Consider the following 72,089-nt stretch of genomic DNA (forward strand, 5'->3'; position numbering starts at 1 on the left):
GCCTCAATATCAATGAGGATTCAGGGTTCGTTATTGACATACACATCATTGGAAACTGCTGAGAATAAGAGATAAAATAACGCATCTTATACCCATTGAAATAAAAAAAGTCAATTTCTATTCATTTTGATGTGTCCTAGACAAAGCTTCAAGTGAATGAAAGATCTGTTCCATTCTGTTTCAGTCATACTTGGTCTCGGTCACTGGAAATACTCTTTCTGTATTCAGTAGACTTCTTAATCTCCCAGAAACGTGAATATTCTTTAGCCTGTGATACTATTCTTGTTTACTAATACATGTAATTTTTCACATAAAATACTCCGAGATTATGTAGAATGTTAAATACAAATAATGCTATTCTGAGAGCGAAAGAAAATGAAAAAAAAAATGTTTAAACCTCTCCGCTCTCCACCCCCAAACCTCCCCCTTCGGTGCTAGAAATAGAAACTGTGATGAGAAGCGACATTGTGGCTTTGAGACTTTCTTTGGGCTGCAGACAAAAAAGAACAAAGTTAACCTTGTTATATTTTTCCTTCCATAGCCTGAAAAAGGCCACATGGCTGAGGTTTCACTTCTCATTTCTATTTCCAGGGCATATTTTCTCATCCTCTTCATAAAGGAATGGATTTTATAGCTACGTGTTGATCCAGCAGCTGGTTTGTTTTTTAAATGAAAACGTTATCTGTTTATTATTCAGATACCAATTTTAAGCAGTTTTGCTCAGCATATTTGAATTCAAAATCCTATTAAAGATGCAATATTCCTCCGCTACTTTGTCCCCCACTGCGCTGACATTGAGTTTCTCCACTTTAAATAGAAATATAATATTGTATATCTGTTCAGGGTGATGTAATTTCCAGCATTGAATTACCAGTCATTGGACAGGCTGTTCACCTTCCTATCATGGAAATTTTGTATTCGTACCCATTTCCCTCCACATTTACAAAGTGCATTATTGGTCTGGCTATCTTGCAATTGCTTTACAGAAGCACTTTCTTTTTAAATCTAGAAAACTTATCCCTTTGCTTCCTACCATCTGATGGAAGTCATGAGAATTGCTGAGTTAAGATAAACACCCTCATTTTGTGGTGGAGAGGGGAGGGGGATGAGAAGCAAAATGTTAATTTGTTTTAAAGTGAAAAGTACTGACCCATGCACTGAAGATAAGCATATCTAATTTTAAATCTTCCATATCTATTGTAATGTCTAATTGCATAGTTAAATGAGCTGTAAAAGCAGAAATGCCGCTGTAACCTCTAAACAATTTTACACAGTTCTAGAACATTTGAGATAACAGAAGAAAGCTTAAAAGAAGCTTTTTACCTCTAGTAATACTAGTACTTCAGAGGACAGAGTTTATTGAACAAGAGAGGCTTTCTGCTTGGACAGCACTTTCCCGTTACTCTGGACACGCTTTAGATTTAAGGAGGCAATTGAATGCATCATGTGGGCTACGAACACTCTAAAAAGGTCCAAAAACATTAGTGGATGTGTCACTCAGTGCTCAGTTCTCATCTCGGATTGATGCAATGCTGGAATAACTTGATTGGCTTCAGTAACTTTATTCGAAATTAACATAATTGCTATCATAATTATTTAGCCTACAGAAGCATCTGGAGCCCCTAACTAGGTCAGGGCACAATTTCGCTAGGCTCTCCGCATTACACATGCACATACACAGATTAATGTGTCAGAGAACTTTATCTGTAGACTGTTTCTATCTGAATACTTCGCTTGGGGCAAACTAAAACAACGGAGAGGTGAATCCACTAGTCTGAGTGCTAGCCTCTGTCACTGACTTCAAGGAAATTCCCATAGACTTCCTGTGCCTCTCTTCTCTCTCTAGAAAATGCTGATGGTAGTGCTTCTCTTGTTTTATGAGAATAAGTGCATTTAAGATTGTGAAGTGCTCAGGCACCATGGTAATGGGGGTGTGTAAACGTGGTGAATGGACAAGGTAATCTGCATCCAATTGTTCATGCTTTGTAGCCCTTAATGACAGATACTTCAGGGGAGTTGCTTGTATCCTGAAGATGAGCTATGCAAGAATATAAGATTTTTGACTACTGAGGGGTAAAAGGAAAGTATCAAGTAGCTGTAAAATAATACCTTTTCTGCAGACTGTAAAAGAAGGCAAGTTTAATAGCAGCAATGGTTGTTTCAAAGGTTAAATGAAATCACAATACTGTCTCTACAAAGCGGGAATCACATACACGCTGTATAGCGCTTCTTGTGTTTCCTGTAAATATAAGGTGTGACTTTTTGTTTCTACTCAAAAGTCTGAGTCTAGTGATGCTGTGGGCAATAAAATATTTCTCTAAAAGCACTTTATGTATTGTTCCTTACCTCTGCTCTATCTGAATTGTCCTTAAAGTAGCTTGTTTTGCCTAGGAAATGGAAAGTACTGGGACAGGAGCTGTGTGGCACTGTCATCAAATTAATTTGGGATTCTGAAGTATCTTAATGTTCTTAGGGTGACTGGCTTCAGTGGAGCTAGGATATAATTTCAAGACATTTAAAGACGACCTAATTAAGCCTTCTTTTTATTTCCCAAACTATCAGGAATGACAGACATTGTCAGAGAGAACTTCACAGATTTTATGCTTTCAGGGCCTGCCACTTTTCACTAGTGAGGAAAATGAGTTATGTAGAGAAAAGAATTTATTTACCACTTTTTTTTCCACCAAGATCAGAAGGATTTCAACCAGCTCTTCTGATAACACATCTTAGTACTCCGCAAGATAGTGACACTTACGTGACCATCACCAGAGTGACCAAATACGTTATGATGACTCTTCTGATACCTGGGAAAGTACAAAAGTCTTTTTATTTGCCTTTTAGTTATAGGGAATTCAGACTTAGAACAAGTTCCTTAATAACTTTCTGTAGCAGTACTGGCCCACGAGGGATCTGGGCCCAAATGAATTTGTTCCCTAAGCAGACAGAAACCATTTGGTAAATGAGAGAATGGAAATTAGGTCCTTCCAAATTTTCTGCTAGTGCCTCTTCTCTGAGTAGTTTTTTTGGCTGCAGGCTCTTCAGACAGTTTAAGTTAAACTCGGGATGGCCCAGTGCTGTAATAGAACGGTTGGATTTACAGGAATATGCTCATGCAGCAAAAGGACTGAATAGTGTTCTGTGTCTAGATTAACTTTTTAAAGAAGAGCCTTAATATTACTATGAACACACACCTTTTTTTAATTTCTGGCTTGCCTGGGACTCAATGGCAAAACCTGCGAGTGTTGGTTTTGGTTTCCTTTTAACTTCTTATAAAAGGAATATCTTCCTCACATCTTTATCAGGGACTGATCAGTCTGTATTTTAAATGCTTTAATACTTTCTCAGTATCCTCTTAGAAAGCGTAGTGTAACAGAGAGAGCTCTTGGGATTCTCCATCCAGGACAGACTTGCGTAGCTTGTGCATTCGTGCTGCAGTGGTGGTAGTTTTTTTGCTTGTTTTCCATCATGACCTAGATGTCTGCAACTGTAATTTTGTAGAAAAATATGTGACTAATAGCGTGTCTCAGTATTATATAATCAAAAGTCATGCCTTCTTGAAATACTAGTGTCTTTGAGGGTACTCCCTTCTGAATAAACAAAATGCTTTGGCTGTGAATTTCCAAATATCATGACTTTCATGGGAAAGATCGTGCGTAATCCATCTTTAGCAAGCCATATGGTAAAAGATTAATGGATTATTTGCTTTGAGAACAGCAGAAAGAAATGTAGGACTCTGCTTTTAAATTTGTCAGACACCTAACTATATAATTGAGTTCAAGTGTGAAAACGTCTTAACTGCAATTGTTCCTTGACAGTTGATTTCTCAAATGAGGGAGACTTACGCAGTTGATCTACAGAAGACCAAAGCATTGGCTTACTGTGCCATATAAAGTGAGCATAAACGTTTTTGCATCGTGTCAAGATGTTTGTATCACTGGTTTTACTTATGCCACTGTTAATAATGTACAGTTGTTGTAGTTAGTCGGTGTTGGAAAGGATAAAATTAATGCTATTAATTCAGCTACAAGGTTTGTGGATCTGTGAGCAATTGAGCAACGTAACTAGGGGTCACTACCTGGATTAATGATGCTTCATGTCTTGAATTGATCACATCTAAATGTTAATCAATTCCAACCAAATGCCTGATGTTGGATCTTTCATTTTTTTCAATTTGTTATTTGTCAGTAGTATGAAATCAAACAAAGATATTAAGCTCCCATGTCAATTAAAATGCTGTTGCTACCATAATTAGCAGCTGCTTCTTTTGATGACAAGTTTAATTAGAAATATCTATACTAGATTTTACACAAATATGGCAAGTTGTTCTTGATCAGTTAAAGTAACTCTGCATTTCTCCTGTATTTTTACTAACAGATAGCACCCCAAGGCTTCAGTTATCATCTTATGTGACCGGCAAGGAAACAGGGATGAGTGACTTAGAGGACAAAGTGATTTACACACTGATACAGAAGACTTTTGAGAAAGAACCAGAGGATGGCAATGTCAACTAAAAGTCTGATGCAATGCCATTCAGGTCAATAGGAAGATAACCTTATATAAATTCCCATTGAAAATGCTTTCTCTGCACTTATTAAAACACCTGCTTTTCCGATATTGAATGAGAATTGTTACAGACCAAGTACTCCTTTTGTGTGTGTGATGCTTATTGGACAAGGAAGATTGATTTGCCTTTCTCAGTGTCTTTACGTTAAAATGATTTTTTTTTTCCCTCTCTAATCTCTTTTCTGGCACAAAATTTTGTCTAGTCTTGGACAAAGCATTTAACCCCTTGATGCCTTGATCATAGCTTTCCAATCATTCTTGGACACTTCTATTTGTATCTGAAATATGAGATTACAGGGTGACCATATGCCCCATCGTTGTGGTGTTATATAGTGACTTCCGTACTCCTGATGGTGTCAATGACACACAGTGTCCTCATAAAATGTATACACGAGGATAACATTAAAGGATGTAGTAACAGGGTTGAAACAAACACTTCCAGGAAAGCATTGCTTTTCCCTTTCCTGTAAGTGACTAAAACAGCATTTCTTTCTGTTCTCTGGTTTTCACTGGATGTCTGTTTATTCCTATACAAAATGGTATGAGCAGGGATGAGGAAGGAAAGATTTTATACCCGAGTCATAGAATTCAGAGATGGAGAAGACCTATTTCGTGCTGTAGTCCTTCTTCCTGTTCTGGATAATTTCTGTGCAAATACAATTTTCTCTCATTGCTTTCACCTGCACCAAAATAGTATATAAACACATGAACTGGAGTTAATATTTTATCCTAGAGAGCTCTAGGTGCCTATGACAGCAATGTGAGAAGCTCATTAAAGAGGTCTGTGAGTGTTGTACCAGTAGGATTGTACTGATGACACCTGCTTCTTGTATAAAGTAAGATTCTTCTTCTGGTTGTTTGTATGAAACTGGTTGTTTTTATTACCTGTTGATTGTTGAGATTCATCTCTCCTGAGAAGGACAGTTGCTTTTGTATAAGAGAAACTGCTGAAAGCAAAGACAGTCTGTCATTATGTTACTTTCTGCACTTTTCTTTAGCTTCTTGGTTCTACTAAAACGAAGTCTTAATTACGGTAGCCATACAATATGTTGGTTTTATTTCCATTATGGAATCTCTGGTTTCAGTTACCTAGATTTTTTTCAGTAGACTCAGTACCAAAATTACAAGTTTGGCTTGGTAGTTATTAAAAAAAACCCCAAACTTGTCCTCTAACTTCATTGTATGGTACTACAAATTCCACAAACATAATTGCAAGAAAAAAATGTACAGAAATTGTACAGAGATGGTCCTAGACATGAGAAAACTGCATGAGCTCTCTTTCTGGAATGCAGGAAGTTCAGTGAAATAGGCAGAAAGGACTTTACAACTTTTCTTTATTTTGGGGGAGTGGGGGAGGCTGTTCTTGTACTTTTTTTATTTTCATGGTTAGGTTAATATCCACTGATTCTATCTTTTGACTGCAGCTGCTTCTGCCTAAAGTAAAAGATTTTACCCTGCCATCTGAATACCACTCTTAGGGTCTTCTTCCCCCTCCCCCAAAAGCACTGTAAAAAACCTATCTCTGGATTTAGAGAGAGATCATGCTATTTCCCGCCCCCCACAGTGTTTTTAGAAACTTTATTAAAATAATTTGCAAAAGGCAAATGTTAGAATTCCTCTGACTCTAAGAATAATATCTAGTTGATTTTGCGCTTAGTATTTCAGCATTACGACTTCTAAGGCATACTTCTCATTATCATACTAGGGCATGTTACAGAGTTCAGTGACCAGAAGCGCCAAGAAGTAATTAAAAAAAAAATCTCAAATGATATCTAATTAAAAACTCTTTCAGGCAAAATGAATTAAACTTAGCCTTAAAGTTGCTTATTGCATCCATCTTCCTGATGTCTGAAGGAGCTGAGTTGCAAAGGTGAATAATATAAAGGGCTCTCGCAGTAGCTAACTTCAGAAATAGAGTAATCAACAATCAGCTGGAATTACAGAATAATCACGAGTGGTGAATTACATCATCAAATCTCTTGGCTTGGCAAGAAACATTAAAAATAGAGAGTTTAATTGGCTACCAAATCCTAACCATAGATGTTTCTGTGGTGGATGATGGTGTTGTATGACATTAATTGGGCCCTTGGGTAGAAGCCAACGCAAGGTATTAAGAGGAGGGCTAATACACTGGGATGGTTTTTGCAGGTCAGCATTTTTGCTGTAGCATTTGGAATTACCTGGTCTCTGTTCAGCAGAAAGGCAGGATGAACAGCAAGCAGAGAATTATAATAATCAATCTGCTATGCAATCAAAAGCAAAAACTGAGCTTTGTATAGACAGAGTCGATTCAGTTCAGCAGCATTTCTTGGCATTGTAATGAAGATGCTCAACAGAGAATAATCTCCAATAGCTGCTGTTTTTAAGCCTGATTGATCAGGTTTTTTATGAAAAGAACCTGAATAAAGTGATCTATAGATACTTTATGCCCAGAAACTAGAAGCTGGAATTTATTCATACCTACCATAGTTTTCCCATTTTCACATCAATGAAAAAAACCAAGAACGCAGCACAGAGTACTAGAGGCAGACAGAAATTTTCCAGCAAAGTAGTGTATTAAAAAGTTGTATATCTGGAATTGGAATGGTTCAGTGCTCCCCTATCCCGTGTTCAAGCATTTTTACATCAAATCAGAAGGATGGCTTTTACAGATCACTGACTTGCTATTTTTGTTTCAAGACCTTTAAGCTTCTAGAGATACCAGTATTTCCACCACACACACAAAATAGCTATGTAGTTAAAAATTCTGAATTTTCATACTGCTTGTCTGTCTCAGTGTCTTTCAAAAAAAAAAAAAAGAAATTCAGACTGAGATCAGCTGGGGATGGAAAGAAGACTTTAACTGTGTAGAAAAAGGAACTGGAAGGTACAGATAATCCAATTCTGAACTCTGAAACCATCCTGATGTCTCACCGGCAGCAATAATTCTCTTCTCTGCAGTGCTGGTTTAGTCTGATAGCCTGATCAGGCCTTTTTGTCATATGACATCCTAATATGCCTTCCAGTCTTTCTGCTTGAAAATCTATTTACCTCTCTTCCCTTCATCCCATCCCAGTACCCCATTTTTTCTGGCTGCTTCCCTACTCTTAATGTAACTCTCAAGCAATGTGCCTGTTAAATAGATACACATCATGAAAAGCTATGAATACAAATTCCCATCCATTCCTGCAGCAACAAGAACGTAAGGTATTCTTGGAAACCCAGTTCAGAGTCACAAAGCTTAAATCTCGAAAGCAGAATTTAGTGACAGCGACAAAAAGGAGTCAAAGCTAGCTGGTGTGGCCAAATTGATGACCACTAAGTTAATTGTTTAAAGAAGCGGTGGCTTTGTTGTCTGGAGTGTTTGGTAGCAGTAGTTCATAATAATACTAGTTTTTATATCTGCATAAATTATCTATGTGTGAAGAAGATTATCTGATATTTACCATTTGCTGTTCTTCAGTCACCAAGCCGAGTGGTGTTGTTGACATGCCTGAGGGGTGAGAAGGACCTGGGCAGCCTCAAGAAGTGGGCCCATGTGAACCTCATGAGGTTCAACGAGGCCAAGTGCAGGGTCCTATACCTGGGCCAGGGCAACCTCTGGTATCAATATAGGCTGGGGGATGAAGGGATTGGGAGCAGCGATGCTGAGAAGGACTTTGGGGGTACTGGTGGATGAGAAGTTGGACATGAGCTGACAATGTGGACTTGCAGCCCAGAAGGCCAACCGTATCCTGGGCTGCATCAAAAGAAGCATGGCCAGCAGGTCGAGGGAGGTGATTCTGCCCCTCTGCTCTGATGAGACTCCACCTGGAGTACGGCATCCAGCTTTAAAGTCCTCAGTACAGGAAAGACATGGACCTGTTGGAGCGGGTCCAGAGGAGGGCCACGAAGACAATCAGAGGGCTGGAGCACCTCTCCTATGAAGACAGGCTGAGCGAGTTGGAGTTGTTCAGCCTGGAGAAGAGAAGGCGCCGGGAGACCTTACTGCAGCCTTCCAGTACCTAAAGGGGGCCTACAGGAAGGATGGGGACAAACTTTTTAGCAGGGCCTGTTGTGATAGGACAAGGAGTAATGGTTTTGAACTAAAAGAGGGAAGATTTAGACGAGAGATACATTAGAAATTTTTTATGCTGAGGCTGGTGAAAAACTGGAACAGGTTGCCCAGAGTGGTGGTACATGCACCAGCCCTGGAAACATTCCAGGTCAGGTTGGATGGGGCTCTGAGCAACCCAATCTAGTTGAAGATGTTGCCTGCTCATTGCAGGGGCGTGGACTAAGTGACCTTTAAAGGTCCCTTCCAACCCAAACTATTCTATGATTCTAATCCTTAATTATTTTTAAAATATATAAGTAATTCATTATCCTGAGATGTATGGACAAATTACACATTAGGGTTATGGAACATAGTTCAGCTCCCTTTCTAAACATCATTAATTTGATAGTTATTATATAAATACAACGAATAAAAATGATTAAACTCTGAATAGATAGAAAATAATAATAAAAAAGTATATTATATTCACTGAATGACCCACTACCAAGAAATTCTTCCACTGTTATGTCCAAGAATGGCCATCCATGACTTCATATGCTGCAGAAGACAAACTGTACTAACATTTAAAAATGTTATTTTTTATCATTCTTTAGTGAGCACTTTTAGGATGCCACTGTTTAATTAATTGCTGTAGCAAATGCCTTGCTACTTAAACACTATGGCCAAGAGAAGTATGCAGACTTCGGGAGCCTGGGGACAAAAAATGAGCCTTGCAGCAAAGCCCCCACTGCAGTGAAGACATATAAATTAAAAAGATTAAAACTGACTGCTTTGGGCAGTGTAGAGTAATGATTTTTAGGCCAACACAAGATTCCAGATGCTCCAGGAGAATCCCATGATGAGCAATGTCAACTGATGTCAAACGCTACTGAAAGATCTAAGATAATAAATGTAGCAGTGCCAGTTGGTGTAGAAAGCAGGTGGTTAGCCATGTTCCACAGGGCAATCTCTGTGCTGTGAAAAATCCTGAAATCAGAAGGAAATATGTTTTTAGGAAACCCAAGACCATCACAAAAATATTATTTTTCTTTCAGTGCCTCTGAAACTGCAAAAAAACACTTTTTCTAGTACTGAAGGAAAAAAAAAACGCCCTTGTAACAGAAACATGTATATTAAACTTAGCACTGTATAAATATATGTTAAATTATATAACAGCAATTTGTATCTAGCAAGTTTTCATGATATAAAAGATTGTCTTCCAAATATTAATCATTATGTGCCCTAGTGAGTGCATCAGGTTTGGTGATTTTTCAAAGGGTAAGTTAGCACTAAGAAGGTGTTATGGAACATGTGACTAGGGAGAACCGGTTGTAAAACAGGTGCAGACAGAAGCAGTTATGAAGACTGAAGTTTTAACGAGAATTTTAACTTATGTTGTATCCATTATATGAAGTGACAGAAACGCGTCTGGAGGAACCTGAGTAGGTCTAACACAGGTCCACTGTCTATTTCAATATGGGAATTAATTAAAAAAAGGAAATGCAGACTAGATGCCAGCCCTCATCCGTAACCATTGCATAATGGAAACCATGCAGGTAGAGAGGATTCCAACAAATTGTGCTTATCATGTACCATCAAACTTCAAACAAAAAATAACCAACTAATAATTAACCAGAATATAAACTTTGATACAGTATAAAGTATACTGAGACAATGTAATGGATATGGGAAAAAAGGCAGAACCTAACAGTTTTGTGTTATGTCTAATGGGTTGATAGGATTTGGTTTGCTTTTGAGGAGGATATAGCAGGACTTCATTACAGTCTGTTTTTTTTTGTTGGGTGTTTTTTTTTTTTTTTTAATTGGCAGGAGATTTGGTGCTGTAGGTTTGAGGATGTGTTACGGTGTACCTGCGCATTAAGGAGCAAAGAATAAGATTTTTTTCTTATTTATCTCAAGTGGCTTGCTGGATATAGGACAAGTGAACTGTGGGCATGGTGTGCAGGAATGACTGGTGCAGGCATAGTAGAGCTTGCTAGTATATGGCCAGATCTTGAAGACTTCTGGTACAGCTAATCAGCTAGACTGTTACATTTTACTACTTTTCAGCGATGCAGGCATTTTATTCTTAACACATTGCTCAGTGGGAAACTATCTGATAATAGAAGTCTGTCGAAAAGTCTTATGACTCTTAGTCATTGGCTCTGGGTCATATATAATGACCATGAAAAACAGTTTCTCCTATATCCTCTAATATCTTTCCTACATCATTTTTTAAAATTCTTTTTGTATGTAGAGGAACCAGCTAATCTGAATACCCTTTTTTAAAAAAAAAACAAAACAGAATATCTTCAGCTTATGTCAAAACCAAATCTTTTCTCAGACTCTGAATCAAGCTGTGAGTCAGTTTGCTTACCCTACCCAGGACCTGGCTCTTTAACAAGGTCCTATAAACTAATCTGCTACATTTTTGGATTGGTCCTTCCTGTAATGGTCCTTTCTGTGTTATGTTTTGATTATCTCTCAAATACCACTTTATTAGACAGTTTTGCCTAATTACTTTTCTGTAATCAGGAACTGCTGGCTAAGAAAAAAAGAACTGTCATATCTTGAGATATGGTATCCAGGGAGGTCCATATCATTCTTATAGGATTATATTAAGAGTGGATTAATTGAATGAGTCTCTATTCTTATTACAATCTCTCCTTATTATAATGGATTAATTTATCACATTTTCTCTCCTCTTCACAGTCTTTGACATGAGAATGAATTATCACACTTTTTCGTTGTTTTTCATTGGTGTTTTTCCAGCTGGCTGGTGGTTCCCTTGCTTTTCAGCCTGTTCAGAAAACAGAGGAAATATTAGTAATTTGTTGTAATGAACTTGCATGGGTTGGAAGCTGAAGGGATACGGGGGCTTTTGTCTTACATGGGAGTGCAGTGAGAACTCTGTGCTCCTGAAGACGCTGAGGACCTGGTAGGTTTTCTGTTAGTGGGATTCAAGGGAAGATTTAGAGAGGCAAAACTCAGAGCGTAACTGAATGCAGCCTTCCTGTAGTTCCATTTTAACTGTGGTGGACTTCTTCACAGTCATAAGCTAAATTTCAGTTCAAGGGAAATAGCTGAGATGTGAACACCTGACTATTGGCTGCCGACTGTCATCTTTTCAATATCTTCATACCTACAGTAGCATATTTCATAGGATCAGGCAGTTTTCTTGTCCAGGCACGCTATGGCTTGCTGAAATGAAGAGGCTGTTGTGGAAAAGCACTTTGCACATAATATATATCTATCCTGTATTTTAAAGTGCAGATCCAGTAAGACCTTGCTAGAGCCATCTCTAAAGTACCTTTAGGGAAAAACACTGAGGTTTGTGGTGCCTCAGTATGGTACCTATAGGCCTCGCTATACCTTCAATGGGACCGGGAAGGGCAAAGGTACAGCTACATCTGACTGGTTTCTTCAGTACAAATGCTGATATGCATTGTGGTTGTCACTGGACAATCAAGGCAAGCAGACCCTTTCCCAGAAAGGCTAAACATCAGCACCTTCAAGCCTATAAACCTAGCTATAGAAATTCATTCTGTGACCCTATAGAAACATAGACTGTGGGCCACAGAGTACAACAAATCTGCTTTTAGGCTCGCACTCTGGAAAACAGTAGAGCTAGGGCCGTTAAGGCAAACTGCACAAGCTTAGAAGCATGAAGAAAATGTTAATGCCATCATGTTTTACGGTATTAATAGGTAAATAGTATTTGATTTTATGTGTTTGTTTTTTTCTCCAAGCTGACCTAGTATGGAAATAATTATTTTCTTGAATGGCTCAATCATTACAACCCCAGCAGAATGAGTGTATCTGGGCACCACTCAGGCACTAAAGAATCCCTCAGTTACAGAGCTAGATTCTGTATTCCGGTTTAGGAGTTGGGTTGTATGGGTAATTTTCTCTGGTCTTTCCTCTTACAATACTCTCTGTATTTTATGTTCTTCAGAGGTGGTAAGTCACATCTCATGCACAGCCATGCACAATCCTATATATTATTTTTAGTTCGAATACAAAGGGGCAGAGGAAGAATAATTTCCTTCTTATTTCAGCTCATTATTAGTTTGTACTATAAACATGAGGCGTGGTGACCTTTGTAATTTATTTAGTCTTACCAAGCTATTTCTTTAGTAATATCTTATAGGACTGTAGCAGTTATGGTAATTATATGGTGCATAATATCTATTCTCCTTTATACATATAAAATTTACTTTCTTTTAATTTCATCCAGTGTCTCCCCATGCTTGTATTACAAAGCCATATGAATAGAATTGGTCTTCAGAACACAATTACAGGCATACTGTGGACATTGTCTAAGTCTAGTGCCTTCCACACAAAGAAAAAATATGGTAATTTTTTAAAATTCCTGTTAAGGAAACCATCCAGACTTTTTTCTTTTTTTCTTTGGCCTTTGAAAATTATCCTTCTTTTGCTATATTTTCTAACTCAATTTTAACTCTCTCATTTTAAATGAGATGACAATCAGCTTTGCATAATATCAGCCTCCTCACAACATACTCCTGGATGCTTGACTGAGGATCTCCCTAGTATCCTGATGTCTAGGAGCTTGCTAGGCCCTATGATGCTTAAATCCCTTTGATGATTTCTTCAGCTCCTTTTTGTAATGTTTAGAGTGGGAGAGGAGAGCTTAGAAACCAGCCATTACACCAAAGTATACTGACTGCTTAATTATGTTCACAGATTAAATGGCTGATATGAATTATGGCTCTGGTGCCATAAAAGTGCTCATTATTTCCTGTTAAGGGCTTTCAAGTGGTATAATTTCCGGATCTTGGCCCAGAAGTTTGGAGCTGTAGATGCAACGGCTGTGCCTCCAATGACACTTCACTAATTGATTTGGCATGTAACATTAATTACATTCTGTTCGGGAATTCTCTTCCTGAATTGAAGCACATCTTGTGTGTGTGGTGTGAGTATGTTGTAACATGCCCTGTCTGGCGGAACAATAGGGGCTCTTTACTGTGTGTCCTTTTTAACTTGAATAGATTCTTTGAGATGAAGGGAGGTACAGTTTTGTGTTAATTGAGGACCTACAGAAGCATACTGAGTTGTATTTTGTACTGCTTAATTTTTCTTTAGGAGATGCTCTTGTGATACAGAGGTAAAATTAAGTGGAAACAAGAATGATTCATTTCCATTCTTTCCCTTTTTATGGGCATTTAGAATATAGATACTGAAGTAGAAACTTTCTGAAACAAACCTTTTTTGAACCAATGTTCTAGTTGTCTCAACTCCTCTGATCAAATTAGACAATCAGGCATAAAACCTGATTTTGTCCTTATTATTGGTGTAAATTGTAGCATGCTCATTAAAGTCAATGGATATCAGAAAAAATCCTTAAGGCCTCTATATTTTAATTTTTTTACTAAATCTTAAAGTTAATATTCCGAGAACTTCTTTCCCACAGTTTGCTTTTTAGAGCTCAGAAGGCTATTTTTTTCCATAGACATCTCCCACCAATTTTATTTACACACTTTGGAAAGGAATTTGTGGCTATAGAGATATTTTCATGGGAATCATTACTGGTATGAGGGACAAACGTGAAAAGGTAACTTGTAAGTCCCTTGAAAAATACTTATTTGAAATACTGACTGATTCCAGAGAAAAATCCAATACTTGTTTCCCAGCACTAAAAACTGTTCCATCAGTTTTGACAATGTCACTTGGAAGCCTATCTTTCAGCAAGATCCCAGGATCTGTCAATAGTATCTCTATATAAATGGCAAATCATTTCAGTTTGCCAGCTGTTCAGAAATTGTCTGACCAAGCAAGCAAAATTAATCTAACTCCTGTTACAGATTAATGTTTAGCTGAGGTTATGGACCCTTAGGAAGATGAGGAACCAGTGTCTCTTCTGATTTGAACTCTGTGCTTTTTATCATTATTCTGTGGTTTTGATCTTTTTAGTTGAAACAAATAACACTATGCAGTTTGGGTCTGTTGACCTTAATCTAGAAATCAAGCTACTATTAGCAGCCGTTTGCATGATGGTGTACCAATTAAAATTAGGAGAGTAAAGAATAATGTTCCAGTTTGCATACAAACAGCAATTTGCATAGCTCTTCAAAGAGAGAAACTCAGATGTTTTGGGAACTCAGTGCCATTAATCCTTGAGGCAACTGCGAAAGGATCACAAAGGGTTGAAAGGCAATGGTAGCCTTAATTTTATTTCTCTGTAGTAAATGCGGAGTGATGTTGCAAATTTAGATGTATATCAGGTACCTGTGATTTCTCTGAAGTTAGCCAACTTGTGACATGATTATTTTGCTTTCAGCCATGGTGTTCAGAGAACAGAGATGTATGTGGTGATTATGGCAATTTGGAAGCAGATAATGATGAGAAATAAAACAAATATTTGCAGTTATTGCATGAAAAGGATGATTGAAATATTGGTTTACCAAGGTGAAGAAAAACAAACAAAAAAATCCCTGTTAATATTGGCTCCAGCTCACAGAGAAATGAATAAGGGAAATGAACACTAGTGAAAATGTGAAGTCAAAAATTGGCCTAAAAGAATCTAGGACGGCCGGACCTTGCACCAGCAGGTTCACATCTGGCAGAGCATTAAGGCTATTCTAAGAAAGGGCTGAGAAACCTTTGGGGCACTCTGGCAGCCAGTAGGCCTATATGTGGTACTTTTTTTTACCACAGTTCCTACATTGCCACCAGGATGTCTGAAAATTGTCATCAGCTCCCTGTGACTCTTGGAGTTCAGGTATACTTGCCTTCCCATGACTCTCCCAGAATATTTATTCTTTTAACTTGCTGAGGTAACTTTCAGCCTTGCTCCTGGGACAGGAAAAGCAGTACAAGTACAAGGGGGATGAGTTGTGGTCTATGGGGCAGGGACAAGACACAGGGCTGCAGAGACTCCTGGTCTGGCTTTGTTGGCAAGGCATGTGCGCATTTCACTGTGCAGTGTCTCCAACCATGGAACCAGGCTGTAAGAGAATCCTTAAGTTCGCATCTATTTTTCAGTTACCAATTTTCCATCGTTTTGAACTTCAAGAACGGTTAACGTGTATGAAGAGTCTAAATCAATGAACTCCACCACAGAGCCATCTAGGCACTACTACAGTGTTAGAGTCTATAAGCTGCTGGCTTTCATGACTTCACTTCCTTCTTTTTCTCACATGTGGTTATATGAGGGTCCAGTTTATTATGAGGATGGAATGTAACATTTAATGGGGATTGTGTTTTTACCACTGAGAATTTCAAAGTTCTCAAGCGAAACTTAAATTGTGTGTTACTTATCTGTGAATATCCAGTGCAATGGACATATTTTCCTTATAGTACACTTGACTCTGTGATGCCAAAGATCTACAAATAATTTGGAGTCTACAGAAAAATAGCGTAGTTGTGATCTTATTTCAGGCCCGCAAGTCACGAACTTGGAATCTTTTTCTAGGCAAAGGGGACCCTGGAGCTGTTTGTCTCTCTTTGTTTCTCTTTACCTCAATTCTCTCATCTGTGAAATAGTAATAATACTTGCTGTGTGATTGGAAGGTCTACTTCATTAGTGTCAATGATTGCCAAACATTAGGCTGGGAAAAAATGGTGTATGAATGTTGCAGTTTATTATATTAGAGACTACATGTAACTATCTAAACAGAATGACACAACTTCATATTCTGAAATCATTTTCTCTAAATAACCATAAGAACATAATTTTCAACGGGAGATGCTTAGGGTTTGGACAGTTAGAAATATTAGTGTCTGGAACAAATGAAAGAATCATCTAAAGACAAGGTTTTTTTATTAGTAGTAATGAATAAACATATTTAAAAGACATTTCATGCATAATTGCTCCACAGACTAATTTCCTGGGCTTCACTTTTAAACGCAGTACCTAGCAAGACACCAGTTCAATGTATTGTGTTTGAGCGCAGTCAATGCATTCATTCTACACAACAGAAAGTTAAAACCAGCAAAAACAAAAGCAAAGAAACAGATCTAATCTTAAAAGTGCAATATGTATTGCCATATATCTTTAAATGCAGCATTAAACCTCTACAATTCACGGTGAATAATGGGATTCCAAGATACTACAGGAAGTTACAGAATCCAGCACAACGCTGGAAAGAACAGCAAGGTCCAGGGACAGTTTTTGGTACTGCAAAATGTTTCCTTTTCACATTAGGAGGCAGCATGTTAGATCTCTGACAGGACTTCCAGAGACGACTGACAGACTGCTTGCTTGTAGGGCTGCCAGGGTAGGAACTACTTTTTTTTTTTCTATGTAAGCCCTGCCACAATGATAATCTCTTACTTCACCAGTGCTACTATAAGGAAATACAATATAATTACTTACTAATTGTAACACTTAGAGGCTAAAATTCACTGATCAGAGCAGGAAAAACCTGTTTCACTGAATTTTGAATTCTTTTGAGTATTCTGGATATCTATACACACGTATTCCATATATGGAATAGGCTGCCCAGGGAGGTGGTGGAATCACCATCCCTGAATGTGTTTAAGACTCACACATTAGGGGATATGGTGTAGGGGAGAACTTTGTAGAGTGGGGTTGATGGTTGGACTTGATGGTCACAAGGGTCTTTTCCAACCTAAATGATTCTATGATTCTATATGCACACATATGCTAAGCTGAATGGGGGTTGATGGTTGGACTCGATGGTCACAAGGGTCTTTTCCAACCTAAATGATTCTATGATTCTATATGCACACATATGCTAAGCTGAATGCGTACAAAAAAAGAGTTTCTTTGGGATCCTAAAATTTCAGCATACTTGTATAAAAACAGAAAACCAAATTCAAGTAAAATGACCCTGGCTGGACACAGAAGACATGAGAAATGGGCAAAATCTGATGACAGCAAAATAAAAAGTTATATCATAAATGAAGTGAACAGAGAGAGACTTGGATTTATTATTTTTTTTCTTGTGTATGGTACTATTGATGGTGCAGGGACGGGGGGAACTGAAGTAACATGGCATTGGGTACAATGAAAACAGACTATAACCTTAATACCCAAGCTAACTTGCACAAGGTTATATGCAATCCTGTTAGCCGCACTGAAGCTGCTCGGGTGTTGCCAAGCGCAGTCGTTGCTCTTTATACAGGGCAGCCCTGAGAAAGAGGGTGGCGGAGGGACAGCAAGAGGGAATAGGTCATGTTGACAACTTCACTTTTCAATAGCTTGTTTGTTCATTCTCCTCACCACTGCAATCACCATTCATCAGTGACTGTGTGATGTCTCCTGTGTAACATTTTGGGCATTAGATATATGCTAATGTGTTTCTGTAGCTACGTTAATCAGTTATATTTACTGGAATATAAAATTATGACTTTGTACTTAGTTAAAAAACAACAAAAAACTCAGCAGTGCTTGTAAAGTATTTTCTTTCCATTTGCTATAACCAGATTTAACATGTAATGCAAATGCTGTAGTTTTAAATTTAGCACAAAATCTTAACTACAGTAAACTGTTTTTGGTATATTCAGTATTTTTCATCACCAGCTTTCATTCAACACATTTAATGGGAATACTTTTATAAACAGTTTGACCTGGGTGTCTCTGAATGATCCAGGGAAAACAATGAAGCTGTTAAAAATGTTACTGAAATGTGCAACAATAATGAAGAGCAGGCCGCATTTAATTATAATTGTGAAATCAGACTGACTTTAATTTGGACATGATGGATGCTTTCACAAAGGTAAAAATCACACTTAGATGTTCAATTTTGTTATTTTGACCTAGTAAAGTCTTCTCTAGCTTGTTCAGAAAACCCGAGTACATTCAGAATAAGAAATTTTCAGTTATTTATGCTTTTTATTTCAATGCTCAGCGTTGTCTCCTTGTCTCTTCCTTCTTCACAGAATTTTTGGCTGATTGTAATCAGAAAATGGTATTTTTTTCTGGAATAACTTAGTCAAATCCGTTCTTTTCTTTGCTTCCCCTGTATATTTCTATTTATTTTAGTGTTCAAGTTAAAATATTTCTCATTGCTTTGAAATGTAAAAGCATTCATAGGTTTGAGTTGCTTTAGCATTCTGTGTTTACCTAAAAATTACTGTCACCTAAAGTAGTTATTATGAAAGGTGAAATTACCGGCATAAAGTCCATTATGTTTGTGATCAACCCTCCTAAGTCATATGGAGGTGGGCAGTCAATGTCCTGGAGGTCAGCTACTAACTCCATTCAAATTTTTGTCATTTTAAAGCTGTAAACACTTAAATTTTGTTTGAGGTTTACAATTCGGAAAATAATTCTTGTTGACTAGTCATCTGAGAATGGCTGAACCTCTGAACCTCTTTGTTCTCATCTCAGTGGAATGTCGGTAGCGACCATCTAACGATAAATATTCTACTGGAGGGTGTTTTAATGTAGATAATATGTAATTTTTATTAAAGTATAATAAGGATTTTACATTTTATAATTGATTTATAGTAATTTCCTTGGGTCTAGGTAATAAATGGTTTCTCACTGTGAACTGAGTCTAAACCAAAATCTTTACATTTTACAACATCCTTTCATTTGCTATGAAGAAAAGGGAAAAGAAAGACTTTTTCTATGGCTTAGTGGACAGAAAGTCACATGGGATCTGGGAAGCCAGAGTTCATGAGCAATAAATTCTTTGTAAAGAGTGGAGTCATGCCAACAAGAGAAAGTGAATCACCTCAGACAGAGACGGGCAGGAGAAAACTCTCACATCTCCGGCCTGATTCAGGGGAGAGTTCCTCACCCAGGCAGGGCACTCAGAGCTAACAGCTTCTCTGTGGAGGATACCTCTGCCTCGAGTCAGAAAATCTAGCGTGGACCCAATCACTTTTGCCATTCAAAACTGGTGTGCAAGTGCTCCGCCTTTTTTTTCCCCAATTTTTGATATTTTTCAGAAAATCTTTATTTAATCAGATTGCTTTTGTTGTTTTGAGGCTGGGATACTCCAAATTGGAGCTGTCTATGACAGCGTTCCATCCAAAATTAAGATTAAATGACAGCATAGCCCACAATTTTTTACAATCTAGCTAATATGTTTTAAAAAATATTCCAGAGCAGAGGATTTTAAAAATTCTTTTAGATTGTGACTATTGTTTCCAGGCCAAAGGAACCAATTCCTGTATCAGAACCCTCAGATAGTCACTCTCATTCTAGGGACTGACAGTAAAATGAATGGAAAGGATTTATAAAACACACATTATTCTAAAAATACTGACTTTGTTGTCTACAACATAGGAACATTTTAAAGCACCTGGGCAGTCTGTCCTTCCGTATCATCTGCTGGTTTTTTTTTAGCTATAATATGCTCAGAAAATCTTCCAAAAGTTTTACAGTATCTCTGGCTCAGCAAAATGGTAAAAAGTCTTCTAATGATTGTAAATGATAGAGCTTTTTCCAGTCATTGCAGAAATTATTGCTGATATGTTGCGGTCCAACCAGGAACACATTGTCCTACAAAGATTAACTAGTGATGATTTCTTCATTTATTCAGTGGCAGTAGTCCCAGGTTTAAATACGTATCACACTGTTGATCCTAGCAATTATCGTTCAAACTAAATCTACACACAAAATCTCATTTATTCAGAGCTACATTAATGAGTCAATAAAGCTCTGATGAATCTGGCTCTGTGTGCCTATATACATTATCTTGAAATTTGAGCTGCAACCAATAGACCAAAGAAGGTTGTAACTCGGTTGGTTTGTTTACAGTCTTTCATATGTTTCTAACTTTGTCAGTGCAGAAACGTAAGATTCCTTAGACTGGGGATTTTAATACTAATATAAAGTTTTATCATATTCAATGAATTTCAGATGGCACGTACATTACTTATGCTTATGTTACTGCATCAAGCGTCGCTGAGTGTCAAAGGTAAGCGGATTATGTCCAGTCCTAATTTGTCCCGTAGAGGATTTATCCAATTTGTACGTGCACACAGCAGAAGCATGCACTCATACTGGGTATCCCGTTATTGTTAACTTGGTGGTGTACTGTAAAATTGTGTGTATCTTCACCTGCCCCAGCTCTACGAAATGACTCACTCTACATGGCTTCTGCTTTTTTGTGTTTAAATAATGTGAGCGTTCCTGCTTTCCTGATCTTATAAAAGAAAGATTCTCTGCTTTGGTATCACTGACGTCCCATATTTAGTAATCACACTCACGGCATGAAAATCTTGAGATTTTATTTTTACATAATACATGCTTGATTCTATTTATTTCTCTTGTAATTTCTGAGCTGTTAAAGGATGATTTTCCCCCACAGCTAAACTGGTTAGTCATGAACAATATTTTTTCAAGAAAAGATAAGATTCTTATTGATTCAAACAGCTTTGGGGATTTAAGAAAAGGTACAAATATGCAATAAAATTTTATGAAAAGCTGACAAAGATTTGTGAAAAAGTCATGGTAGTTAGTGGGGCTGAACTCCATAGGCTTACTTATTATGAACTCTATACTTCCATCATCATGTTTTTTCCCTTTTAATGAATTTTTGTAAAGACAGCCATACGTAATCGTGCATGAAGCATGATGCTTAGAATACCGAATTAGTTACAGTTCTACAATGTGCAGTTTAGTTGGAGCAGCATAGTCTCATTCGTGTAGTTTTGTGCTTGAGCTAATAAAATAATTGTGATTTTTTTTAAAGTTTATTGTGAATAAGAGAACATTTTCAATGACCTTTTTATTTTTTTTAAACAAACTGGCTTACTAATACAAATATAGCCCAATGTTCTTAGACCATAACTGGCTCCTACAGAGCCAATTAGGGTGCGCCTTCCCTGGCTGGAAAGTTGGGTCTCCTGGCACCACAGTGTGGGATCTGGCTGAGAAGCTCTGAATTGTGCAAAGCTGAGAACTGCCACAGCAAGGAACATTTTCAGTAGCTTTAAGAATTTGATATTATTAGCTAGAATGGCTGCATTCCCCATGTATTCTTGGCAGTCCTGTGTTCTTTAAGCACTTGCTCTTCCCCGTGTAACATCATCCATTATCTCCCTAACAATGCCTCAGCTTTCAATGTCTAGTTTGTATAAGATAATGAGCTTTTGAGTTCAAAGACTGTATGGAAACTTTGTGATTTGTAAGCTGAGACTTATACGTGGAATAGTATGAGCACCTTCAGTGCTGCTGTAGAATATTTTATCATAGAATAAATACTGGTGAAGAATCTGAATTGCTAGCATTTTTTCTCTGAATTTGACATACAGCTAGGCAAAAAAAAAAAGACTTTTTCCTGTTTGTTGAGTTTTTGCGAAGAATACAACAAATCATTCTCATTTATAATAAAAATCAAAACTTTTCTTCTGATGAGTTGAGAATGCATCAGTTGGAAAAAAGCATTATGGGAGACAATCAAAATGGCTTTTTTAAACTGAAATTTAAAAAATGAAATCAAGAGGTTCCAAAATGGTCATTTCATGTAAGTGGAAAAATACAATGTTTCATTTTGAAAAAGATAGGGAGGAGATCCTTTTAATTTCCAGCATACCTTTTCAGAGTTTTTAAATGGAAATCAAAACCTGGTTTTTGGTAAACCTGTGTCATGTTTTCAGAGTAGTTAGTGTGAATCCATATTCATTGCTGGGGAAAAAAAAGGCTTAGGAAAAATAATAAAGAAGTCAATTTTTGTTTGTTTGTTTGTTTGCAAGCTGAGCATTTACAGGTATCTGGGGAGGAGAAGCAGGGACTGGGGGGCCTCAGCCACCATCAAACACTCACCCCCTACCCCTAGCCCCTGTAAGATGTGCCCAGGATGCCCATGCCTGACAACTGTGAAAGCCTTCTTCCTTCAGACTCTGGCTGTGCTCACCCCTGCTGAGCTAGGAGTGACAAAGGAGTAAATGTCTTGATATCGATCACTTCTTATAATGCTGCCAATGCAGAACTAGTGCCTTCCTTCCTGCAAGAAGGCTGTGGAACATTTAAAGTACATGGTCTAATTTAGACAACTTAACCTGGCTTCTTATCAACAGCATATTTGGAGGATTCTAATGTTTTTTTGTTCAACTTTTAAAAAGCAGATCCTAGCGGTGCATCATCAACCTGCAAAGTTGAACTGCCCATTCATCTGCAATTAAGAAAAAAGCGTTAAAAGGGTGACTAATTTCTGGGTATTTTTGTTTGTGCAACACTCATGATGTAAATTGTGCAGTGGGTAGTTAATTTATGCTGCTCTTATAATGAATACAACTTTGTTCAGGAAAAAAATAAACATGAAAATTAAGGTAAAGTGCAAGCATCACAAATTGAAGAGGTTGGAGGAACAAAGTGTCCTTTACTGTTTGTTCTTTTGTTTACCTATCAATGACTCTACCTGCGACTTTTCAAGTGTTCTTTGGCATCACCAGGAAAAATTAACAGAAAGGCTGTTCTGCAGGTGCATCGTGTTGACACCTTGGCTTCATGTGAGCTGTTCTTGAATCCCGTATTATCAAGTAAGAGCTGAGATATAAAAGAATGATGTATAAAAAGGTTCTATAATATGAGAACGAGAGGTGGATGTTACATAACACATGAAACCTCAGGCGCATAAAACAAAAGTAGAGCAGTAATTTCATACAATTAATTAAAACAAGGTCAGAAGACAACTTGGTATTGTAATAATATTAAATCAAAAAAGTGGTTTAGGTTAGGGATTGCCTTTCTATGTTACTTGCAGCCTCCTTGGCATGATTCTCACAAAGGGCACGAGAGTACTGCTTCAGAGAATCTGTTCCCCATAAAATTATATGATTAGGTAACACCTCTGTGGTGGGTTGACCTTGGCCAGGTGCCAAGTACCCACCCAGCCATTTTCTCACTCCCCCTTGTCAACAGGAAAACGGGAGAAATTAGCATGAAAAAACTCATGGGTTGAGGTAAGATACTGTCAGAGGCAAAACAGACTTGACTTGGGAAAAATCCATATAATTTTTGCTAGTTAAAATAGAGTTGGATAGTGAGAAACAAAGCCAAAACCTACACTATCTTCCCCCGAGCCTCCAGCCCTTTTTTCCAGGCTCAACTTCACTTCCTCACTCCCTACTTGACTGCTTCCCCTACCTGCTGAGCTGTGCAGGGGATAGGGAATGGGGGTCGCAGCCAGTCCATAGCACTTCCCTGCCATTCCTTCCTCCTCACACTTTTCCCTTGCCTCCAGTCCTTCTCATGGGCTGCCACTCATGTCAGGAGAACCTGCTCCAGCATGAGCTCTCCACAGGCTGCAGTTCCTTCAGGGAATCATAAAATCATAGAATGTTTGAATTGGAAAGGACCTTAAAAATCATTTAGTTCCAACACCCCCTGCCATGGGCAGGGACACCTCCCACTTGACCAGGTCACTCAAAGCCCCATCCAGCCTGGCCTTGAACACTTCCAGGGCAACAACTTCCCTGGGCAACCTGTTCCAGTGCCTGACCACCCTCGTAGTGAAAAATTTCTTCCCGATACCTAATCTAAATCTACCCTCTTCCAGTTTGAAGCCATTACCCCTCATCCTATCACTACATGCCCTTGTAAAAAGTCCCTCTCCAGCTTTCTTGTAGGCCCCCTTTCGGTACTGGAAAGCTGCTATGACGTGTCCCCAGAGCCTTCTCTTCTCCAGGCTGAACCGCCCCAACCCTCTCGGCCTGTCTTCGCGCGAGAGGGGCTCCAGCCCTCTGATCATCTTTGTGGCCCTCCGCTGGACCCGCTCCAACAAGGTCTATGTCCTTTGCTGGGGGCTCCAGAGCTGGACACGGTACTCCAGGTGGGGGTCTCACGAGAGGGGAGTAGAGGAGTAGAGCTGCTCTTGGGTGTTGTCGCCCAGGCTGAAGTGTGCACGTCTGCTCTGGCCTGTTCCTCTCTACTGGCTACAGGGAAATACCTGCTCCACCATGGTCTCTTCCACGGGCTGCAGCAGAATCTCTGATCCAGCACCTGCAGCACCTCCTCTCCCTCCTCCTTCTCTGACCTTGGTGTTCACAGGGCTGTTTCTCTCACCTTTTTCTTGTCCGTGCCCCCCCCCCCAACTTGTTCCTCTCTCCTGGACAGCTTTTTACCCTTCCTTAAGTACATTGTCCCCGAGGTGTCACGCCCCCGGCTGAGGGGCTCAGCTGTGGCGGGCGGTGGGTTGGTCAGAGCTGGTTGGAACCGGCTGGAACCGGCTGTGTCCGGCACGGGGCAGCCCCGGCCTCTCCTCACAGAGGTTGCCCCTGCTGCCGGCGCCTGGACACCTACAGTTTAATACAACCTCTCTCCGGCTAGGGAATGAATTTTCCCAGCTTTTACTGTGTCCCAGTGTTTCAAATCTTGCTGAAGAAAGGTACAAACAGGTACAGTCTGTGCTACTTGATTTGCACGGGGTATATTATTTTAATGCGAGTTTCAACTGGAAGAACACACTGAAATTAACATTTGATGTCTTATTCTTTGATATCTGGCATTTTTCACAGGCAGACTATAATAAAGAAGTCAGTTATTGCTATTAGACATATTTTAGAAGAATTCTTTTTTGATGCATATCTCCACTCGGATTATTAAATTTAAATCACTGCTGCTATCAGTTTGAATACTAATGATACATTCTGCCAGATGGAAGCCTTTAATAAATTTTCACTTTTCTCTAACAGTCAGCTGTAAATCTTAAATAAGAGACTTTTCTGGGTGATGCCAGCTTTAATGCCTTATGTCCACACTGATTTCAATGTCATCAGTACCTGGGAGGCAGGAAACTCTTTAATTAAATGCCATTCTTTCCCCTTTATTGAGATGCAGGGCGGCACAAACTCCCTTACTTTGTTTGCCTTTCACTGTAGCACAGCCAAGGCTTTTTTTGGTGTGTCGTGAATAGTTTCTGAACTGCCAGCCACTTTTCTGCTATACTTGTGTTGCGTGCCTGAGACCGTCCTTCACTGTGTCTTTCTGCTGACGTGTATATTCAGTATATTCAGACTTTTGAGCTGTTTTCTGTTGCTGCGTGTGAAGCTCCGAGTCCTGGGGCCTGTGAAAGAGGAGGAGGGGAAAGGACAGGGAGCTGCCCACTTGCCTAGTAGAAACATTTCCTCCAGTGGCACAAGACTCTGCTGTTTTCAGGTGATTTGTACGCTTCGGAGGGCACTGGCACCCTTCACAATACCAGGGCTGCTGTTACAACCCAGCACCTCAGGTGCAGGATGAATGAAACTTAATAAACGAGTATGTCTCTTTTATCAGCACATTTGATAGCCTCTTTTCATCAGCTAGCGATATTTTCACCCAGAGTCATCTGTTATATTCACTTTTAGACTTCTGAATTTTTGCACAGGGGCTAGAGTAGCTAAAAATCTATGCTGTTGTGGGGAATTCAACTTTATATAGCTTAACCTTTTCTCTGCTGCATTCTACCTATCTGGGAACGGCTCCGTCAAGGGAAAACATGGTGTCTGTCACTCTGCTAAAAGTATAGGAAAAGGTAAGTTGGAAATCCTGGTTGTGGGGAGGAGGGAAGAATAAACACCAGGTAACAGAAGAGAAAATGAAATCACAGCATTCAAACTTTCTGTACCTTGGGGGAAAGAGAGAACTAAAATACTTATGTGAGTCAATAAGTATTCCCAGTAGAATCCTTGGAAAAGCCTACAGGTAGAGCAAATTTTTCAGTTATTGAGTTATTTTCTCACCAGTCTGTTTCACTTATTGATTTGTTTTTTCATTAAACCTAAAAGCCACACAGTTAAATCTGTTTCATCCATGCACCAGACTCTCCAAATAATTCCATTATCTAAATGATTATCTGAAGTGCCAATTACAAGAAAGTAATTAATAATATCGTAACGCAGAGAACAGGTTTTGTTGAGCTTTGTGGTGGTGCTTTGTTCATCAGTTTTCTGTTTTGTTCTCTCTCTGCTTCAAAGTTAGTAAAAAAAAAATGCCCATTGAAACATCTCCATCATGGAACAAAAGATGTCAATTATGGAAAAGTACGGGCACTAACAAAACATTTCAAATCGTTTTAAGAAATTTTCTGACATAGTAATGGTAATTAGTATATTTCAGTTTCAACAACTGTAATTAAACCTGACCTTTAAGTTAATTATGTCTTGACATTTATGATTTTAAACTAGCTTTCCCTGTGGTGATGATGTGTTATATACAGATGCTAATAAGTAGTTTCTGTAGTGTGAGCAAGCAGATTTCGGATGTGCCTACACTGCAGTTCAGAGAACAGCTTCATGCACATACCAGAGTCTTCAATACATTTGTGTAATTTCAGTTAATGCTGTTCCTGTTACAGTTCTGTATTTGTGTGAAACCACTAAGTTAGCGTGGAAATGTAGAGGAAAATAAGTCCATCTCTTATAAAGGCTGTAGCATAGCAAAGACCACAACGAAACAGTCAACCATGGAAGTTGGAAACTGAAGACATAGGACAGAATAAAAGCTGAGAACTGTTCTTGCTTGCGTACAGCATTAAGTCTAGCTAGGTTCACGATCAAACGCAAAGGTGAAATTAGATAATGCTAGAAGGAACACCAGCGATGAAAGGTTTTAAGGCGTAAGGAAGGCATTTCTGAACATAAAGGGACTTTGCAAAAAGGCATAGCCAAGGTGCTTTTGGATAAAGATGGTAACAGTGATATTGAAAAGCTGTATCTATGACAATAAAGCCCCCACTGGTATATCACAGAGATCTATCTTGAGTAAAAAAGATCTGTAGTCTTCAGGAAAGATCTTGCCCCTTTTAAAAGTCCAAGGGGGCCTTGTTGTTTATTTGGAAGGGGTGGGAAATTTGTCTTCAAAGACATGTGTTTTATGTGTAGTGAATACTAGATTTCACAGCCCTAGTGCTAATACTGTGCCTTCGGAATTGAACTCTCCATTTGATAGAAAAAAAACTAGCTGCCCCCTTTCAGTTTAAAAGCACAGCAATTTATGTAGTGTCCTACATGGGTGTTTATAATTAATTCCGGATCCACACATTTATCTACTATCTATATATCATATGTTGAGAAATCTCTACTGACTGCTTTCAGGTTGCATAACTTCAAATCCATATGGAATTATTTGTATATTATAAATATATATATATATAAAAAAACTTTTTAAAATGAGATCAAGACAAAATTCAAAATTATCTGTGTTTATATGGACGGCTAAGTGGGCTAAATAATACAGCCATACCATTTACTAGTTTTAATGGTTCTAAGCCTTCAAAATATACCTGATTGTTATATGTCTGATTAGCAGAGGCTACCCAAAACTATTTCCCCAAAGCCAACTACCAGGACAGTGCATTTATGGGGAAATCGGGAATCCCCCTATTACCCATTTCTTTTCTTTCCTATGCTAACAATTCCTCAGCAAGTTTTCTTAAGCTGTTTGCTTATTTGGATAAGTCATAGTTTATTTTCTGTTTTGTTTCTGCACAAAATTTTGACATGTTTTTATGGTGGGTCACTTATGATGAGGAAAAGGTCAACGGAAAGTTTCACAAACTGAAAAGCCTAGTCTTGCTTAGAATATCTGGACCCCGGCTGCCTGACCTACTCATTGACTGTATTTTCTAATTGGGCCGTCATTGCTATCCAACCAGCAGTGTAATGTTGCTAACTGCTAGTTTAGTCAGAACATGAAAATCAATGTGCCAGTAAAGGGCATAGCAAGCACCATGCCTATAGAGTATTGTATGTTTAGCCTTGGTATTCAACAGATGCTTCTTTATTTGTGCTACTCTGACGGAATATTGTAGATTTATTTCCAAACTAGGTGACTCACAGCTACTGATGCTATCTTTTAAATGTCTTTTTGCATTGCATTAAGAAGTGTTTTTTTCATGTAAGACAAACCGCAGAACACATATGTTTAAGAGGTATGTGACAAAATAATGTCATACTCCTTGCGTTGTGGTGCAAAGAATAGTTGAGCTGTGTATCCTGACATCTTTTGCCATAATTACTGCAGTTTTTCCTTTCTGAAATAAAGCTTTAGAGAACGTGGGATCTACTAGAACTAATAGAGCACATGAAAAAAGCAAGTGACGTTGTGCAATAAGTACAGAAGCAACAGCTCATTCTTTTCCTGCGTAAGTTTCCTCCTAGCTATGCTGGTTTTGGCATTTTAGAAAAATAAAACAATTGATCTGATCTGAAAACTGCATGAAAAGCAAGAATGCTTTCATCAAAGTGAAAATGAAAAAATAAGCCCTTGCCTTTCCCATGCTTAAGTTTGTCAGATCCAAAGGAAATGAGGCAAACATGTACTTGGATTGGAACTTGATTACAGAAATGACTTGGAACTTAGCCTGGAAATGGTGGTAAGCCATCCGATCCCCATCATTTTGTTTATCATACTGCTTTCTTTTCCTTTACACCTTATGAAAAGGTAAAAGGTGTTTGCTCTTCCATTTTCCTTTCTGTTCTTCAGGTTGTAAATACCAGAAGCTTATTTTAATCGGGTAAAAAGAGTTTTATTGCCGTGTTTGTACCATTCTTTTCGAATTTGAGACTTGAATTAGCTCTAACATATTGATATCAATTCAAGATGTAAAAATACATAAATATCTCCTTATTTTTCACCAGAAATATAATGTAGATGAGGTATTGGTTGGGTTTCGGCACAGAGGGCAATTAATCATATGCTCAATATACTGTGTACCGTATACCTCTTTTGAAAATAATCCAAATGATTCACTGAAGTCAGTGAAACTCCAATGTCTTTTAAATCGGTTCTAAATCTTTGCCCTAAACAGTTGGGAAAGAAGCAACTGAGAGAGAATGTGACAAGGTCATTAGAATTGCAGGTTGCAAATTGTGGATAACCAGGGAAGAGCTGTTCTTTTTTGAAAAATAAGCTCCAGGGAGTATCACATAGTACTAACAGGTGGCAGTACAAGGCAAGCAAAAGAAGGCATTTCTTTGTGAAGCATGTAGGTAAGCTGTGGGACTCCTCTGCCATGGGAAGTTATGGATGCCAGATGTTTACAGAAGTGCCAAAAGCAATTGAACAAATCCCTGTAAGGGGGGCAGGGCTATTAAGCACATAGACACAGTGCCAGACTCAGGATGTCCCTGATCCATACGTTGCTGGAGGCAGTATGCTGGGGAAATGCTGCTGTGTATCTCCTCTGCTCTGCTTTTCATCGAGTACCCACTGTTAATCACAGCCAGTAACAGGTTGCCTGACAAAGCAGACCTCTGGCATGACCCGCTAGATCCACTTTTAAGTTCTTACACAGCTGTATGAGCATCACAACTACTGGATCTCTTTTTCTATAGGTGTGTGACGCATATTTGATTCTGGCAAATGAAAGGTGTAAGCTCTAGTTGATGTTCTTTTCACAGGTTTGAGCTGTTAAGTAGGGTGCCAGCTGTTGTTTTATATTATCTCAAAAGTATTGAGCATGTACTGCAGCCTTTTTTCTCAGGGAAGTATATCTTCAACATACCTATTTTCATGAAGCATGATAGGTGTTTATTATCTCTGAGCTCACTCCCATTTTGTGGGAATGTAAATGTAGCTAAACTTGGACAGAGAGGCGTCTGAAATTTTGAGAGTACAAACATCCATGGAGATGTACATACCCTTGATCATATAAGCCTTGTTTAATTTAGAAAGCAGGCTGAAAACAAGATGTCTAACTGTTTCTCTGTGAGAAGCATAATAAAGCACAGGACGGGATTTAGTTCTATTACTAGTGTAAGTGCTATACATTCACAGTGTTATAACACAAACAATTAGACAAGGTCCACACCCTAAAAATCTCACCATCTAATTAGAATGGTTTCAGAACAATTAGAAGCCTGGCAGTGGGAGCAAGAAGGGTCACGGGAGTTCTATGAATAAAGGCTATGTGGAAAAAATAGCTGGTGTGAAGTATGCTGAAAAGACAAATGATGTGACATTTCCTACCAGCAGTATAATGTGAGGAGAGTTATCTTTTGGTAAGAACTAGGCAGCTGGGATTTTCCTTATTCTTATGACTTCTTTTTTATGAGGAGATATTCTCCTGAATACTGTGCCCTATATTCCCAGGATCATCTGTGTCTCATAGGAAAATTCCTGTGAAATGTTGTGTTCTGTCAGTCGTACAAAGTGGGACATCTTTTCCTTCATGTGTATCGGGTGTTTACACACAATTGTGAGGTGGCACATGGTCCTCCAGACACGGAGGAAACGTACAGCTGCCACTTAGAATTTGGGTCCATATCAAGGAGTAGGGGGAACTTTTCCCAAGGACATTGGTGCAAAGTCTAATGTGTAAGAGGAGACCTATGAAACCTGTACTTTCCTTTCAGAAATAGTAGAGCAGATTTCAAAGATACATCATAGTGTGTCCTCTGTAGTTTGACATCTTAAGGATCGTTTGACATCACTAGAATTCTTACTAGTGACCAGAAGCAATGAAGAATTGCACCACAAATACTTAGACCTAAAAGCATTTATCTGAACTCAAGTTTTAATAGCAAGTTTCCTTCTGAGGGGGAAAAAAAAGGATATTAATACTTCAGCTAAGACTGTATTAGACTAATACCAATTTGTTATTTTACCTTTATTTGATGATTTATTTATTAGGATGATTTAATTTCAAGACCTATGCTATTTTCTGAGCTGTTACCATTTTAAATACTTCTATACCTCATGCTGTTAAGCCTTTGAACGTACACACAATGTACTTCTCTTACATCTAGCTTTCTTACGTTATAGCAGAAAGCAAACATTTTTAATTTATCAAAGAATGTCTTTCATTTCTTGCCTGCATTTTGTTTCCTTTATAAATAATTTTTATGTACAGTTTTAAAAATATAAACAAATCCTCCATGACATTCTTTCTGATCATTAACGTTCACAGTCTCTCAGATCAAAAGTTTTGCTGGGTTTCTTTGTGAACATGAAAAGTCCTAATTCACACACTCAAGAAATTCACATTAGAATTCTTTCCCTTCCATTGTTTCTGGTCTGTCTCAACAAACCTGAAAGGTAAGTGATGAACAATATAGTTCTGTTCAGATATCCCTCGAATTTAATGGACATTGTAGAGTTTAAAAGAAGTTGAACCAGGCTATATATGACTGAGAACAAATGTGGGATGAATTTTTCTTTACCTATAGTGACATGTAATAAGCAGCTTTCTAAACTTCTATGAAAATAGTGTTTGTAGACTTTTTTTTTTTTTCTGGTTTATTAAACTAATTTTTGCATTAAAAATGGAATGTTCATTAAAATGAAAATGTTTATCTTGATATTATAAATGTTTCTTATGCCATATAAAGTTATTTTTGCAGCAAAATACAATACAGTTATTGTAATGATAATAACTGATAACAAAATAAGGGGGGCACTTCAAGGAACTGACTTCCCATTCTGCTTACAGGGTGGTCACATTTCCAAGATTAAAAGCAGAACAGAACTTAGTGCAATGAGAGCCAATGGCTGTAAAAGATGTCTCTGTTAATTGTTAGTGAATAAATAAGATTTTATGCAAAGTCTGGGAAGAATAAAAATGTCTGTTCTTTCTCTCTCCTACATTTCGTGCCTTCAGAATGAATTGTTACCTGACTTCACAGCATAGGGAGCGTTGTGGAAAAAAAAGGTATTTTTTATTGCTGTCATGTCCTTATTATCTCTGCCATTTTCTCAAAGCCAATTCACAAATTCCCTTCATTTCCTTCTGCTTATAACCCTGCTGCCCCTGGCCTGCCATACCTCAAAATTTCGTGTTCCTCCCATCCATCAGTATTTCAGAGAATTCCCTGGGTAACTCTCTCACCCAGTGAACTCTGAATTTTTCCCTTTTGTCAAACGAAGAGGCCTCATTTTATTTTCATTTTGTGAACGTACTGTCAAATTTAAGTGACTCAAGTCTTGTGCTCTCCCATAACAGACTGCACTGACCAGCTTTGCTGAGTGTGTAGTCCTCGAGTAGGAGAGAGGAGAGACCACTTTACTGCCTCTGTGTTAAAGGGAGACTCTAAGTAAGCATGCAGATTGCAGCACGGCTGCATCTTTGTGCCTTTACGTGACCTGATACATTCACTCAGTGACCTAACATGTGGGTATGTCTCAGTTCATTGGGGATTCATGCGCGAGGATGTAGGAAAAAAGTGGTGCCTGGAACCTATCTGTAGGTTGAATCTTTTTCTGCTAATGTGGCAGCCATCACAATTGCACAGGTTAAAACATGAAGCTAATTACCGTTTGGGGCAGAGAAGCAGCTCAACAAAAGACTTTCTGAAATCAGCAGTACAGAGAATTCTTCATTCTGTTCCTAGACTGCAGGTATGAATTATGTGTCTAGTCATTTAAACTCCCGCTAAGTGTCTTCCAGAGGCCAATTTATACCAAGTCTGAGAAAGGTATTTCCAGAGAGTGCTTTATCCTTTATGGGAGATTTTATGATGGGTGTCTATCTTCCTCTGTTGACGGTGGAGGGATCTTTGATTGGACAGCTGTACTGTTGAATTGTATGAATTCTGCTTGAAATGTACAGCTGTATATTGCAGATGAGGCTGAGTCCCTTTAGCCTTTCAAGTCCAGTGATTCCTAATAATGTTAGGCACAGAGGGATAAGTTTTCAAAGACATTTAGATGCTTAGAGGTACCTAATAGGATTTTCAAGATCACTAAAGCAGACTGGACGTCTAACTTCAGTTGATTTGTCTGAGGTAGGTGACTATTTCTGATAGCCTATATGTAGGGTTTTTTCATAATCCCTTTCAGTGCTTTTCATAATCTTGCCCACAAGTCTGATTTCATTTCCGAGGAATGTATCTTATTTGTATCTATTGGACTAGACTATATGCAGGTAAAATGTGTTAAATCTCAATCTTGAGATTAAGCAAGAGTTTCATTAAATTCTTATACAAGGTCATCAGTTTTGCAGTGTGGTCTGTGGGGCTGTCATGTGGAGTCATCACTTTTCCAGAAAACTGATGTTACTTTTATACTTCAGCTACCATACTGTGATTATTTTTTTTTTTTTTTTGCATTTTTTTCTACTGAAAATATGTTTTTGAAAAATGCCAAGGTCTTTGAATCAGGAGAATAATTTTCCACATAGTGAGGCATAATGCTTTGAAATGGTGGACAGCAAAATACTAAGTTTTGATGGACCCATGGTATAAAGCAATACCATTAATTCTTGGTTGTTATTCCCATGACAATAAGACTTCATTCAGGAATGCTTTCTGAATGAAACTTCTGCTAGTGCTAATGGGATGACCACACAGACAGGAGACATTCAGTCGCACTCCTAATTTACCTTCAGTAGTTTCTTTAACCAGATCAGCATTTATTTAAAATAATGACTACCTGATTTATTCCCCTGTCCCAGTTTTCACTTTGCTCTCATTCTGCCAGTCTGGAGTGACAAAAATTTTTTCTGCCTGTCTTAACTTTCTTTGGACAATAGTTTTATTTTTTTTAAAATGTTATTTTTAACTGGGTAAATTTTTAAAAGAACTGTCTGGGAATATAGCACATATACTTGATATAATTTGAAACAGTTTCTGTCAAATCCTAGATAGACATACCTATGCTCTGAGAGTTACTACACATTTAAAACCTCAGTTCCTACGGGCCTTTTTCGGTGTTGTTTTGTCTACCTTATTACTTCCCACTTGCAAGGAATAAGTGGAACAACATCAATTAATTAGTGGCAATACGTATCAAAAAGAAGAAGGACTATGAGATTGCTTTTTCAGAAAATCACTGGAAGTGCAGTGTGCTCTTCCTTACCGCAGCCCTCAGTTCGTACCTCCCTTCATTCTGCTGCTGTATCATATGGGCATATGGTCCCATGTGCCTATGCCGTGGGCTTCTCATGCCTGTGTCAGTCACAGATTTTGCAACAGTGAGAGTTACAGCCTGTGGAACTGCATGGCAATACTGATGCCAGGGCAAGATGCGTGGTGTGACCCTGAAATTGCTGTCCAAGAACAGGAATCTTGGGCACATCCCCAAGAGAATATGGAAACTCGACTCAGGAGGTGTTTGGTGACAGTCCTTTTTAATCTTAACCATTTTGTTCATAAAGAAATTATCAAAATTCCTCAAACTGCAGAAAGATACAGATTTACTTGAGCTGCTGCTTAGTCCTGTGTTTGGAATCAGTTTCTCTGGGGCTTTTTTTTTTTTTTTTCTCTTTCTTTCTGTATTAGCTGCAAGACAACAACTGGATGTACATATCAGATCTATGTGGCTAAACCCAGGCAGCTAAAAACCAGGGGTGGGTAAAGCAGAAGACAGATGTTAAAAAAAAGTAGCTCTAGATGAAGCAAAGAAATCCATGCAGATATGATGATGCTGTAATTGCATACTCAGTGTGCTGCTAGGAAATTATCTGCTCTGGTAGGATCACCCAGGAACTGTATACATTGAACACACACTATTAAAGCCTGTGTCTGATTCTATTAGCACATGACAGAGAGACCCAAATCAGTTCTAAAGGCATTTGCAAGCAGCTGCTGCCGCAACAAAGATAATATTGGCACAGCTTTTCAATTGTGTGAAGAATAGGCAGCATTATTTTAAACTTCCGTCTTCCATTTGTGCCTTATAGACAAAATGCTGACTTGAGTCATTTTTAAAGCTAATTATGTAACAGGGATTTCACAAAATAGTTCTGAACTACTTAAAATGGATATTAAAAAATTCGAAATCCTGATATGACAACTGCAGTAATAATACCTATTGTTAAGTTTTGCTAGACTTTCCTCTGTCATATATGCTCAAAAATGGCTGTCTTATTTTTCAAATATCTTCTTCCTTTCATGACCTAGGAACAACATTTATTTATTACATGCTCTTAGCATTCAGTAGCAATGCAATAAAACCACATGCCCTTGAGTACGTATTTTGTATGCATAGTATAATAGAACGATTTCCTACTGGGTGAGTTAAACAGCATTTATTTTTCTTTATCTTACCTGAACTATGATGGACCACAGGCATCCTGAATGCAACTGTGTCAAATTAAGCCTGACCTTTCCTAATGGGGATTCCGATCAGTTGGAAATTGTGGAAAATAAGCTGTACTGGTGCTTTTTCTGCAGGCTTGAAGTTTCATGCCCTTCAGCAGAGCTCTAAGGATATTTTCCGTCTCAGTATACTGGTGTTGCTAAAGAGGACTCGGGGACAGTCCAAGTTCTCTGACTGTTGTGCTTTGTCTACATGTCAGCCACTGGTGTGTCACCTTTCTGCAATTGAATTTGCTTCTCTGTACATTAAGATCTACCTGTAATTTTTCACTGATTTGTGTAGGATTTACACAGATATCCATTAACATTCATGCTGTGTTAAAAATAATTGTCTTTCCTTATAATGGATGTCGTTGAGAACGGCATTCACTAACAAGTCCCATGTATGGCTTGTTTAATTACATGTGAGTGAAATAGTTACAGGCTCTAATTTGGAAGTCAGTCTCAAAGATAACATGAACTTTATGCCTATCATGAAATGCTGGAATTCAACAACCAGTTGTGAAGTGAACATTGACTTCATTTTTCTGTTGTTATGGAAAACTATTTATTTGAAATGTAATGATCAGGTTCTGATATCATGTGCATTGACAATGCTAAGAGAAAGATTACAGCTACATATTGGAAGCTGCTAAAGAAAGCAAGCCATACAACATCTACTGTGCTATGCCCTTTCCCAATTAAAAGCCTCTACAAAGGTGTTTGGAATACATTGGTCTTCAGAAATGCTAAATAAAGACTGTTGTACAGCTGATGCGTTCTCTGTATCCTCACTAAAATGTACTTCATGTGAATAGATTGACACCTGAAAACTGTAAACTGGATGCTCAGTTGCCAGGCTAGTTTGGCTGAGTGTCAGTAAAGGAGACGGATGTCTGGATTATACAAGCCAATAAGGCCCTAATCACTTTAGAGATGCATCCAGATAAGATATTGTCTCGGTCTGAAGATCACCGTCACTAAAACGGTGATGCTTGGGTATAACGATTCCGACTTTTAATTGATATAGTGAATTGTCAATCATTAGGGTAGCCTTGATAGGCACAACTCTGTAAATCAGTCTGGAAACGGAGTTGGCTTTTTCCTGCTTGTGTGTCTGCATGTAGCTCTTAATAACAATCCATCGTTAATTTTGTAGCTTGAATTTGACAATGTATTTGTTCTGCTCCCGCTGGACCACTCAGAGACTTGGCTCAGTGCAAGCAGGAGCAAGCCCAAACTCTCCTGATGTAGAAATAATAGTGCTGCAGCTACTGCAGGCAGATTAAGATGAGAAGAGCAAAACAGAAAATATCCAGTTAATTGATCTTTTGCAAATGTGTTCAGTGAAATCATACTCTCTGTTGAAGGCAAGAGTAGGTTAACCATTGACTTCAGAGATGAAAACATTTTATCCATTGCCAACAACATCAGCTTGTGTGGAAGGTAAAGAGAACAGGATTGTTGTATGTTGTTCCTGAGAACAAAAATGCCTTTTTTATTTTTTTTTTCTTATGGAAGTATCTAGAAAGATCAAACAAGAACTTGGCCAATATTTTTTTATACATATAGAAAATATGGAGAAAAACTGGTCGTAAGGAACTTTGCCTTCTAGATGAGAACTATAAAAGGATGTATTAAACTTGGGGACCTCAGTCACAGAGAGATTAAATCACTCAAAGGATATCTATCAGAGCCAGGAAAAGAACACAGATCTTCTGAGTTTCAGTCCAGAATTTTAACTGCAAGACAATTTCTTCCCACTTTTATATGTGTTCCCTTTATGGATCTAAGTGTGATTTTGAGCTGTAATGAAGTATTTGTAATAGATTTGGGCTATACCAGGACAGTTGGAGTTCACGCTAGAACATGGATATATAAAACTGCAAGTAGCACATCTGAAAGAAAACGTAGGGACACAAGAACGTTCTTGCTAGCATCTTGGGACAGAGCTCAGCTCAAAGAAATTGTGATGCTTCTATATCAGGATCAAATTGCCCTAGCTGCATGAACAAAGATTATGACCTCAGTTTGAAACAGGATTTAGAGAAAATGATGTAGCTAAAGATTTACCTGACCTCCCAAATTAGTTAGAGGCGAGGAAGGTAGTCTGGAATTTTCCTTTTGTTTCAGCTTACTGTTGTTGCTCATATTTATGATAGAGCCACTTTTTCTTTGCTGTGCATATTTGTGTTGCATCAGTAAATTAGAAAATACTGTAAACATTATATTCCCTTGTCAGATCATTATTTGATTTACTTCTTTGCAGAACGGTATTTAAAAACAATAGCACAAATTTTAAAAGGAAAAAAAAAGATTGAATTTAAACTGATTGCACAAGATCACTTTTTTCAATGGAAGTGTACATTTTGTCCATAAGAAGGCAAATGCAGTTGCTGAAAGTGAAACTCTTTGTTTCTGCAGATATTGTAAAATCAGAGTGTATTTCTGTGGTATTTTCTGAGAAACTTTGGGGCTTATTCATTCTAATGGATGGTTTACTACAATTTATTATGATTCAGAGTAGCGTTCAATGATTACTTTCATGGAAACCAATTCAGAAGGGCCATTCTTTTAGTAGAGGCAGTGACATTTCTATTCTTGTAAAATTACAGAATGGAGATAAACATTCAGTTTCCAGGGAAATATTATCTTTACTAATTTATAATGTACTGTAATTAAAAAACTAAAATACTTGCAACTACATATTGCTCAATGAATGAACTGTGAAACAAAGTCTGTTTTTTCACTGAAAAAACCCTTATCGACAAGTCTGAGCTGTAATTCTGCAAACTTTTCTCTGCTTGAGTAATCCTGTGAAGCTCAATGGGGCTACACAAATGCATAAACTTAATCACGTAATTGAAAACATAGTTTTAAGTATAGTTGAGCATTTAGTACACAACGAAAACACACTGTCAGATAAAATTAGAAAGTAAAACCTTTGTTTCAAATCTGCAATGGATTTTTCAGAGGCACACTTAGAGTATTTCTATTGTTATCGTTATGCCTTTCACAAGATGTGTATGTGTCATTGTCTTTTGGACAGAAAATATAACCAAAATCCACAAAGTTATATGACGTTGTAGAGCTACTTTTTCCTAGTCATCTTTAAGCAACTTCACTGTTTAAGATTTTACTCAATAGAATATGGCATTGCCAAGGCAAATAACTCCACATACTTTATGACAATGTCCTTTTTATCTATTGTAGATAGTAATATTATTGTAACTGTAATGATTTTGGACTATAAATGATGCAATATTTATAGGCAGAGAATAGTATCTTTTTAAAAAATCGCAAAAACTTCAGGACAAGAGCCTTTCATCAGGTTTTGTAATTTAAACTTGAAGAAGAGTTAATGTCTGTGAGGATGCTTGAAAAAACTGGAAGAGCAACCTTTTCACTCAGCCTGTTTCGACTTGGCTCTGTGGAGATCATCCTCAGAAATCAGTCAGATTTCACTCCTACCTGTGCAGACTTTTATTTATCTCTTTGCCTCCATTACTACATGGATACTAACTACAAGGCGGTATTTCTGAGTATTGGAAAGAGAACTGAAAGAGACTGCCAATTGATTTCACATTGTAAATGTGATTGCTCTAGGTAAACACCTTTCAGTCAATGCTACCCTGAACTAGCTGGCAAATGTAGAAGTGAAAAGCTCTGTAAACCAAGGATTCCTTTGGTGTTAATGCCCTTGCATTTAATCTGTTTCTGAAATGGCTTTTCCTAGTTGTGCTGTAATTCCTCCTTTTGTATTTGAAAAAAATATGCACTAAATACAAATTGAACGATTGTGACTAATTTTCTAAGGAAGACAGTGTTGAGCTTTGTGGGTCTTGGTATGGCAAAATTTTATTGTCCTTTCCATGAAATTTTAATAAATCAATGAACAGATGAGACTCGTGGGATGGAGTCATAACTTGCGAATTTCTGTCTGTCAGTTCCATGCTTGAATAATTGTTAATGATTATCATTTGAATAATTCTTGCAGAAAACTCCTAATTTACAGCAAGGAAGGAACAACAGATACATACCAGTGATCTAATGGAGGCAGGTAAATGCTAACTGTCTGCCTGTGTTGTCCCCATAAATTAATGCTTTAAAAAAATTATTCTGATCATCCAACTAAATGAAAAGAGAAATGTAGTTCGGCAAAACTAGCATATTCAGTGATAAATTGACACGCAAGGTCAATGCAGTTTCTCCCAGGGTCGTACTGAATTTTACAGTTAACTTCTCTCTGTTTGGACTATAGTTCGGTAGAAAAAGAATTGATTAAAAACCAGGAGTCCAAAATTCTCATTAAAATGGAAATATTTCATAGAGAAAAAAGTCTGTTTGAAGAATCAGTTCTGTATGTAGTTCTGTTGTCCATGTGCTCTAATTCTTTACGCTCATATATTTTTATTGGCATTGATTAAACCTGTGGTAAAGAAGTCATTCTGTGTACCAAGTATATTGTACAGAAAATACAAGTGTCAGAAGGTTATTCAAAGGCAGGTATGTTATTTTGAATCAGTAGCTATTCTAAATATTCTCATTTGAACTTTGAAGAAAAATGCTTAAAGCAGCAGAGAACAGGTTAAGGGCATATATTCTTTTCAGTTTTGTTGGCAAGTTCTTCACAGGTGAAAAATAATTGGGAAGAACATTATTTTTTTAATGTGAAGGGTAATGACATCAATACCCACCAAGACATTCAATAGCTCACAAATTATCGACTCTAAATCATAAACTGCATTACACTTGCAGCTGTATTAAGTTCTTTAATGAAACCAGCCACTTTAATGGCAGAAAATGTACAGTCAAGTAAATGACGACTGAAATGTCTGCTAGCTTTTTTCTTTAAACTGTGATTTCAGTTTTAATTTTTTAACACTTATTATATGGAAGATTAAAGCACATTTTTCAGTGTATCATTTAAATCAATCATGAATAAGTTGATACCAGTGGGCAATGTGTTTGAATATTTCATCACAAAGTGATGGAGCGTCTTATCTTAGCTTGTTAGAGTGCTTTTACTCACCGGTCCATTCTGCTCTTTTATTTGACATGACCTGAATAAAGAATGACCAAAAAGTTCAGCAAGGACAGAATAAAAAAAAAAAAGTATCAATAGAAGAAAAATATATTTAAAATCTTGATGATATTATTGCCTTAATTCAGTCAGTGCTATGAAAATAATTTTCGGAGTTATTCGAAGCCGTGTAATGATGTTTGACTTGCACAAATATGATTTACTAAAGCGAAGTAAATATTTCTTCTTGTAAACAGAAACTAAATGCAGTTAAAATTGATATTTATTTTTTTCCTGTAAATTATGGGCCTGGTTCTTTGATTTAAAAGAATTTTTTTTGGACTCCACATTTCTTCCCATGACAACAGAAGCCCATCTGATCTCTTGTCAAATTAAGGAAGAAACTAAGAATTGAAAGAGGAGCTGATGTTTCTAGAAATACTTTCCTTTCTTCATGATTCTCTCAAGATCAGAAACTGTTTGGAAAGCAATAGAGAGAACCAGAAATACAAGCTTTTTTTCTCTTAAGTACTGTAAATCAGGTAGAACACCATTTTATCTAGAGGGCATTAGAATCATTACAGCAATGTTGCTCCCTGAGTTATTACTATACTGAGGCTTTTGGGCAGCATTCCTTGGGATAACCTCAACAAGCTGTAATTATCCATTGACTGTACGCCCTCTACCTGACATGCTTTTCCCACTGGCATGCTATTCTTTCCAAGGGATCCTGTTTCCCACACCTCGATACTCTTTCTGTGAGGCTCCAAAGTCCAAGTCAGCCTAATGTGACAGTGGCTTTTATCAGATGTGTGAAAACTGCAAGGTTGAGATTTTTTTTTTTTTTTTTCAACTTTCAGATCTGCAGAACAGCAAAAATCATGCAAAATTCTCAGTGGTTTGTCAGTACTTGCCAAGAGTCAGGAGTTTTTTGGGTGTAGCAACAGCAACTGGGAATGCAAGAGAGGATCCCCAGCTGTGGCTGGAAGTGCCTGTACTGTCTGCAGCTGTTACTATTAAATCTGAATTTCTTTTATTTGTCCCATGTATCTCAACAGTAGCTGGTATCGTAAGTTCTGTAAGAAGATTAACAGATACTAAATCGAACAGAAAGTCAGTGCAATTGTTCAGTTGTGACTTTGTGACCTGTTTTTTAGATGTCAGTGGAGATGGCATCCAGAGTAACTTCCCAGTTGTCCTGCCTAGGTGTCACCCTGTTGACTCACTTTGGTGAGCAAGGGGGAGATGTAACCTAACACATCACCCTCAGCAGCCGTACAGAAACAGAGCAGATGCTGAAATGTTTGACTGCCTTATGTTGTCACAGTCTGTGATCGGCAGATTTTGCTCTCTTGACTGGTGATGTTGTATTCATGTATTGCCTAGAAGCCACAAAGCAAGAAGAAGTAGTGAATATGTTGCTTGTCAGCCTGCAATTTGTCTGTATTGGCACTTCACCATAGATCTTTCATCAGATGCATTCAGTTTGGGAAACTCTAATCTATTTGTCTTTGTGATCGCTCGCTAAATATGTAACAATGGTATGCCTCAATTTTACGTTTATACTTCTGCTTGCAATATTATGAGCAGCGTGGTATATTCATTCTAGTAAAGAATATTCAACCTAAACCAGCATTTGCAATATATTTGTGTGACACGGTTTCATATAACAAGACCAACAAGTAGTTCAACGAGCAGTGGCAATAAGGAGGCCTGGCTCTTATGGAGTTATGACTTGAGAAATAAGTACTTCTGTGGAGGTGAGTTCACGCTACAACAGTCCCAACAAATAGGTATGAGGGGCTATACTTGTTAGATGATCAAAAATGTTCGTGAATGTGAGTTCAGATGACAGGCTTTTCATAAGTGGGGGAATAATACAAACTGTTCTCTGTCCTGCTGCGTATTTTCATAGAAGTTAGGTGGAAAACTCTGACAGCTCTCCTCCTTCCTTGGTCACGCTTTTTCTAGCTGGTCAATAGTAAAAGAATTATCGAAGGAAACAAAACAGACTGATAAACATTCACTGAACAGCACTGCTTTGGTATTATTAGGTATTTTTTGAAATTGTGATGGAAAGGGTATGAGATAAACCAGATATATAAAAGTGAGATATTGCAGTGGTGTAGATTAAGGATTGTTTAAATAATTCAGAAAATAGTTAAAATGAATCATTTTTCTGCAAACAGAACACTTCAAAATTCACCTGACTCTTCAAGACAGCTTTAAAGTGATAATTAAGTGTTTGAGAGGACCTATAATACTTGGGGGACTATGTTGCACGCAGAGAGGGTCCTATTTACTCTACATCAGTCAAATAGGCATAATTTTGAAGTTTAAGTAAATTATCTGAGAAAGGTGATAGTTGCCAAAGCTCCTCAACATGCCATCAAGAGAAATATTTGAGATCATTTGTAAAATTCATTAAATTCCAGTGGAAAGTAGAGTCATATAGAGGAATGGCATCTGCTGAAGCAGTTGAAGTTTGGCCTTGCAATGTAATGAATGTAACTGTCCAAAATTAACAATGCCGTTAATTCTTGAAGTGTCCTTCCAGACTATGTTCGCATGGCACAACATAGCACCGCAGAGAGATGCTACAGTTAGGCTTGTGTGTACTATCAAGGATCCTGAAAGCAATATAGCTGTGTTAGTCAAGGTTAATGAGTGCTTCAGTACGAAAACCTCCAGAATCCTATTCTGATGACAGATAATTTTAGAATTTAAAAAGTCTGTTTACACATAACCTTGCTTTCTGAGTGTTTTGATTGTTCTGTTCGTATGTGTGTTTATATACACGTGCAGTTGTACAGAAAAAAAGAAATGTCCATAATTTTTACACAGGTTACAACTTTCTCTGAATCTTTGCTGCTCATGATGTAAATTGGTAATGTAAAGTATGTGGGGAGAAAGGAAATGTTGCTAAATGAAATTGAACTTGACTTTTGGATTGAAAAATGCTGTATTTCCCTCATCTCCCTGCTGTTCCTTTCTCAGGCAGCAGCTCAGATTTGACAGCCACAATTATGAAACTGGCATACCAAAGACAATCTCTTTGTTTCAAAGAGTTAAATCCCAGTTAGTGTTAGGGCTACATTACGGAATCACGGAATCACGGAATCACAGAATCTTCAGAGTTGGAAGGGACCTCTAGAGATCATCTAGTCCAACTCCCCTGCTAGAGCAGGATTGCCTAAGCCACATCCCTCAGGGCTGCATCCAGGCGGGTCTTGAAAATCTCCAGAGAAGGGGACTCCACAACCTCCCTGGGCAGCCTGTTCCAGTGCTCTGTCACCCTCACTGTAAAGAAGTTTTTCCGTGTATTTGAACGGAACTTCCTATGTTCTAGCTTGTGCCCATTGCCCCTTGTCCTGTCACTGGGAACCATTGAAAAGAGCCTGGCTCCGTCCTCCTTAAACCCACCCTTTAGGTACTTGTAAACATTAATCAGGTCCCCCCTCAACCTTCTCTTCTCCAGGCTAAAGAGTCCCAGCTCTTTCAGCCTTTCCTCATAAGGGAGGTGCTCCAGTCCCATAATCATCTTGGTTGCCCTACGCTGGACTTGCTCCAGTAGTTCCCTGTCCCTCTTGAACTGGGGAGCCCATTATTGCACGTCTGTCCACAAAGAAAAGTTGCATTTCCCCAAGGAAACTCATTGGAAAAGAAACAATGAAAAAGTTAAGTTTAAAATATTTTCCAATCGTAGTAATTTCGTATGGCTTTTGTATGCTTTAACAGAGCGTCTAAGAAGCACATGCAGATTGTTTTTTTGCTGTACTGGTTTGTAGCATGGGAAAAAGACTTTAAGACTAATTGCACAGCCAATGGGAATTGGTACATTGCATCTGGATTTATCTTTTGCAACGTGAATAGACACAGAGATTTTCCAAAATACTAAATTGCACAAAATAACAAAATAATACAGCATAAAAAATTTGTAGATCAGAATTTAAGTCAGCTACACATTTATTATAGGGTGGATCTCACAAGGTCTGTGGTTAACAACAGGTAGTTGAATTCTGTATACATGGTAATAGAAATAAAAACATATTTAGACATCTTCCTGGGCCTAATTAGGGTATGAATACCTGAGAAAGAAGAAAAAAGTAGACTGGAATGCAATTATATGGGAAATTTTATCTTATGTCTGACTACAAAGCTTTGCATGTTTGTATGCAATTAGTGGGATTAAAGTTGAAAGAGAAATATTCCTGTATTCTTTATCTCTGATTCATCCTTGTTAATTTTTTTTTTTCCTCAGCAGTTGTATAATAAAATGGTTCTTCAAATGGACTTGGATGTAACCTTCCCTTTTTGCCTCTTGCCTTCTGGATTTTGGAAGTTTTGAAAACCACAGCCAGGTACAAATTTATATTTGAAATTTCTCTTCTTCTCTGCTCATATTGCCAAATCATTTGCAGTGGTAGTTTTCATTGGTATGCATATGAATTTTCATTACAAAATTTAAATGTTTATCAGCACAAGCTAGCAAGATGAAATGGTAAAATTTTTCCTAGTCTTCCTTTCACATAGAGAAGAGACTGGGAATTATCGACTGGTACGTCACTAGATAATGGTAGTCTCAGGGTGTGCCAGTAGCCTTCTTTCATTGTACTTAGAAATACAGAGCAAAACTATTGTACTCACAGCCCTATGAGTCAGGTAACTGAACAATGTGATGTCTTCCAGTGCCATAAGGTGTTTTACTAATTAGGGAAACATGTCTCTGTACTGTCATTGGGTGATGCTGTTATATTTGGATTTGTCATTGCTTTTCCTTATGTTGTTGCATAATATCACCTAAATCATGCAACTACAGTTGCATGACTTTATTGTACCATTGTCCTCAGAGATAGAAGTAGCACTAATGTATAGGCAAGCAGAATTTGGTTGAGTGGGAGTGCTCATGTCACGAAGGATGGGTGACTTGGTGGTTTTCTCATGCCTCCAAAAGTGAAGGGTCTCACAGGTGAATTTAGCAAAATGAGCAGCCAATTCCCTCTCTTTTCCCTCCTTGTTGCTTTTTTTTTTTCTTTAAATCTGTGAAACATTGTTTTAGCTATTAGCAGGTGGTGGAGGGAAATCAGAAAACCTGTGGTAATGAAAAGGAGAAAAACAGGGAGATCAAACAAGCTATTACAATGATAAGGTTTAGGTCAATATAGTCTCTAAATATCAATCTGAAAGTAAATCTTATGTCAGTTTAAAAAATAATATATATATTATAATTGTCTACAGTTATACAGATGCTGATTATCATTCTGTGGCAGTGCTGGAAAAAAAAGTCAGAAAAAATTAAATCAAAACCTTCCACTTTTATGTTAAGGGTGGATTCTGATATCATCTAAGCCAGGTCATGCTGGGACTAAGTCTGTTGAAATAAATGTCATGGGGTATTTTGAAACAGATGCAGTTGCATCATAATAAGACTTGCTGTTCTTAACGCTCTTCTCTGTACCTGTAAGATGGCTTTAACATTGATGTTGGATTTGTGGTATAAAGAACATATAAATCATATTAGACTCTTAATGATCAACAAGTGGCAAATAGATCATTCCAAAGGGTATGTATGGTGGCAACTGAAACCACTGTAACCCTTGAGCAAAGCAAAATGAGTAGGCTGTGCTTGTTCTATATATATGGGGGTCCCCATAAGTCACCTTGATCCCATAGGACATGATTTCAGTTGTAAGGCAATTAGTACATTTGCATTCAGATTGACTAAAAACACCACCCTAACTGAAGTAGAACTTCTGTAAAAGCATCACCATACCTGCAGTGCTCTTGTTTCACTTACGTGGAGCTGATGTGATGTTGTAACATACATGATGTACAGATCAAAACAGCAATTAAAAACTCGCAACGCTCACCCTGCTATTTAGAAGGAAAAAAAAAACCACACACAAAAACCCCACTCTCTGTTCATAAAAAGCTGAAAAGGTTAAACAAAGGAAGTTAGGGAAATTCTGTCTTAAATTCCCAGGGTGGTGGTAACGGTTTATGGCCTCCCTATAACACGTATGGCTGAGTACAGTAGTTTTTGTGTTGAATTGCTAGCACGTTGTATTCACTGTGATGAATGAGAGAAAAAATTTAACAGCATTTAATCTTTGACTTGCACTGGACCCTGGAACAGATCCATCTTTATTAAGTCTGCTTTGCCTATGCTTGCAAACTGAGAAAAATACAGTAGCAGACTCAAAGCACAACAGCAAATAGCTTGATGAAAATGTACTTTCAGTGCAAAATATTATCAGTGCCAACGTGATTATTATGTATACTATTATCATTCCTGCCTTCCTTTTAATTTCTTTTCTTATTCCTTCTTTTTTCTGCTAAAATATGAAATTATCCATTTGACAACATCTCGATTTCCCAGTTGGAACTCTACATCTCTATCACAGTTGCTTTTAAATATTTAGAAATTGACATGGTTTGTATTTCTACAAACTGGAAAAAAGACAGAAGCAAAAATCCTTCTCTCAAAGCCCTATCAATCTGATCTATGTGCCTGGGTAACTTTTGAAATGGAATACACTCCTAAATCCCATAAGCTCGCATCATACAAGCCCCTTGGTTTCCTGTGGGAACCTGAATACTTTAACGCATGTGGGCTCTGAACACTTGAGAAAATATTAGCAGAATGTGGCGAAAAGATTAACATTCAAGGAATCTGAATCTTTAATCCATCTTCAAGATTAATAGGAACAACAACCTACTTGCTTTAGTAAGAATATTTATTTGACTAAAACTGGGCACGCTGGGGAAAGCTGTATTACAGAGGGAGTTGCAATTTACATGTGGAATCCATTATGGTGACATAATACTTATTTACTGGTGGAGGTCATCGCGCACTTCTAAAAAAACAAAGCAATATCAATAAAATCCTTTGAACTTAATGGATAATGTAACATCTAATGTACTGACTGTTGTCACATGGTAATATTATAAATCATTATGCTTCAATTTAATTTAGTAAGAACACAGAAGAAAGCCATTTGCAAGCACTTTAGCTGTGTTAGGATGTTGGTTGTACTTTCTTGGTAATTTCCTTAGGATTTACCACAATGACTGGAGTTATAGAAATACTATTTTAAGTTAAAGGAAAAACTGACCTGGGTTCAAGCTGAAAACAAATGTTCTGACAACTCCAGTTTAACTCATCTGTCAGTATCCCATAGTTCTTTGCAAGAAACAAAGTTTTTTTTTTTTTTTTACTGTTATGTTGGTTCTTAATCTTGAATAGATACATGTATACTGGGAATAGGAGAAAGAAGCTAGAGGAGGAAAAGGAGAAATAAAAACCTAAAGGAGAAAAAAACCTAGCAAAATGGAATCCGAAGTTTAACTGAGTAATGGAAACAGGCAGCTTGCTGAATGAAATTTTTTTACCAGGAAACGGTGCTGTCTGCATGGAAATCAAAATGCTGTTGACAATAGTAGCTTCACATTTTAAGTGTGATGGGAGAGGTATAGTAAACAATTACTGCTATTTGGATTAGATAAGAAATAGCAAATTTGCTTTAAGGAAATTATCACAAGTTCTGGTGCAGTTAGAAGCTGTTATGCAGTAAATCAAATAGAAAAAGATGACAGGTGGTTTGCTATGGTTGAGAAACATAAGAAATATCTGCCCTTTGCACTGCACATATGAGTAGATTGCAAAATGCAATTTAATTCAGAATGGTAACTAGGAGAGGGTGCACAACCAGCCTTCCTCACAGGAAAAGACATCTGTCTTATCCATCACTCATTGGGAACTAACAGTGTTCTGTCACATTGCACGAGATCAGTCACCCTCCTTTTCCAAAAGTAGGAAAACTTCCTGAGGCTTTATGTTGGCTCCAAACTTAATAATGTATCCTACCAACATTACTTGCTATCTCAGAAATACCGAATAAACATACATTAATTAGTCCTTGCCATAAATCTGGGAAATAGATCATTATTTTCAACATTGCCAACACCATCATTTTTGCAGAGGCTAAACCTGAAAATTAGAGACTTTCAAAGGCATTGGAGCATCTTTTTGCTCAGTATTGTGACACAGATGACACTGGGAGTGTATACATTTGGAGCTTCTGCAGCTACAGGCAGGATACCAAAGCACCCAGATGTATCTACATGCTAAGACCAGTAGGTTCTGTGGTGCCCCCGCCAATACAGGTCATGAGGCATGGATAACATTCACCCCATGCACATCTTTATTTGGAGCACACACCCTGCACAGAAGCCCATGGCGAAGCTGCTGTCACCAGATTAACCTGTTTTCATTACCAATTTCGCTGGATTATGCATGGGATATGCAAATGTACGCAGAAGAATGACATTTTTTTGCACTTTCTGCTTACCAGCACATCTTGAATTAGTTCCTGTGGACCAGTTTGGTTTAAACAGGAGTGCTAAAATGCCCATTTCTCTCCTAGAAGAGGTCTGCCACTGATAAGGAGAACCTGAGACTGAGGAGAACACCAAGACCCTGTTTGAGAGCACCAAGACCCTATTTCCCACTCCCTGATGGCTCCTGGCATTATCAGGCAGGATATTATTACATAAAAGAGGGCATTGCTTGTGTCAGAGGCAGTGCTTTGTAACAAGAAGTCACAGTTAAGATGAAAGGTACAGTAAATATCATGGAAGTCATGGCTAGCTTTTGGAAATGAAGCCCTTAAAACCCCCTGGGACACTGAGAGTTTGTCACCAAGCCTCCCTAAAGCTGCATCAGCAGTTCCACTGAGTCCTGTTTGAGCATGGTGCTCAGATTTTAAGCCTCAGCTTCTTGTTCCCTGCTACTAGAAGTCTAGTGGGCAAGGCTAGTACCATCTGACAAACTTAAAATGAAATGACCCTTTGCGAAAGGCCGTTGATGAGTTTATAATTGGAAATATAGGGACCAAAAATTGTAGTTGAAGATCTCTGTTAACTCATTCAAGGATAAGATATAAGCAGTTGCTCTGTCTCTAATCAGAATGCTTATACACTGAATTTCACATTTTCTTGTTTGTTTGGGACAATTTTATTGGAATTTTTAATAGAAAAATATTAATGGAGGAATTGGAATAGTGATAATCAAGAAAATCACAATTTTTTTAAACAATTGTTACATAGGAAATTGCCTCAATGCATTGAATGGTCTATTCTATGTAGCTTATTTGCTTAGTTTAATTGTAAAGGAGAGGAAATATTTTGGTTGTGCTGGAGCTGTCAAACAGAAATGAAAGATCAAAAAGACCTTGAGGCCAAATTCACAGTTGCTGGAAGCTAGCATAATTCCACTGACGTCAGTTCCCATTCTTTCACTTGGAGCTGTGGACACTCAGCACCCCTGAAATCCCTGACTCCATGTATTTAGGTTCTTCCTTTTATTTCAGCACATTTTTTCATGTGTAGTCCCCTACATTTTGGCTCATTAATATGCTGATGTATTGCCTAACGTAAAAATATAAATTTTCTTCTTCCTATACTACTGTATCTTTTCACCTCTAGTAAATTTAGGTTTAGTCTTTTGCAACTAAATGCAAGTAGAATGATACTTGCACATTTTATATCAGAAAGACAGGCATCAAAACAGCAGACTCTGCTAATGCTTTACAAAGGTGTAAATTACTAATATGGCTTTGATTCTAGACTATTTTGATTAAGAGTGAATTAAGTGAAAATGTGACAGAAAATAAAAGTACTTTGCAGTGACCATCAATAAATAATGATTTTTTTTTAACAGAGTAAAATCCTTTGGGATCCATTGCCACCAAGGTATACTTCAAAGAACATCCTAAGAAGAAAATTTAAGACTAAGTGTTGACATATTTTTATATATTATATATGGAAATTATAATTTAAATATCATTTATAAACTATAAATGGATATATTTACCACTTCTTTTTTTTTGCAGTTCAACTTTTTTCCATTCTCTGAATTGTCACCTAATGGATTTATGAAAGGGTACAAAGTCAGAACAGCATAGGGTAGAATTAATCCTTCAGAAAGAGATATTTTGGAAAATGTTAAATATATTTTAAATAACTACTGACTGGGTTAGGCGTCTGGGTTAGAGTTACTGCTGCAGCATCATAGCACAGCAGTAACTTAGACAGGGAGATGGAGAAATCGCTTACACTACTATGAGTTCCAAGGAAAAATGTGGTTACTATAGCAACTGCCACATTACACTCATGCAGTTTCTGGAATAGATTAAATTGCTGAAAAACTGCAAGTTTTCGTTTGACTCTGTTCAGAACTGCAGCTAAATATGCTGAAGTTACTTAATCAAAGGCATGTCAGTGTGCATATTCTTGCATATTACTGACTGAAATCTTGGCTTGCTTGTTACTTTAGCTTAGTTTTTCTGTAATGTATACTAATTCAAATTAACTTTGTCTTATTCATTTACTGTTTAGATGGAATCCATTTGACCATATTACATGTTAAGGTAGACACTGAATGTATGAAATGTAATATAGAAAATTTCCTGCCATGTATTCTTAAAAGTATTAGATATAGCCAAGGAGTTTAGAAAATCAAGGCTTTCTTTCCTTTCTGTAGAAAGTTTGTTTGGACACCATCCTGAATTTATTTATTTTTTTTTAATTAATCATTATATCACTATGGCAGCAGAAAGCAAGTCATGTGTTTTGTTTTCTGTAGAAATTCCACTCTGTGGGCTTGATACAGTTGGTCAACGATTGCAGGTAATGTCATCTAACACTCATCTATTATTTGAACACAATTTCATGCTTTATGTTATAAGTGCTAAAATGCGGTGATTCTGAGGAGTGATGATTTATTCCCTCCTGATGTGTTTCAATACTTCAAAAGCTTAACTACCTAAGATGCAGGGAAATTTTGCTGCAGATATTTTTTGGATGGTATTCATGCAGAACAAAATACAAAATAAACACAGGATGCAGCTGTAGAAAACAAAAGTTCTCTTTGGACAGCTGAGATGCCAGATCATTTCATGTTGTGATAAGAAAACTGTAGATAATTGTGAACTGTAGGTCTTTTGGACCTCCCCAAGCTATGACTTCTGACAGACAAAGTACCTGTTGTAGCAGACAAATCTAGAAGAATTTAAAACTGAAATCCTGGGATTGTGTGCATTTGTATGTTGGATGAGGTGTTTTGGTTGTTGTCATTCTAGACCTTTTCCTCTATCGTAGGGAGTTAATTTTTAGCGATGTGGTTGCTGTTGATTCTTCTTGCTGCTTAATGAAGAATTTTTGTTTCCTCCTGCTGACTCTGTTCTGGGCTTGCCCTGCTGGGGCAGTGTGAAAAGCACTTTGCAGAGCCAGGGCTCGTGGATGCTTTGGTGCTGCTTTTGTTCTAATGTGATATGAAAAAACTCTGCCTACGTTTGCCATTTTCTTATTTCTCCCTCTGAGTTAGATTTCCCAAAGTCTTGAGCATGTGGCATGGTGGCCCCTCCAGAAAGCAACTGTGTGGAGTCCTTCTAAAGGTTGCATTGTTTCACTTGACCTCCTAAACAGTCATGAGCTTATCAGGACTGGGCTCCTACTCCCCTTCCCTTTCTGAATTTAACTCTTTCTTTAGAATTCATGATGATTATGGGACTGGAGCACCTCCCTTATGAGGAAAGGCTGAAAGAGCTGGGACTCTTTAGCCTGGAGAAGAGAAGGTTGAGGGGGGACCTGATTAATGTTTACAAGTACCTAAAGGGTGGGTTTAAGGAGGACGGAGCCAGGCTCTTTTCAATGGTTCCCAGCGACAGGACAAGGGGCAATGGGCACAAGCTAGAACATAGGAAGTTCCGTTCAAATACACGGAAAAACTTCTTTACAGTGAGGGTGACAGAGCACTGGAACAGGCTGCCCAGGGAGGTTGTGGAGTCCCCTTCTCTGGAGATTTTCAAGACCCGCCTGGATGCAGCCCTGAGGGATGTGCTTTAGGCAATCCTGCTCTAGCAGGGGAGTTGGACTAGATGATCTCTAGAGGTCCCTTCCAACTCTGAAGATTCCGTGATTCCGTGATCCGTAATTCAGTTTCCATTCTTAACTGTTTCCCCTGAAAAATCCTGACAGCAGCTGAGGCTGTACTTTCTTCACATGTTCTGTCTTTATTGGATCTTCTTTAGCCAGTGCTTCTTACGGATTTGATTTTGGATTATCTATTTGGTGATGATTTGATGACATGACTGTGTGGTACTCTTTTTTCTGCTTATTACTTAAAATTTTAGACTAAATTAGTGCTTTCTTCCACCGCTTGAGGTAATTTCTGTTTTTCTGAGAGGACACAGCAGTCTGGTGCTGAAACATTAGCAAGCATTTTGTAATGGGTGACAGTTATTTCATTTGCTTTCTATACCTAATATAATAACTCTTACAGCTTATTTGAATATGCCATTTGGTATTTTACGTGGAAATGCTGCATCATTTTCTTTGTAACATCCTTACTTGTAGATTTAACAGCACCAGGTTATCTAGGATTGCAGTAATTGGCTCTATGTGTTTATGAAATACATTATCATAAATATTCATGATTTTTTTGTCTGTATTTGATACCAGTTTGCAGTGTTAATCCTGCCCCAGGACTAACTTCCATCAGAACAAGTACGAGAAATGTATTCTTGTCGACTTGTGAGATTCATAAATTAAAGCCTTTGAAATACACACAACGAAATTTGCCTTGCTTTGTCCCCTATGGTATTTCTCTCAAATACCTTGTCATCGAGATTCCACCGGGAGCTACATCTTTGTCCCGTCAGGTAACCTTGGTTCTGTCTTCTTTGTCTTAAACTGCCACTTTATTCTTTTGTTTCCCACTTCATTGTGTCATCTTGGAAAGCCTGGTAAAACACATCCTTGTGTTGTGTTGGAGGTGGTTAGACTCAGGCTCCGATGTTCGAAGGTGGGACCCTGCTCTTGTTCAGAGTGTTAGGGAAGATAAAAAAAGAGGAAAACGGCCTCTAGACAGAAGGAGGCTGTCTTCAACTCTTCCCACTGTAGATCCAGCTGGAAGCAAAGCATGTATGAAACTCCAGTGCATTATGGGAGAAAAAAAGTTACTGAAACCATTTCAGTATTCCATATATGCTTCATTCGTGTGGTTTTTTTTTTTTTTTTGGAGTGTGTGTCTTTGTTTTTTTTTAAAATTTTATTTTATTCAAGCTGCTCACTCTTAGTCAATATTCAATATTAAAATCTGTTTCTGGCTATAGTAATAATTTTATACGTTCTGTTAATATATGTGAGTAAACTGCATCCAGCTTAGTTTTCTGAGGATGACTTTCTGACAATACAGAATTAGCTGAACATTTCGGCTCAATTTTCTTGATTATGGGCATCAAAAGTGTTTTTATCTGTATTTCCAGTACGTTCACTTTTTGCTTAGTTCTCATACCTGGATAACTTTGGAATTAAGGATAATTTTTAATGCATAAAATTCTTGCAGAAAAATGCCTACTTACTACTTTTATATTGGTGATAAAGTCTCAGTACCAAATGAGAACATTTTACCGGTAGGTCTTTCCTACAATTCTGTACACCTCAGGTTCCATTCACTATTAGCAAGTTTCACACTTGTCAGGACCTGTCAAATATTTAACGATTTCCTTTCCTAGTGTCTTAGTTACAGTAAAAATTCAGCTCATTGTTTACCCTGCAGCGCTCTCATTTTGCTCCCTCTTATTGCTAAAATTATCTCCAAGTTTTGGTTGCTACCTTTTTTTCACTTCTACAGAAGCATAGAAGTGAAAGTTGAGAAAACAATTAGATGTACCAAGTGACTTTAGAAAGCGTCTGGAGTATAAACATGGCAAACCAACTGTTGCTTTATTTTTCATAGTATATTGGGTTTACGTGGCAAGGTTTGGTACAGGGAGCAGGGGGGATGAGGGGTAGGTGCTGCAGGGTTGTCCTCTGTGAGAATAGATGGGGGTGCCCCTGTGTTGCACAGAGTCAGTTTCAGCTGGCTCCAAAATGGACCCACTGCTGGTCAAAGCTGATCCCACCAGTAAAGCAGCTGTTGCCTCTGTGAAAACATATTTAAGAAAGTGTAAAAAACACTGTACAGGAGCTGTGAGAGTGAGGAGTGAGGCATGAGAAAAAAAATGTGAAACAACCCTGCAGACACCAAGGTCAGTGAAGGAGTAGGGGAAGGAGGTGTAAGAAGTAGAAGCTGTCTCTGGTTGATGGATTCCTCTTGTATAGAAACACAGTTGTATTTTCTATAGTTTCAATGTCTGCTGCTGTACTGTTTGCAATGCCCTATGATGTGATGACTCCAGAATTTACATATACAGCTTCCCAACTCTAGTTTTCGGTAAGTCGGGGACTGATTCTGAATGAAGTTCATGTAACTGAGAAGACAGTGCACCCTGATGTGTTCAAAATAAATTTGAAGGACACACAAAAGGAGTAACCTTCTAACACATTATAGACAGAAATTTTTAGCACAGAACTTGTAAGTGGAAAAAAATTATGAATGCTTTTATAGGTATGTCCACTTTAATTACTTGCTCCTAGCCAATGATTTATTCTTCTCTCCTTTACTGATCTGTTTATCAACAAATTACAATATCTTCTTCCACTGGTCTTCTAGGTATTGAAGTGTAATATTGCAGAATCATCTAGAGCAAGCAAAATGAGCACAAGGTATGTGAAGGTTAGGAAAAAGGAGAAAGGAAAGAAGAATGAAAATACAATGGAGTGAGCTAAGAAGAAAAAGAACAAAGTACCTTAACATGAAAAGGAAAGAGAGAAAGAATAAAGGGAAGAAAAATATTCTGAAGTAATAAATAGCAGTTATTCACTTAATGAAACACTTAAATATACCGCTGGGTGTGCATGTAGGTATGTATCTATGGGACTCCTAAAGCACCTCTCAGCTATTTATTTAGAGGAAAGTATAGCAATTTACTTCAGCCATCAACGAAAGTCCTAGCAAGATACCACAAATGGATATTTTCTCTGCAGTTTGTGGCTTCTTGGTACCTCTGCTACATCAGATGTCACTTAAAATTTGGTGTTAAAATTAGTGAACTTTTAAAGGAGCTGTTGCAGGATTATTCAAACTGTACAGGAAAAAATAGTAGAAAGGAAAGAGAGGTAGGGAAATTTCCGCTGGGGAAGGGATTAGGGAAAGGCAAACATTGGTAGTGAACTTGGCCGAGGAAAACCTTCATGCAGCACTGAGTGCCAGAACCAATGAGAAAGGATCTCAGTGAAATTTTAAAAACCATTCACTCAGAGTAAAAGCGTAGAGAGATATTAGCAAGCAATAGCAAAGTGCATATGCTATTTTGGAACAACCTGCCCTAAGATACACGTGGGGACCTTGTATGTGACACAGTTTAGGATTGCTTCTTGGAATTGCATTCCAACTTTTTGGTGTAGGACATAACCTATGTCCTGTGTGATGAATACAAGCTCCTACTGCTCTTTCCTAATTCACACAGTGATCTCTTGCAACCCCATTGCATTTTCCCATTAGCTTGGTTTTTAAAACACAAAGGTGAGCACCTGTTCTGCCAGTATGAGCTGCTCATGTCCTGTGAGCTCATACTGAGTTTTAATCAGGTCTGACTCGGAAAATCATTCCGGCTGCATTTTTTTTCTTCACATTTTATGCTCATTGAAAAGACTAAATACTTCCTCTCAGACTCAGGGAAGGAACTTGAAAATGCTGGACTGTCTTGCTGACAGCATTGCTGACCTGTAATCTTTTAATGTCTTTGTAAATATCAATGTGAATATACAGGAATAACTTCCACTGACCACGGCTTTTGAGTAAAAAGGAATAGCAGGTTTTCACATACGGACGTGCCAACCTGCTTCAGTGTCAGTAGTGATTTTCCTTCCATCCTTCACTGAAAATACTTAGTAATGAAAACTGTGAATTAAAGACTAATTGATCTGTCAGACCTCTCTTCACAAAGCTCCTGCATGATTCCTTCATTTGGATGCAAAACAACATTTAAAGAACCTCTTTTCATTTTTTAGCATTTTTTCAATGTGTACAAATCAGATGGGTATTAGGATGTCCTAATAAATCACACAGGGAGAAAAGGGAGACAGTAGTTATTTACATCACCTAGACTCCTAAGCAGAAATACACCCCTTCCCCCGATTTTCATTACTCTTCAAGTTCAGTCCCTGTCCCTTGCCTTCCTTGTCCCATCCCCATTCCCTTCCACTTCAAAAAACTTGTGGCAGAATTTTATCGCCCTCAAAGTGAATGGGAACCTTTGAAAGTAACCAGTTTCCCTTACTGAAGCCACTAAATTGATATAATCATGCATTGGACCCAAATCACCCCTGGTATAACTCTATTGCCATTCACTGGGTCATGTAGGCAAGGTGTTGTGGTGTATCTTGTGTGTATGTCTATTGTGGTGTGTAAACCACAGGTTTGTTTAGTTCATAACACATTACACTTTTAGCATGCACGGTTTACACACATAAGAGTATAAAACCTCAAAAAATCAAAATACATTTCGCCAGAGACATAGTTCACATGTAAAATTTTTGTGTGTGTGTGAAGTTGCTAGGTCAGTGTTACAACTTGTTTTGTTTTAGAGCTTTTCGAGTAGGTGCTGCAAGGGTTATTTTATAATGGAAATGCAAGCATCTTACCCCACTTTTCCATAATAGTGCCCAAACTGATTGCATTCAAGATGGTTTTGCTTCTGCATTTTAGCATTGTGCAGGAATCGTGGATGCAGTCCTGGTCTGATTGAAGGCCATGGTTAATCATTGATTAGTTTTAGTGGTGTGAGGATTAAGTATCAAGGTTTCTTACTATATTGAAACTTCTGAAAACTATGTGTAAACAAAAAATAGTTTTGAATTGAGAGATCCCAACAGCTTAATACTATTTTCACTTGCATTCATGAAAAGCAAGTCATAAAATTAGAGGGGGGAATGATGGAAAGAAAAATAAGGAAAGTTATGTTTGAGAGTAAATGCAATTAGTCTGAGCATTATAATTCGAGAAGAAACTAAATGATGCCATAATTAGATCCAGCCAAAACATTTCAGGAGAATGGTTTTTAAAACCACAAAGCATATTGATTTATTATCTTAATGCAGTTGATAAATAGCTTCAGAAAAAATAAAAGCAAACAACAAGATTCAACAAAATAAACATATTTCATTCCGTCTCCCAAAATAAGAAAAATGAGTTGTTTAGCTTTACCCTAAATGAAATTTTGAGATTAGACTTCCCCAATTAAAAAAAACAACAACCAAACAACAAAGCATTCTATTTTAATTGATCAAAATGTTTAGGCTAAGCAAATGCCATCACAGGGAGGCAGACTGAAAAGAGATGTGAATTCTGTACAGTGAGCTGAAGACAGATCCAGAGGTGGGGTGTGGTAATTTGTGGCATTTATGCTTATTCTTCTTCCTAGTCACTGATGCCTCTCATTTTACACTGGAAATAATGCAAGAAGAGTCCATCAATATGGGCAAGTATATGAAAAAAAACCCCTCAGTTCAGGGCAAATGAGAGAATTTGGTGACTACTGTGGTGATGCAGCTTTTTTATTAAAAATATTTCAAGGCATAATCAGACCTATGTAGATCAGAGGTCTTATGTTAAGATTAATATTAAATTGCATGGTCTCCAAAATACATTTTTTCATAAACTTCTTTTCATGCAAATTTAAAGTGGTATGGGAAATTTAAGTTCTTTGTCTATATGAAAGCTTGCAGTTTATACAAATGGTTCTGAAAGTCATGATTACACACTACTAGGATGTGAAGTACTGACAATTTAGTCAGAAATGTTTTCTCTATCTAAAGCAAGTGATTACATTCAGAAGATAAATCATGCTTCTATGGATCCTAGAATTATAAGAATGCAAATAAGAAAAGAAGCAGATGGCTAACAGATTTTTTTTTTTTTTTTTTTTTTTTTTTTTTTAGGAAAAAGCCCACAACCTAAAAATGTTATTCGGTGCTGGGCTCAAATTTATTGCTGCTCTGATTCAGCTATAAAAAGCCCCACAACTTAACCACAATACCAGCTAACATAGTAATGCATTTGTAACATTCTGTGCTATCGTCATGTTACCAAGTTATCTTGTTTGCTCAATACATGCTATGTGTCCTTCTTAATACCATGTATAGTGTTTCTATTGCCGTATTTTCAAAAGCTATTTGTTTAGAACTCAAAAAGGATTTCATATTTATCTGCATTTCCTGGCAACTACTGTGTGTTTTTTGGGGTGTTGTTTTGTTTTGTTTTGTTTTGTTTATTGAGAGCTGAGAGATTTACCCAAAAGCTGTTATCTAAAGCCCATCCCTTGAGCAGTTTGACTGATCGATCATCACAGTCATAATACTCTGGCCTGTCAAGTAGATGTAGTTGTTCCGATTGTCCGTTGTTCCAACTGTCCCTTTAATACCTGATGAGGGAAATTTTCTTAACCAAAGAAGACACTAGAAAATTTCAGAGACCTAAAAATGCTAAGTAAGTAACAAAAAGGCAATTGAAATTCAGTGCTAATAAATACAAAGTAATGCATACTGAAGTTAAAAATTAAAGCTACTTGTGCACTTTACAGCATTCTAAGCTAAGAGTATTGCTTAAAGAAAGGGTGGGAAATAATTATAGGCAGTTCAGTGCACAGCTACAGTCAGCATGATATTGGGACGCATATGAAGTGGGATGAAGAATAATAACAGAGATTATTATAATGCTTCTGTGAGTCAGTAATAGGGGTTCTTGTACAGTACTATGTACACGGTTGATCACTCCATCTCAGAGAAGTATTAAAGAACTGTAAGGGAGTTCAGAGAAGGACAATAACAATTATAGGGAATCTGGAATAGTTCTCATGTAAGAAAATTGAGAGGGTTTTCCTTAGAAAGGAGATGGGTAAGTGGGGGCATAATAAAAATATACAAAATACTGAATACTGTAGAAAGATTAAGAGCATTTTTTCCTCCTGTTTTATAATACAAGAACAAAAGGGGCATTAATTAAAACATTTATTTTATTTACTTAGATTTAGAATAATAGAGATGTCTATCCAAGACACCATGCTTCCTTACATAATTACACAATAAATGTCTTTACATAAACCCTAAGCAGCATTAGGGTAACCTATTCCACAAGGATGACTCAGACAGTCATCTACATGCTGTACAGAAACCAGCTCAGAAGCACGTGTAATAAAGACAGTAAATTGAAAGCTGGTATTTTTTTCCCCACACATGATGTAATTAAATGGTAGAACTACAGTGCAACAGAAAGTGGTGAGACCAAAAATTTAGCAAAACTAAAAAGGGGTTGCATGTTTATAATGATAAGCATGATATAGAGTCATTACAATTAATTATAAGAACTTTTTAAACCATATTATGTCTCACATTTCAGAGCTTAAACTTATCTCTAATGATGTGAGACCAGGATGAAACTTGGTGTAGAATGTAGATAATTATGAATCTGTAATGGTTTTATACTTTCCCGTGAAACAATTGCATTGGATGCTCGTAGAGATCATTAAGACTTGATGGACCTTAGTGTGATCTGGTATTTTGATTCTTATGTTTCTATATTAGTAAATACGTTGGCATCTAGCTCTGGAAAAGCAAAATTATTAGGAGGCACGATATTAAGAAGCACTGAGTATTAAGCTTGCATCATTAGAGAGCCAAATTGCTTCAAACGGGCATTCCTGATGGTAAGGGATGCCATCGACAGATGCGCTGTCGACTCATGTAGGGGGCAATGACTTGAGTTGCTTGGACGGGGACTGTAGTTACAGAGCTCAAGGTGGTAGTCAATGTGTTTTGTTGATAGTCTGGCTATCAAAAATGTTTTAGGCAGAACCACTTTTTACTAACATCCATTTGAGTAAAAAGTAAGCTGAATTTTAGCTTTGCTCCCTATTTTGGTTGTTAGTTTTAAAGTACCTCGACAAGTGTATGCAGGAATATATAGGGCCAGACTGGTATCCATTATAAACAATTCCGCTGTCAAAGAAGTGGGATGAATTTATGTGAGATGGTCTGGAGCCCCGTTAGCGTGCATGCAATACTGTGCACGAGAAAGTCTTGGCTGGTGTAAAACCTGTTAGAGCCACGTGAAAAGCTGCAAAGGTGCTTCTTAAGAAACACAACAGAGAATTTGTTTCATTTTTGCCCTACCTACATAACCTATGAAAATCTCACACTGAACATCTACTTGCTGAAAGAATGAATGTGGACAAATTAGTGCTGGGTAAGCTGGGGTGTGAAATAAGAATGCATTAAAGCTTGCGCACTGAGTGTCCATTTATCTACCCCACAGTATGTGCAAAGGGATACTTTGTTTTTATCAGGAATTGTCACAGATTCAGAAAATGTACTCGGCCAGATAATTCCACTGAAATAATTGACAAGTTGCAAGTTCGAAGCTTAGAATTTTTTCAATACCTTTTTTGCATGTCCATAGATTTAATTTGTGGACATTGGGGATAGGCAATTAATATCTCTTGAAAACTAAAATATGGAAGATAGCGCATATATTTGAGCTTTTTCAGCATATAGAGAAAATACTCTGGGCACAGTAAGACTATTCATGACATCAAGAATATTCCAATTGCTGTGATACAGAGGCTAAAATGAACGAAAAAGAGAGGTGCTGTTTTAAGGAAAACAGGATGCAATTTCATCAATATTTCTGAGAACACTGAAACATGCAAAGCTGTGGATAAGAAACTCCTAGCCTCCCAGTTGGCAACTTATTGATTATGAGAGCTGTTCACTAATGAGCTAACTAGAAGAAGCCAAAGTCAAAAAAGCTTGCAGAACCAAATATGCTGACACTGTTTAACAATGAGCATGTTTGCACAGGAACACCTGAACTTTGCTGGTTGAGGGAAAATGGCTTTGCCTTCTCTTGATTTATTTTTTTAGCCCATTGTAATATATTATTTAGTTCTATAACAAGGATATTATTTAGGCAGAGTCTTTAATCAGACCCAATTATACTGTCTCAACAGAGCTCTGAGGAGTAGGTGCATTTCAGAGAATTTGTGTGCTACATCTGCAGGTAGTTGACTCTTATTTGCAAGGCAAGAGGAGTACGGGGCACGCTGTGCAATTTGTGAGCAGTTGATTTCCATAGCAATATAGAGAAATGTGACTTGTGAGTTTTGAGGCCACTCATAGATTCAGTTTTGCCCTATGCTGACTGTCTTTGGTTAGCTAGGAGAATGTCTCACGTTGACAAATGTTCTTTCCTCCATTGCCATGCCGTTGTTGAGTCTCACATGGACTACGGCGCCTTGAACAGAAAGCTCTGGAAAGCCAGTGAGTTTACAGTGCTCCTTAAACCTACCTATTTTGTTAAATAACTCTGTTCTCTCTGTGTAGACTTCCCATTGAACAGTGACAAAAAGATACTTTAGTCTTGTATGTAGACGGATATATTCTAGAGTCTGTCCTGTAGCCCTTTTCTCTTGATTGTTCAAGTTGCGGCCAGGCTAGATTACACTGAAGGTTTCTTCTGGCTAATATAGACGTGTTTTCTTCTAATGGGAAATAGGAAGCAAGCAGCTGAGGCTTCTCTGTGCCTGGATGTGACCAGAGTGTGTGCCAGGACCAGGAGCTAGGAAATGCTACTGGATGCTGCAGTTTAAGTCCATCCCAATCATCTGAAGATCCAGCCTGAAGCTTGATGGAGGGTGTTATGTTAGATAACTTCACTCTGCCACAATAAAACCCGAGCTTGTAACTATGGCATGATTTTCCTGTATGGATCACAAAAAGATCCATCGCCTTCCAGCTGGGATGCAGCTGGACAGCAATGATAGAGCTGTGCAGCTGTGAAGGCTCTCTGCTGTCAAATGGCACAAAGTGCTCGCTGTACAGATTAATTTGTGTTTGCTCTAAGTGGACCATATATTTCTGTGGCCTTTCCTCCCTGAAATAAATAGATGGCAGTATGCTTATATTTATACATTAAAAGTACTTTAAGAATCCCATTAAATGAAGCACTCGTGTACATTGTCTCTTCTGACAAGAGAACACACGTTAATCAGGTCACTTAATGCACTGTAGTGAAGAGCATGATAAAAAAGTCGAAGCAGATTTTCCCTATGACTACCATAGAACAGGGTAATGGCCATAGCATTTATGTCCAAGGATTTTAGGTAGCAACGATAAAATGCTTGAAGAACTGCGTTTTCAGTTTCTGTGGAAGAAATACAGCATTTTCTTCTCCTTCACACACATCAGTGTTGCATTCTATGATAAGTACTACAATGGGAAGATAATTATTTTAAGGGGTTAGTTTTAAAGAGGCTTTTTTTGTGGTGGTGGTGGGGATTTTTCGTAGTAATTTATAGGAGATCTAAGTTGTGCAACAAAAAGCTAGAAAAGCTTTGTTGTCTATTTCAGTGTGCTCGTGAGCTGGGATTAATGTTCTTTGGTAACTCCTTTGTGCTCGCTGTAGACAAACATGCAACAGTTCTAAATTTATACAGCATGTACTGGAATCAAGCTCGCCTTTTCATTTAAATGCCTTTATGAATAGGAGGCATTTTTTATATCTAATGACTCCTAAAATGGCACACGGTGATGGGTGAGACTAGAAAAATAACAAGATAAATAAAGGAGATGCTTAGCTATAGTCTATCTATAGGAATAGTAAACATCAATTCTGTTCTTTGAGACCAAGCAGAGTTCACTTTTGTGAATTAGATATAGGGGATTTGTTTTAATGGGTCTGTGTGTGTAGATGCAGACATATGTAGATTTCTGTACGTGACATTGTGACCAGGCATTTTGACTAGTTCTTTTGCTGAGGGAGCTTACAGAATCTGCATTCAGAAGATTAAAAGGGACTGTTTACAGGAGGATATACAAACACTGGCAGAAACTGATATGCCACAAAGCTGTGGTGATAATGCTGTTTTAAAATGTGTACTAGTGGGGACACAGAGCTAATTTCCATAACTACTGCAGCATCTTATGCCTCTAACAGGAACTGTTGTGGAATACAAAGTGGAGGCTGCTTATTAAGTGTTTCGGTGAGAAGGCGGCAATATTTTATATAAGGTATGAAAAGGAAGCCTCTGGAAAGGTGCTTAAGGTACATAATTTCCTTCTCATTTTAGTAATTTGGATGATGAAAAAACCCAATCACCAGCTGAAAACCCAACCTTTGGACACAGGTACTCTCTTTGTAAATGGCATAAGAACATAGAGAAACACAAAACTTTATACAGAGCTTCTCAGATTGTGGTGTTTCTTTGTCGTCGGGACTATTTTAAGAACAGTATTCAAAATGTCTGTTTCATTTAATAAGACAGAGACAGAAAAATATCTGTGCTAAGCTCTATCTTAGTCCTCAGTATATAAAACAAATTTACCTAATTTTAAATCTGAAAGAACTGGTATTTCTCCTATTGAGATGCTTATTGCATTGGTAGCTGCCCTACCGTTCTTGCTATGCAAGAACGAGGGGCTGTGAAATTGATGTAACATCAAAACTAGCCAGGCAAGAATCTGTTAAATGCGGAAAGGAAAATGCAGATGGAATAGATAGGGTGTAGCTACTTAACTTTGTGTAGCTGACTTATTCAAAATCCTATTCCGAGTCTTATTTGGAGCCAAGTATTACACCCAATCAGCTACTTACATAACCAGTACCTCTCCCTCTTACTTCCCTTCCAAAAGGAGAAAATAAGGATTAACTGGTTATGAGGGCTCCAGGGTCATATAACCTCTATTTTGCTGAGGAGAGGAGAGTCTCGAGCTCACATCCTCCGTGACTGTCTTCACATGCCCATTTGGCTGCCTTTTAAACCAGTTGTTAGCATGGCAAGGTATGCTTCCTTCCTGCTTTGACAAACCAGGATTGGATGATCTTTCACATATACTCCAGACAGAGCTCTGAACAGGTTGCTGGTTTTCAGTGGGTGTCAGCATGTTTACGCTGCACCTATTAACTACAAGAAATACTGCTGTCAGTTGGTTGGGTGACAGATGAATTGCTTTAAAGATGTCATAGGTATCTTCATGTTGACCTGAGTGCGCTATTATACACAAGTTATGATTACAAAAAGAATTTGGAGGACTGAAATGGGAAGCAAATAGATTTTCATTAAAATGTAAGTGTTTCAATTTCTGTAAACTGCATCCAACTATTAAAAAAAGATTATATCTTGCAGTGGTTTGAAAGAATAGAATAAAGGCGGAAATATTATTTCTTCATAACACAAGCAGCTGTGAAGTGGATTGTAGTTCAGTTATGTTTGCATTAGGACAGTACGTTGAAGAGAAGTGAGTTTTGAGAGCCATATGATCAGTGCTGAGAGCTAGTGTCTTTGTAGCATCAATTTCAGAGGGATTGCTTCAAATTAGCACTAGTCTGGCAAGGTGGACTGAATGTCCATTTGTGCTTGGGGTGCATGAGTTGAGCTTCTGGAGTATTTCTTCCAGTTTCATCCAAAAGACATCCAGATTGTGTTCTTCAAGATTCCTCTGTGATTTGAGCCAAAGTGCAGTAAAGTTAATTCCTTCAAAGCACAGTCCTGAATTAAAGCACTAATGTGGATGCGTATTTTAAGACCCTATTGTCCCCAATCAATAGAGTAACTCTATTCAGCCCAACATTAAAAAAATACTTACATGTGATCAAAGCCTGTTTAGACACATCTCAGCTAGCTTCAATTGCTCTGATTTGGGTACCAAGGCAGAGAAACTTGCTTACACAAGCACACCAGGATCGTTTGCACGTAGGGAATCTGGCTCTACTGAAGTCAGTATCACTGTAACTTTAAAGCTGTTGGTACCCAGAGAAGTGTCAGAGTACCTATATGAACTGCAATGAAACCTCTACAGAGGTAAAATGGCTTCACGGGTATAAGAAGCAGAAGTATTTGATTTAACTCTGTAACATGAAAAATTACACATGTGTTTCTATGCCTTTGTGAATTAGTTGTGCTAAAAGCAGAACTGGAGATAGCTTCTCTCTGAGACTATTTCTGGAACCAGCTGTAGAATAGAATTCATACCTTGCACCACATGAAATGAAAACTCCTAGGGATCTTAGAAACTAGCTGTGAGATGAGCTCTCCAGGGAGCAAATAATCACCTCATTGACAGTACTGAGCTGCATTAATATGCACCAAAAGTGATGCTAGCAGTTTCTGGAGAGCAAATTATGATATTTCTTTTTCTCACATCCTGCAGGAATCTCTTCATTGACAAATAAATTGGACCTTATTAAGCTAAGACATACCTCTTTGAACTAGACTTACTGTAGCATCCAGTCTGGAGATATATTTTTCATATGTGCTTTTTTCCTATTATTGAGTAAAACTAAAATGACATATGCTACTTTGGACAAACCTAAACATCAATATTTCTTCTAGGCTGTCTGTATCCTAGGGGGACAGACTATAGGGATAGGCTGCTTAGCTTTAACTAGTTGTTAAGGTTTAAAGGAAATGGCTTATCATAAAGATACATGTATATACATACAAAAATAAGTTTCTTATTGCTTACAGGGTTTTTTTTGTTAAGGGTTTTGATCACTTTTGCTTTTCTTATAGGGGGAAATATTCATCTTCACTGGGAAACCATGGATTTTCCAGGTTTTAACTCAGCAAGGTGGCTGCTATTTTTTTTAGGGCATATTTTAAAGACAACTTCAAGGCAAAATGCACAGAAACAAGCTGTTCTGTAGTGGTGTGGTTTGGTCTTCACATGGCCGGAGCTTTCATTTCCTCTGATACATCCTTCCTGTCAACCACTTTTACTGGTTTTGCCTTGCCTTAGTGTTTTGCTTTGTTTCCATTGGCTCTTGACCTGACTTTATGCTGAGATGAAACCAAATGGAAGATCTGGCAGAAATGCATTGCTGTAGATGTTGACAAAGCCCAAAGAACAAAGGTGGGGTTAGAGAAAGAAAGGCAAGTATCTAAATGGCTTAGGAAACTGTTATTTTGTTGTAAATTTGGGAGGGAGCAGACATAACTGGGAACAAAGCTATTTGTAGGTGGGAAAGTTGTAAATAAGCCAATATGAGGCTTTCCTCAAGTGCCCGTACACCAGTCTGCAGAGCTTGGTTAACAAGAAAGGACGGCAAGTCCATGCACTTCCATAAGCCTGTGATAAAACCAACATCACAGATTGGGTCCGGTGCCATGCACAATTTGGACACGGTCATGAGTGGTTATCTAGGAAAATTAGGAAAAGAAGGTCTCTGTTGCTGTGTTAGGGACCTCTTCCATGAAACTGGAAATGTGTTTGTCAAGACCTTCTCATGAGTGATGTGTTGGGGATATTGTGCTGGGGGTATCCTACAGGACGCCTGAACAAGGGAAGATGACAATTTTAAAAACAACTAGCAGGAGCTTGCTGCTTCTACGTTCTCATGTTTGTGCGGGATTTTAACCATCCAGACATTTTCTGGAAGAGCAGCAATGCTTCCAAGAAGCTGCTACACTGCATATTGGCTACTTCCCAGTGCAAATACTGTGGGGATCAAACAGTATAATGGTGTACACGACCTGCTGTTCGAAGATGACTGAGGTCAGGGTCTGAAGGAAAGCTGGAAAGATATGCAGCAGAGTCAGGACTCTGGCCTTCAGGAAAGCAGATTTAAATCTGTTAAGCAATTTCTTTGCCCAAATTTCAATTTGTTAGGCAGAATTCCCTCTGGAGGCTACCATGAGGAGAAAACAGTACATAAGCAAAATGGTTGTTTTATAAAGAAAACTTACTGAGAGTTCAGAAATTAAGTCTCTTCTGTTTGTGCAGGAAAATGAGAAATTTTGGCAGAAGAGTTGCTTGGCTAGGCAGGGTGCTTCTGGATGAACTGGAACACAAGAACACACAAGAAGTGGAAACTAGGCAACAAAGCAGGAATACAAACAGAATTGCTTGAGCATTTGGAGCAAAATCAGAAAGACCAAAGCCCAGCTGCAGATAAAAATACTGAGGAACGTAAGGGGTAATGGGAGAATATGCTAGAATCGGTGGGATACTTAGGGAAAACGTGGGTCCATTGGTGAGTGTAGGAGAAACAGATGGTACAGAAAAGGCTGAAAGACTCCATGCCTTTTTTGCCTCCATCTTCAGAAGTGAAATATTCTGTACCGGCACAGCTGGAGGTGGGGAGGGACAACAGGGGATAGGGGAACAGGTTAGGGACTGCTTAGAGAAACTGAATGTATTCAAAACCTTGGACCAGATTAGATTCACCTGAGGGTGCTGAAAGGGTTGCCTGAGGTGACACAATTAGGTTAGGTTGCCAAATTTAGTTCTGGTAATGATTTTCTGGCTGTAATGGTGTTGCTAGGAATGCTCAGATTGACATTTACAGCAAGGGGCAAGGCTGATAATCCACAGCACAATAAACAGCCAATGACAAAATATTAGGCAAGTTGTATAACTTAGGTGAGGGGTTTCCAGAAAAGAAATAAGTGTGTATTGCAGAATGCAAGAAATAAGTTCATCCTGAGAAGCCATATATACTAGCAGGAAAAAAGGTTTTGTTTGTTTGTGCCTAGTCCTTTAAATTTAAAGGATGTGCTTTGTGCTGAATATTCTCATGAGGCCTGGAGCTGGATACTCTCTCATTAACTGTCTCTCCATGAACAAAGCGTTAGGAATTTCTATCTTGGCTTTTCTGTAGACCAGCAAAAACACTTGCTGCCCTAACTAACTACTCATAAGAGATTATTTTTTTCTTTATAAGGGAAATAGAATTATTCTTTATAACAGAAGGCACAAACATTTTTCTTCCTGAAATCACCACTGAATCTTGGTCCAACGATCTATCCAGTCAAGGCTTGATCTAAAAGTACTTTTGATTCCTGTCTCCATATTGTTGTCTTTGAGTTATGTTTAAAAATGGAGACTATAGTGCTAATGTACTCATCAACTTCAATGGTGCAGGGTACACATCTTGTTCATTTTATGGATTATCCAATTCTGTCTGACATACATCTTGTCAGGAGTCCTGAAATACCTCCAGCAGTGTGTTCATGAACTCTGAGTGAATGACCTGTGATCAGCTGTTTGGTTTGACCATGTCCCTATCGCCCTTTCGTAGCTACTTGATCAAAGTTAGTGTTAATGGATTTTGATTGTGTAAACACTTGGGAATTTCTCATATTTGGACTAGAACAAGAGTATTTATGCATGAAGATATCTGCTATTCACTATTCATTGAATCAGTTGGAGAACATAAGAAACAAAACAAAGTGAGGCACTTGACCAGTCACATACTGCAGATAGGGTGAAATTGGATTTCCTTGATTGCAGAAGAGATTGTGTGATTCAAATTATTAGAAATACTGTAAGAGTATTTGCCAAAAAGGCCACATTTGTTGGCTTTGTCTGTTAGCCTCTATTTGGTGGATGTTGATTGGGGAGAAAAATTAATAAATTGTCATCGAAATTGTAGGCATGGTGCTATTTCCTTCTATCTCAATAATAAAGAATATATAAATTTGCTTTTAGGATTACAGAGCATGTTCCATATCAGGTAATAATTTTACTGTAGGTAAAACATGGGCGTCAAACTCCTTGAGCAAGTTTCTGAAGCAAACCTCTCTATTTTTCTAATTTTCCAAATATTTCTCTTAAAGTGGATCCATGCTGATCTTGAACATGGTAAGACCTGTACAGTTTTTCCTGTTTTGTACTGGGGGGAATGAAGGGAGAGACAAGAAGACGTTTATTAGAGAGTAGGGGGTAGAAGCAAAGTAACAAAGCAGAGAAAAGCCTTTGAATTAAAGTGTCAGTGTCTAAAAATGCAAAGCACCGTTCAGGTGATGGGTGCCATTTTCCTCACAGCCCTTTTCTCCCTCTCACTTTTTTTCCTTCACATTTCAGTTAATCCTTCCTATTCCCATCTGTTCTTGCTGCTTCTCCTTCACTTCTTGCTATGTGCCTTCACTTACTGCATGGAGAGCACTGTACAAAGAACAGTCTGTATGTTTATGATATCTGCTTTAGGACTTAGCACTCATTTTTCACCCAAACTCCCACAGGGCTCACCGATTAGATCGATGTCATATTAGACTCGAGGAAAGGTGTATCCGGTTCAAAAACACAGTTGGAGAAGTTTACATCTGTGTTACAGCCTGATAGCTAGTGTTGCCCCTCTAAAGTTGGAATACACCTTCATATTGTCTCTCTTCTAAGACAGTTCCATGACCATCAGGGAATCCCCACTCATGGTTGTGTCGGTACTTCTGCTTTTGCAGCTGCTCAGTGAACCTAAGTAGGGAACTGACCCATCTAGCAAGCAGCCCAGAACGTGTGTATTTAAAAGTTCCTCTTACTGGTTCAAACAGCTGTACGGATCCATGCCCATAATATGGGAATGGGAGCCCAGTGGGTGTGGGAGAGGGAACTTCAAGCTTAATTTTAACATCCAACTATGACCTCAGCCCTTCTGGATCTAGTCTGTCTCTGTTTGCTATGTTTTATCCTTATTATAGATCTGTGTCTGCCAGCAGCACTCTGAATATAATATAGTATCAATTAAATATTTCTAATTAATCTGTACCGAAAAAATAGTTGTAACATTCCTAAAAACTATGCAAGTGTCTGATCCTAAACAGATTAGTTGAGCATCTTGAAGAATCGTCGGCATCTGTGCAGATGGTTTGTGCAGCTTGCAGGACCTTTCAACTGTGTCATGAAATGTGTGTAGGTCCTCTGGTGTGCTGCTTTTGAGCACAGTCAGTATTTCATATTGTGAACTGCTCAGCATGTTGATAGCTTTTAATTATAGTTTCTTTTATTAAATTTGTGACAAGTACAATTAATGGCTTACTAACTCTTGGCACAGAGTATACATTATGCTTTTAGAATTCCTTTTTTTCTTTTCTTGCCTTCCTAGAGGACCAACGTCACAGCTTCTTAGTGGTGCAAAATCCCGTCGTAAATAGACGTGAATAAATAGACGGTCATAAATCCCATGGTGCTTTACCCGTCATAAATAGAGCATTAGGTAGGTAATCTGTACTAGGGTCAGGCAACAGATTTGTTAACTTGCACATGCCTGACTGAGAAAAATGACTGTAGAAACATGATCACTTAGCTTTATTTATTTTGGGGCACTAATGGTATGTTTTAACTTCAAGTATCAAGGATAGCATCAGCATGTGTGGTAGACTTTTTTGTGCCGTTTACTCCTTTTGTGCCATTGCTTCTTTTTTATACTAAGGTAATGTTTTTTTTATACAAAGCATGAATGAAGTCACAGCATCTCAATTGTCTGGGATGGAAATTAAATAGAAGGATCCAGCTGATCACATACATATCTAGACAATTATGGTTTTATACAGATATGCCTTGGTTTAGTGTCTAAGTTTTTACAGCACATCACATAAGACAGATTTTTCTGTATGACTAACAACAGGCAGAGACCTCTGTGAAGGTGAAAAGGGGACACAATATTGAGGAGGAATATTGAAGAATCAAACAAATAGCTAAAAAGATGAGGGACTGAATGAATGATTGGGAAAAAAAAGATGTGCAAAAAGTGAGAAAGAAGAAACAAAGGAGACAACAGACAATGAAAGGAAAATCACTTCAGGAACACAGCTACAGCTTCTGAGTTGAAAATTCAACAGGAAAAAATGTATTGTAATAGTAGAAAATAGATGGAAAGGAAAAGAGCGTGAAAAGAGAACAAGGGAGATTTTTTTTTTTTCTCAGCTGGCTGGTGTTCCCTAGAATATGTTATTATCCTCTGTATTGGCTTGAATGATTTGGACCATTTTGTTTATTGTTTCCTCTTTCCTGTGTAATGACTCCTAAATGAGCAGAACCTGTTGAAATGGAGGTGATGAGCAAATGTGAGAGATGACGACTGCCATGGATCCTGCGTCTACCACACCCACAGAGTGCTGAAAGGGAGGCCGAACACCTCTGAGATTACCCGTCACTTGGCATTGGTGTACAATTGTATATCAAAGATCTTAGCCCTAGCAAGATTCAGCATAAGTGGCCTGCAGCTGGCCCCAGCCACAGGGTCACTGTCTTCCTCCTCCTCATTCAGTTCAGCAGCAGCCATGGTGCGCGGGGTCCCACGTCTGCGCTGTTGTCCTCAGTATCATGCCAGTTAGATGACACCAGTTCTGGGTATTATGGTGATGCAGCGTGAAACAGAGAAGCTGGGGGTGTTTTGAAGAATAGCACACAGATGGGATGCTGCGGAGGACTGGCATACAGGCTGGTATAAAGAGTTAAACGTGTGTAGGACTGCCAGGCGATGAGAGAGACATTGAAACACTACACTTCCTGTGAAAGACAAGTCACATAAGCAACGTTTCATTGAAGTGCTGTTGAACTCAGCAAATAGGTGTTCTATGTATCACTTACCGTGCTTCCAGATCTTTACTTCACGGATGGTTTCTGTACTCTCTTGACCTATGGTAATAATGACCGCTTCACCTATCCAAGTGGCTGACGTGCACCATGGGGAGAAAAGCCAAGGGGCACAAGTCCCAGGCTAGCTGCTCAGTACGGGACTCTTAGGTATTCAGAATGTTTTGGCTGCTGCAGCAAATTAACTATTGTGTTTCTAATTGTCTCATTACAGTGGAGATGTGCAATGTGTCAAAAGATGAAAATATTAGTAGAGTATCATACTCTGTACGTAGTTCCTTTTTGCAAAGGACAAAG

This window comes from Larus michahellis, chromosome 5 (genome assembly GCF_964199755.1).
Source record: "Larus michahellis chromosome 5, bLarMic1.1, whole genome shotgun sequence".
Taxonomy (NCBI): Eukaryota; Metazoa; Chordata; class Aves; order Charadriiformes; family Laridae; genus Larus; species Larus michahellis.